Genomic DNA, 72,089 nt, shown 5'->3' with positions numbered 1-72,089 from the left:
TCCCTTTTCATGTGAATAACTTCTCTTTCTTTGTATTCTATTGTTTAGTGATTTTCTTAAAACTTTAAGTTGTTAATGACAATTAAAGCATGATTTTATTAATATGGATTTGTTATTATATCTATCATTGGAATAGATTATTTAAATTTCTTTAATAATTTGTTCATGTTTCAGATAAATCACAAGTTAAGTGGATTGATGCCAACTCTAGCTGCTTCATATATAGATGGTTGTGAAGATATTGCTAATGAGTTTGAGTTAATGAGCCATGGAAGAGATTTTGAACTTTGTAATCGAATGGGTGTTGTGCATTCTATTTGAAGAGACTCTTAAAATTGCCATGAACTCTAGAATGTTTTGGATTTGTTATTTTTTAATGTTAGTGATATTGTATGAGGATGTAAGACTTATCATTTTCATTACTAAAAGATTAAATGACTTTATATGGACAATTATATGATTTTAATTTTTTTTAATGTTAAGAATTTAAATAATATATTATGTTTAATCTTTAATACTATTAAATTTATAATATTTTTATATTTTATTATTTAATATATTATTTTACATTTTTAAAAAATATTTATGTATTGGATGAAATAATTATTTTATTTTTAAAATATAAATTTAAAATTAAAATTAAATTTATAAAAAGTTGAGTTTCATTAAAAATAGATTTAGAAATGAATCTAGATTTTTAATTGATCCAAATATTTAGATATGGATATCTAACTTGAACCTAATATTTGGATATAGATTTTAAAATATCCAAATTGTTTTTTCAAAAAAAAAAAAAGTGGATATGGATCAAAATCTTAACCATATATTTAGATTCAAATTGGATCTGGAGCGGATATCTAAATATTCAATCCATGCCCACCCCTACCCACCGGGTAACGGGTATAATCTCGTACCCATACCCGTACCCGTGTTCTAACTACTTCAATATTAATTTTTATAAAAGAAAAAAAATTACGGTAAAGAAAACATAATATTATCAAATATTCAATATTAGGAGGATGATTATTTCTTCCATATCAAATACTTTGAAATAAATTATAATTGTCTACATTTTAGATTAGAATACCAAATAAAATTTTATGAGAACCAAAACATTTATACAATTTGTAAACTACAACATTGATGAACTTAGTTGATAAAATTAAAAAATATTTCAAAACATATAAAAGGAAAACAAATATTCAAATTAAAATATATTTTAAATGTTTGTTTACTTCAATTTTTTAAATTCTAATGAATCTCTTTTTTTATACACTAATAAAAGTTATAATACATCACTTGATCAAAATGACACAAAGAACAAATAATAAACATAATAATAAAATTTTGACATAGATTTTGTATCTTTTGAACTTCAATATATGTTAGATAGTGACAAAAAATATTCATAGCAATTACATTAAATTTTTATATTGTAGTAAATAAAAGTTATTTATACAATTAAAGTGAAAAGATTACAGTATGATTAATAATGAGTTATAAAATAACAAATAATTTGATAGAATATCTCGAAATATTATTCTACATGATGAAAATAAACAATAAATAAAAATATTAAAAAACTAACAAATGTGTGTTTTAGAAATAATTTGAGAGACTATTGAAAGAAATCGCACAAAGGAAATCAAATGTATAATTAAGGTATGATATGATGAAAAATACCTTAGAGAACTAATTATTAAATTATGTTTGAAGTGGTTAAAATTAAATAGAAATATCATTAGTGACCAAAACATTTGTCATTAAATTACAAATAAATAAGTAATTAAATTGGTCACTAAATCAAGTACTGATTCGATCATTGAATCGGTCACTAATTTAATCATTGATTCAGACAATAAATCAACTACTACCACCAATGACGAAAAATAGTGACTGATATGGGTTATTGACTAAATCAGTCACTATTTCATGTTTTTCTTGTAGTGAATTATCATATACTATTCCTAAATATCATTATATATATATATATATAATTTTAACCACTTCAAACATAATTTAAAGTGAAAAAATTACAGTATGATTAATAATGAGTTATAAAATAAAAAATAATTAGATAGAATATATCGAAATATTATTCTACATGATGAAAATAAAAGCAATAAATAAAAATATCAAAAACCTAACAAAAGTGTGTTTTTGAAATAATTTGAGAGACTATCGAAATAAATCGCACAAAGGAAATCAAATGTATAATTAAGGCATGATAAGATGAAAAATATCTTAGAAAACTAAGAAAAAATTTTCAAATATCAACATATATACTCAATGGTTGAAAAATAACGAAAATAATTATTTTAATGAAACAAAAGAGTTCTTCAAATTAAACAATAATTAATAATAATAATAATAATAATAATAAGTAAAGAATTTTTTTATATTATCTTAAATTGAGAGTATAAACATTCTCATGAGAAAGGAAAATATATAATAAATAAAAATATTAAAAAATAATAGAAATATTCAAATGTGAGGCATAAAACTTTTTAATTAACATACATCATTTTAACATAATTACATAAAGGTTATGATAAGAAAAAAAAATATTGGAGATACGAATGAGTTTCATGACAAACCAAATAATTAAAAAAAATAAAAAATAGAATATATATATATATATATATATATATATATATGTGTGTGTGTGTGTGTGTGTGTGTGTATGTGTGTGTGTGTATATGGGGTTACTTAATTAATTGTGAATATTTTAATAATTTAAACGAGAATGGAGATATGGCGATGACGGGTATTATGGCGGGGATATGTACATCCCCATACCCAATTGAAAAAGTCGGGGATTCCCCATACCCATACCCATGCCAAGTCAATGCGGGGATTCCCCGTCAAAACGGGGATAGGTTCGGACAATACCCACGGGGACGGGTTTATTTGCCATCTCTAGTTATGGAAGTGTTGTAAAGTGCTCAAACTATCAAAGAACATGAGATTAAGTACTGGAACAGATACTCAAACAACAAATGATATCAAAGAATTTGCTTATTGGATATTGAAGATTGGAGACAGAGACATGGATTTAAATGAGAATGGTGAGTGCATGGTTGAGATTCCAAAATAGTTGCTCATTGAAAATACAGAGTTACCTTTAATGTCATTGGTTGAATTTGTTTATCCTAAATTTGTGGTTAACATGATGAAGCCTGGTTATTTTGATGATGGAGCAATCTTGTGCCCAACAAATGATTCATGTTGTCTTTATTAGGTGGTGAAGATGTCACTTATTTAAGTTCTGATACACCTTGCCAATCTGATGTACAAGATGAAGTTCAATCTGAATGGTTTACATCTGAATTCTTAAATGATATCAAATGTTCAGGGATACAAAATCATAAGCTGAAGTTGAAAACAGGTGTCCTAATCATGCTCTTGAGAAATATTGATCAAGTGAAAGGTCTTTGCAATGGCACAAGATTGCAAGTTAACCATTTAGGAAAAAATGTAATCTCAGCAACTGTAATTACTGGAAAAAAATATTGGTGATAGAATTTTTATATCAAGAATGGATTTAGTTTCATCTGATTCAAGATTGCCTTTCAAATTTCAAAGAAGACATTTTCCGATATCCTTATGCTTTGCCATGACGATTAACAAAAGTCAAGGACAAACTCTTTCTAGAGTAGGACTTTAACTTCCTCTCCCTGTATTCACACATGGCCAGCTATATGTTGTTATTTCTAGAGTAAAAACCAAAAGAGGATTGAAAATACTTATACTGGATGAAGATGGAAATGTCACGAACACAATGAAAAATGTTGTGTACAAAGAAATTTTTGAAACTCTTTGACAAATAAGAGACTATAGGTATGTAATTTAGTATATTTCATTTCGAATTTAACTTATTAGTTTGTAAAAACATACATGAACTTGTTTATCTTTTTGCTTCTTCTTCAATTGTTATCTTCCAAAGTATTGCATGTTCTTTTCTCTATTGGAGGAAAATCATTGTCTTTTAAAGAAATCATATTTTCAGCATACCTTAACATTTCTATCAGTAATCTTTTTTTGTGTTTGTTGTAGTAGATAAAAAAATAGACAACCAAAGACAAAATGAAATACAACAACAATGCTTCTCAAAGCAACAACAGTATGTTTTTTATTATGTTCTTAATTCATTTCTACACTTCACAATTTTTTTAAGACATAATATTTTCATATAGAGATTATTGCATAGCATTCATTGTTCATTGCCATTTACAAAAAAATAAAATCTAAAAAACCATGTGCGTTGCACGGGTACAAAAACTAGTATGCATTAATAATAGATAGACTGGCATAGTCAAACTTACATAGATAGAGTAGTGTAGTCAAACATTAATAAGCATTGTTAAAATCATAACATCATCAAAATAAACATAATATAAGTTAAGTGAAACAAGGAAAAATCTAGTTGTCAATCTCCATCAGTTGTCTGTATACTAGTATTTTGTAGGGATCAACTACCGAAAAATCACAATTTAGAAGTAGCATCTAAACCTGCTCTAGATCCCCATCAAATTTAAACCTGAAGGAGTTGGCAACCTCATTTAGAGCTTGAAAGGCGATGAAATCCTTTACAAATCGAATCCAAATCTTTTTGGTCTTACAATGATGTCCTAAGAAAACAAATTTTGATTGTGATTGTGCGAAGAATGAAGGAACATAGGGTCCCAAAAACTAGTTCTAAGTAGTAAAAGACGTGTTAAGCTAAGAACAGGGTTGAATTTCTCTTTTCAAAAATTATGCTCAGTTTTAAACTTTCAAAAACTTTTTTCTTAAATTCGATTGACCAATGAATTTGGCTATGTATCACTTTTGAATCACACATTTCAAATGATTGAAAATAGGATTAACTAATTAAAAATATGATAGTGTATAAATAGAAAAATCACTTAGCACTCAAATTTCGAATTTAATCAATGTATTAGCCAAGATCAATCATAATTAATGAAAGGTGCAATGTTTTATCAATTGATTATGCAATCATATAAAGATTATAATGAAAGATCATGCAAATTGACTTTCTTGATATATTTAAACTAAAAGCAATGCAATGTAGAAAAAATAGAGCAACACACACAAAATTTTTTAATTGGTTCACTCCAATGGAGCTACATCTAGTTAGTCAAGACAAACTGAGCTTGACTTTCCACTAGTTCAAGAGATTTACAATATCCTTATATAATTAACTCTCGAAAATACACACCTTACACAACAAGTTTTTGGAATCACACAAGAAACACAAACTACACAACAAGAAACCCTTTTATAGACTTGTACTCACACTAGGAACATCATAAGTGCACAAGAAAGATCAAACCTCAAGATTGGCTCTCCCAAGCCAACCAAGACCATTTCTTCAAAGCACCAACCAAGAGCAATCATAATTCCAACACCTATGAAATTAATTTTGAACAGTAACAACACTAATGTCTTTAGAGAGAATGAGATCTTCTGACTTTCAAAAATGATTTTTGTGCAAATGATCATTTTCTCAATCTTTCTAAAGAAAAAAAAAAGCTTTATAGCTTGTAAATTGATATATTGAACAAATTGAAAATACTTCTCAATTGGTTGATTTCACTTATTTAAAGTGAAATCAGCTGATTGATTGTTATTTCAGCCAATTAAATATGTTGTTCACAAAACTATAACCACAAGCTATTTAACACACTTTTTTAACAAATTAAAAACTTGCAAGACAGACACAGGACTTTTATCCTAAGTCAGATTGTCTTAAAGTTCCATCCATATTCAAGCTTCAAGTCTTTTCATACCAACTAGTTCAAACTACATTCCAAACTTGATCAAATCTTCTACCTTCATTAAATCTTTATGCAACAAATCCTATTGTGTCATCACTAGTTTGATGTAAGGAGATGTTTATTGGAAAAGGTACCATTTGGCCATCAAATTTAGATTGAGCAGGGATTTGGGGGACAGCAAATTTTGACTTAGCCTTTTTTCCTCTTTTTCTTTTTAGATTGGCATCCTTTGGGGTAGTCTCGCCTTATTATGAACACAAGGTCATTCTGTTAGGACTTTTTTGAGCTTTTGCAATGCCTTCACTATCTTTCATACTTTTCATTTCCTTGTAGCGGTGAGCTATTTCTTTATAGGAAATGGCCATATGATACTCTACATATATGCCAAAATATGAGCAAATTAATTAAGTTATGAAGGAATGATAGGGAAAAAGGGGTAAAAGAACACTAATGTAAATGGATAAGTCTAAGACCTAATATTCTAACTTTGTCATAGTTGTAGTATCAAAAATGGTTTCTTATTTTTCCAAAAGTTTACAACATGTTGATCTTGGAAACATTGTCAAAGTAATTTGATGAATATCCAAAGTGTATGGACTTAAAGCAAAGAATATAAAGTTTGAAGAACATTCATATGGAATTGTATAAGTGGTTATGTTGATATATTAGGTTGTGAGTAGTTCAAATCATTGATAAAATATTTGATTTAAATCATAGTTGATAATTAAGTATATTTTAATAAACTAAAAGTATAATCAAATTTTTTAAAATGCTCTGCAAGAATATTTTAATTCTTTATTTTTACTTTAGATTTGTTCAAATACATTGATTATCAAGGTTTGATTTCTAGTTAATGTTCTAGTTTGTTAAAGCAACTTTTTAACAAGTTAAAATATTATAAGTTTTTGGGATATATCCTATGAATAGTTTAATCAACTAAAATAACTATCAGTTAGTTGATTTCATTGTTTAAGTGAAATCAACTAATTGTTTATTACTCTTAATTGATTAAATGAATTAGAAAATATTTCTATAAAACAACATTCAACTCATATGAAATCAAACATTTTAAAACTACATTTTGATATACTTTTTAAAGTTGATTTGAGTGTTATGTTATTGGAAATGAAAATATCAAATTGTTCTTGAGAAGATCTTGATAAATTTTTTTGAAAACTTGAAATTGATAAAAAGGTTCACGTGATAGGCTTAGCTACTAGTTCAAATATCGCATATAACTACATCATATAGCCTACAATTTTAAGAAAAAACGTAGTGTATAAAAAAGCGATGGTAATTTTGCAGTCTTTGACTAGGTATAAGTTATGGTTCTCTAGGAACCATAGCATATACTCTTACTGCTAGAGTATAGGCTACGATTTTATAAGGAACCATAGCTTATACCCTCTAAAGAGGGTTAGTTTGTGAAATTTTTTACATGGCTCGTGCATAACATTATTGCCTTTTTCCGCTATGAATGCCTTTGTTTCTAGGTTTTCTCTCTTGTTTTTCTCTCATTTTCTTGCTCGCTTTCTCTCTTGTTTCTCTTCATTTTCTCTCTTGTTTTTTCTCTCATTTTCTCTATCATTTTCTTCCTCTGTTTACAGGTTCGCCATTGCCATGTTTCAAAAGGTCTTTCTTGTTCTCTATCCAAGTTTATTTCCTCTCCATTCAAGTTCGTTTAAAGAGTGCTTTTTTATTGCCCTCGTTCACCATTTATTGTGTGACCATATTGTTTCAATGTTTTTCCACTATGCTAAAACTCCTACACTCCTAGGTTTGCATTCCTTTCTTCACCTTAAACCCTAAATATTATGTGATATATTTGATTTATCTTTTGTTGTATGAATCATGGTAATTTTAGAGGATGATGAACCCTAAACCCTAAATGTTGTATACAAGTTTAAGAGCTACTAAAATAAAAAATATTTCTTTTTTTATATTCCATAATAGGCTACAATTGGATGAAAAAACTGTGGCCTATTCATGACTATAGGGCCAAAATAATTTATACTTAAGCTTGCTTAAAGCTTTATCTACCCCAAAGTTCCCCATATGTCCCCCTTCATGTATTTCTTTGACCATGAGTTTTCTATGTGAACCTTGGGGAATGAAAACCTTTCCTTCTTTGAACAAATACCCATCATTCACATAGAAACCTCCTTGGGCGTTTTTAAAACAATCAACATAAAGAGATGAGAAGTCATAATCTTGAGAATACAATTCATGTATGTGATTAAATCCCAGAATTTGGACACCTAGTTTTGCAAAAAGATTGTGCCTTCTTGACAAGGTATCAACCACAATATTGGTTTTGCCCTTCTTGTATTTAACTACGTAAAGAAATTGTTCTAAGTACTCCATCCATTTAGCATGCATTTTATTTAACTATGTTGACCCTTCAAATACTTCATTTACTTATGATAGTTGCCAAAGAAGTTAATAATGGAGACCATTCTTCATGAGTAAAATTTTGATGATGATAAAAGCAAGTCCAAGAACTTAAAGAGATGGCAAAAGATATTGGAAAGACTATTCTATTAATGTATTTATTTATGCCTTTGTAAATAATTCATGTATTTGTAACGTCCCTATTAGAAATTACTTAATAAAAAAAAATAAGAATTGGAATTCAAACGTCAGAATTTTATTTATCCCAATGCGGGAAAATTTGAAACATTATTCAACGCGCCATAATTTAATTGAACAAGAGTAATAAAATTATTACAATTTCCAAAATCCAACAAAATAGTATAAAACACTAATAATTTCCTAGCTCAAAGTCCCCAAGCTAGCCCTCTCTTCGTCTCTATGCGTCTACAGCATCACCTGTAACATCATCTGCTCTCGTGTAACGAATCACACGATCATCGCCAAACACAAACAGAAAGGGTGAGCTTACAAATAACAATCAATTAATTTGATAAAATTAAAAAACACCCAATTGTTTTATTCTAGTTAGTTCTTGGCCAAGACCTTAATACCCCAAGGGTTTTCAACCTTCAATTCACATAAAATTGTTAGCCATGGATTCAAACCTGTCCGCTCGTGGTCCTGCCTCTACGAACCTCCCCGTTGGTAGTCGTGCTCTACGAACCTCCCCACTCCTAGTCTTGCTCTACAGACCTGCCCGCCCATAGTCCAACACACGTGATCCACCAACTACATACCTTCCCGCACGTAGTATCTCTCAAGTGTGAGCACGGAACATACAAACTTACCCACTTGTATCCCCAACCTACTCGCTCGTATCCCCACACGAGAGTAACATGATATCAACCTTCCCGCTCATATCATCACGTGTTCACCACCATCCATGAACCTACCTGCAAATGGCACAACATGTCTTGATCCAAGTTCGCATCAATGCGTACAAACAACACACATGATCTAATACATGCAGCATTATCGCCTGGCGCAGGCTAAGCACCGCCATGCGAAAGCCTGTACAAACCGCCTAGTGGGACCTCCCGGCCGCCAGGCACCAGGCCTCTCACAGACCGACTATTGCAGGGTCTATTGCCTGGCGGAGCACACCTTGCCGCCAGGCGCCACGCAGTGCAGGGACCCCCTCACTGGTCCTATCGCCTGGTGGACACCCATAGGCCGATAGGCGCCATACTAGTAGCGCAGTTCTGCTAGTTTTGGCACCCAAGTTAGGTCGTTCCTTAATCCATAATACTACCAAAGGCGTCACTACTCCCTCACTTATCAGGACATGATGCTAACTACCCAGCCATACCACAATCGATTCAATTACCTTTAACTCATATTCATAGGTTCATGTATTCTAGACATTTGATTCACCAAGTTCTCTATCCGTGCATAATGGCTCAATCAAGCTTAAGAAAAGAATCACAGATCCAGTATTTCAATATCAGACAACCTGCTTCTACTAAACTGAAATGGTACTCAAGCCTTTCACTTAAATATTTCCCAATTAGCGCTACATAATTATGATTGATACCTTAACCCACCATATTATAATTATCCAACATTCATCAGTCTATTACCATTCCTAGCACCCATAATCTCCATTACCATTATTCTTCATATCGATTTCAACTCAATATCCATCCCAATTCTCACATACCCATATTATAAGTACATTTTTTCCTCTTTTCTTTAAGACCTTCCAAATTATTAAAGATTATACACCATATTATCGTCCACCTTCATTTACATCAATAACCACTACCTCACTCTCGGTTCCAACATTGTTAGAGCATTAGACTAGAAAATTCCAGCCATCACCTAGCGGCCCCTTATGCGCCACCAGGCAACATACCAGATCCTGGGAAAATTCCCAATCTTCCCTCTGTACGAGGGACCTCTAATCTTCCTCCATCCCGTCTCACCATGCACTCCACTAAATTTATATGCAATCCAGAAATAAAATGCATAAAACATTGCCACGATTAAATAACAATTAGTCGTTGGGACTAGATTCCTACTTGCCCTCTTTCAAATGTGCTCATAATCTCATGATCACCCATGCCCCCATGGTTCCCAAGCTTCATCAACACCCAATTCCATTCAAATTGCCGCAAAAACACCAAAGCACAATACACAACAAATAAATTTCCAGAAGTCGCGAGCACTCCTGCATAGAACAACACAAAACGATGCAGTTCACGTCGTTGCCGCCAGGCGATTCATCCACGAACCCAGAATTTCACGAAAAACGCGCAAATGAGAGGGAGTTCATGCAATTTTGATTATAAACAAGTACAATATATCATACAGAATTAAAAACCAACATAAACAACTCCCCTTACTTGGAAATCCTTGCTCCAAATGGTCTTCCAAGCTTTTCTTTCAAGAGGTCAAGGAACCTTCCTTTCCTACTCCAAAATTCTCAACTTTCACTCTTCCAAACGCACTTTTGATAGCTTTTGAAACCAGTCCTTTCAGCACCACGAAAATGCAGTCCTAATTTCTCCTCTAATTCCCTTCTCTCCCCAATTTACTACTACCTTAATCACCCTTTACTACACCAAAACGAAATTAAAAAAATATGCTTAATGGCTTTAATTTCTTATGTTAATGGACATTCAAGGACCATTATTGGTTGCCTTTCTAGCCCACTAGGCTTTCCTTCTTGTAGCTAGTGTTTCTCTGCCCTTTCATATTCATGCCAAAGAAAATTTGGCAAAAATAAAGTTTAATTCGTTCTTAGCAATGTTTGAACCCATAACCATTCAATCACAAAGCATGTGCACAACCAATTCATATTTCATGATAATTCCTATAATTTTAGGATTACATTATCACTAAGCACGTTCAACCATAACATTAAAATAATACTCATATTAAAATAACATACAATTGGCACACACAGGACTTGAACCTAAGTCCTCTCACACAATCAAGTACTCTCAACCATTTGAGCTAGTACTTTTCCACATTATTATAATTCGTAGTAAATGCCATAAGGCTCCTACTACCCGCATTTATTAAATAATTATTTATCTAATTATTTAAATTTATCAGGTCCTACAGTATTCACAAATAGTTTGTATGTAGGACTTAGAGAGTTACAATAGCAACTTCCACAAAATCACTCTAGGAAGTTTTATTTTTCACAAAACACTATGTGATAATCAATTAGCACTTATAATAATTGATTATGAAACTGAGTTCAAGTTTTCAAAAATGATTATGTAATAATTGATTATCTAAGAGGATAATCGATTATCATTGCGAGAAAATGTTTTTAGAAAAGAATATGGAATAATAAATTATCCTAGCATAATTGATTATCATTGGTAGTTGTAACTTTACGTTTTAGATTCTTGACCTAATTTTTGAAAGTCTATATAGGTTGTTCTAAACCTATTTTGAAAATAACCTTTTTGAAAAACCTAGTGTGGGTAGAGCAATAACTTTCACCAAGTGGGTTCTTGGGGGATTGAGTGTTGTTGTTGTTGCTAGGAAACTTGTTCATCATTTGTGTGACTTAAAGGAAGTGTTTTTCATCTCTTATATCATCAAGAGAGGAGTATTCTAAACCCTAAACTTTCTTATTTGTGATTGTATTTAGAGTTTATTTTATTGATTGTTGATCTGAACTAGTATAAATACATTGTGTCAATCTTCTCTTTCCTTACGCTATTTTATTATTTGAAGTTACATTAAAGGAAAGATTTTTTAATTGAAATGTTAAATTTTGGGAAAAAAATTATATTAATTTGTATTTTTTAAACCAATTCACCCCCTAATGACTTGGGCCATGCCATGCCATCTAGTAAATAAAATTTATCCAAGGAGCTAGAGCTTGGATCAAATTTTTATAAATTAAAATTAATTTTGGGCCCTGAATTTAGGCCATGCTTAAAATAATTAAGTTGCACATCAAAATTGGATTAAGAAAAATCACCTAGCATTTAAATTGGGCTTCAATTGATCCAATTCAAATGTTAGGCCAAGAAACACATTCTTGAACACCACACATTTAACATAGTTAGCACACGGTGCAAAGCATGGTAAACGTGAGGTGCCACATGTCACTTGATCTACTTTTCAAGGCTAGAAAGTTAGAGAACATGTGCTGAAATTTCCATTCACGTTTTCCTTCTCTTTGGCCAAGAATGAGGAGCTTCTCCTCCTATAAATGGAAAGCTCTACCCTTTGTAAGACTCACTTTTGAATGCTAGTGTTATGCTGTTGTGATCACTCTACAACTTGCATTTGAGAGTCACTTGCTAGAGTTTCCCTTAGGAACCTCCTCTAGCCTTCCTTCTTTAAGATTGGCCTAATCTTCTTAGAGTTTAACCTTCACCAATCAAATTCACTACCACTGAGTCATCATTTCTACTGCATTTCTTCCGCTACTCATCCATGGAGCCTCCTCGTTCCAACAAACTCACAAATGGAGGCTCATCACCCCTCCTCGTGGGTTTTGTCCACACAAAAACATTCCGCTGCGCAATTCTCACAATGGTCACTATGAATGACAAAGTCCTTGGAAATAAGATAATGTTCCCCAAGTTTGAAGGGCCTTCACAAGAGCACATAATTCCTTGTCAAAGGTGGAGTAATTGTGAGAGGCACCATTGAGTTTTTCACTGAAATATGTAATGGGGTGACATTCTTGCAATAACATTGCACCTATGCTAACATTTGAGGCATCCCATTCTATCACAAAGGTTTTTGAAAAGTTTGGCAATGCTAGAATTGGTGCCTCGGTGAGTCTTTCTTTTATTTCTTCAAAAGCTTTTGGTTGTGTTTCTCCCCAAGAAAATGTGACATATTTCTTCACTAACCCATTGAGTGGTGAACCTAGACTAGAGAAGTAAGGAACAAACCTTCTATAAAGAATTTTAAAACCATGGAACCTCTTAACTTCTCCCACATTTTTGGAAATAGGCCATTCTTGGCTGGCCTTTATTTTCTCAAGGTCCACATGAACCCCTTGTTTATTGACCACAAACCCTAAAAAGGCAACACTATCAACACAAAAGGTGCATTTATCTATATTAGCAAACAATGATTATCCCTAAGAATGGAGAGGACTAACCTAAAATGACCTACATGATCATGCAAACTCCTATTGTACACTAAAATATCATCAAAATAGATGACAACAACAAACTTTCCTATGCAATCCCTAAGGACATTATTCAAAAGCCGCATGAATGTACTATGGGCATTACTAAGGCCAAGGCATAACTAACCATTTATACAATCCAAATTTTCTCTTGAAAGCACTTTTCCACTCATCACCTTCTTTAATTCAAATTTGGTGATAACCGCTTTTAAGATTAATTTTAGAAAATACAATGGACCCATGTAACTCATCTAGCATATCTTTTACTTTAGGAATTGGGTGCCTATATTTTATTGAGATATTATTGATGACCCTACAGTTACAATACATTCCCCGCTTTCGATCTTTTTTTGGTACTAATAAGATAGGCACAACACAAGGGCTAAAACTTTTTTTTCGAATCCAACCCTTGTCTAACAAGTCTTCTACTTAAGATTATATCTCAATTTTTTAAGGATCGGTCCTATAGGCAAGTTTCTTAGGTTCAAGACTAGTAGAAGTGCATTCGAGTGTTCCTCTACACAAAACGGGGTATGAAGGTTGTTCACCTTGAAGAAGGTTTTCTAAAGAACTCTGATTTTAAAAGAACTTCATGTTGAATGACCTTGTGGGAAGGAACACCAATTTCCCACACATCCAACTCATTTTTAGTTACTTTTTACGGGGTTTTTGAACTTTTTGTATCTTCATCCTCTCTCTTGACTTTAATTTGAACTTGATCCTTTGCCACTTGTGTTGGTGTCAAAGGATGAAGTACAAATTTCTTATCCTTGTGTTGGAGGGTAATTTCATTAGAAAGACCATTGTGTATAGATTTTCTATCAAATTGCCATGGTCTTCCTAATAAAATATGACAAGCCTCCATGGGAACTATATCACATAAAACTTCATCTTTGTAGTTCCCATCAAGAATTGAACCATCATTTGCTGATTAATTGTTATATCTTCATCTTCAATTAGCCACTCAAGTTTATAAGGTTTAAGATGGGGCATTACAACTAAATTCAATTTCCCAACCAATCTACTGATGTAACAATTGTAACAAGATCCATCATCAATAATTAGAGAACATGTATTATCTAAAACTTTGCATCATGTGTGAAAGATGTTCTCTCTTTGTGTGATGGTTTGCACTAGGTTAGACTTTGAGAAGTCTTCTTATCATGAGAATATCTCCTCCACAAGGGTATACATCCTCTCTATTGGACTCTTCACTCTCATTGGATGAAGACTCCTATTGGCCACTATAGTATGCCCTTCAAGATTATGGTGCTTTTTGTGGGGCACTAAGCAACTATGTGACCTCTTCCTAGACATTTAAAGCACTTGATGTCATTAGTGCGAGTGTGTGTGGATGACTCACCCTTGCTCTTTTCCTTTTCTTTATCTTTGGTTGGTTTCTAAGTGTTCTTCTTTTTCTCATTTAAAATCCTTCTTTATAAAGAACTAGTCTGAGCTTGATCTCTTTTGGAAGAAGATTTTCTCAAGTATTGTTGTTCTACCTTTATACATATTTGAACTAGATCATTCAAATCTCTATAAGGTAGTACCTCAAATCTATCCCTTATTTCAAGGTTTAAACCACTTAAAAACCTAGCTAAGGGAATGTCCTCCTCTTCTAAAATACTTGACCTCATCATGTACAACTCCATTTTCTATATATACTCTTCTACAGACATGGGTCTTTATTGAAGCATTTAGAGTTTGTCCATGAGCTTCCTATTGTAGTAGGAGGGGATATGCCTTCTCCTAAGGGCAAACTTAAGGTCATTCCAATAATCAATTGGAGGACTATAACCTCTCTTGGACTAAAGAGGTCCACCAATACATAGCATACCCTTGAAAGCTTAGGGTTGCTAGAGGAACTTTCCTTTCTTCACTAACTTAGTGGCATGCAAAAAGTTGTTCCACCTTCATTTCACAGTCCAAGTATGAATCAACATTATCTTTATCGTATGAGTAGGGTAGGTCAACCTTAGATTCTCTAGGGGTATGTTTCTTTCTTTGCCTCCTAATGGAAGAATATTGTTGATAATAGTTTATGTGACCCCACCAAGCCCAATTGCACCTTCAAGCCAAAGCCCAAGCCCATTAAAAGGTCCAATTACAAGATCAATGATGAAGAAGATTCAAAAGGGCCTCCCATTAGATGATCACAAATTCATTGGGCTTCTCACATTCTTTACATGGGCCAAAGAGATCACAAAGACTTGAAGAAGTGCATGTAAATCTCGTAGTGTAGATTTAAATTGGGCCATTGTTTGGATTTTGCTTTCCAATAATACATAAGACATGAAAGGAACATAAGATGGGGCTCAAATTGGGCTCGGCCCATTTCTCTTCATACATGGCCGAGAATAGCAAGGCAAGAAGACTCCTTTGCTTCATGGTTTGACTAAGGTTGGTCATCACATCTAAAGTCTAAGAATCCTTCTTGTTCTTCAAGCCAAGATCCAAGGGGCGTGACCTTGCCTCCTTCTCCAAGCTTGATCTAAGGGCCAAGATCAAGGCGCACTCCATCCAATGGCTCTCCTTTTTCATGTGTAAATGGCTTCATATAAAAGCCAAAATTTCACTCATTTGTAGACACTTTTAAAATTTTATGCAATAGATGCTAATTGAGTTGAGAGCACTCCTCCCTCTATTGCCTTTGAGAGTCACCCTTTCTAGAGATTTCCTCTTTCTACCTCTAGCCACCTTCCTTAGGCTAGCATATATTAGGAAATCCTATCACCTCCTTCACTTTCCATTGCTTGCAAGTGCCTTCAAACTTGCCTCCTTTCCTTCATCCAATTTTCGCTGCCCATGGAGTTCTTCACGCACCTTTGGAGCTCCACTAATAGTTCCTTAGTTTTAGTCTTTCTTCTCTTTCAAAGGTTGTGTCCCCACTCATAGAGCCTCTACTAGAGTGACTCCTACATTGAATATTTTTTTATAATTTTTCTTCTAGTTATCTTATAATCCTAATATCCTCCTTCAATATGGCAAGTTGAGCCTCTCTTTCAATTTGATCTTTTTTATCTTTTGCTTGGCTTCTTGTTGTCTCCATAGTTTGGGTGACTTGAGCACTTGAGAAAGATATTTTAGGTTGTGAAAAGATTCCTCAGAGTCATGCCCACTATGTAAAGAAGGACGTCTAGACATCTTTTATTATAAGTTTTCCTAGGATAAAAATATTAGAAGGTTTTCACAAGTTCACTCCAATGTAAGAGAAACTTAATACCATGAACTTGATAAGGATATAATATCAAACATGAACACAATTATTAAAAGAAAAAGAAATCAAAGGCACAATCAATCGATGAAAATTGATTTGATCATCTCAAAAGCCATTTCATTGGGTTCAAAGGAAAAAGATCATTGCAATGACAAAATTTACTCGGTCAAACAAAGTATTTTACACAATATAAGGACTAACAAAACTTGACAATATGGAAGTGATCTTAAAATCAAAAATAAACTCAAAGAAGCATGAATTCACTGAAAAACATTTAAGTAGACTCAACAAATTGAAAATGCACACATGGTTTAACTCGAAAAGGAGCTTAAACACACAAATTGGTTCAAGATGAACAAGGCTTTGAACCAAATGCAAACTCACACAAAAAGATTCAATCGGTAAAAAACACGAAGACAAGTAAGGAAATGATAAGAACAACATGGAATTAGAGAAAAGAGACAATGACTTATCTCTTAAAGCCCATGGGTTCGACCTTGCTCATGATACCACTTGATGAATCCATAGGTGCCATGGACGGGAGGAATGGATTCGCGGATGGGTGGGATTCAGCGAAAGCAATTCAAGAATGGTTCGATATTGATGTTTGAGATGGAAAATGATGAGGATTCTCTGGAAAGGTTAGGCCAATTCTAGAGGAAGGGGGCTAGAGGAAGCTCTAAGAGAAGCTCTAGCTAGGTGAATCTCAAAGAAGAAATTCCCTGGAGTGATCTCAACATAATTTCTTTACACATTCAAGAATGATTTTACAAAGGATGGAGACCTTAATTTATAGGAGAGAGGTCTCTAATTTGGACAAGTAAAAGGGAGGGAAATTCAAATTAAATTCTCCTATGTGCTCCTAGATATTCATCGCACATGGTTGATCAAATGTCATGCGACACTCACATTTTACATATTTTTCAACATGTTCAAATTATGTTAAATATGAGAACTTTCTTAGACAAAAAGTGGTCGCCTAGGATTGAATTGGCCCTTAGGAAGCCCAATCAAAACCTTAGGTGATCTCACATTATCCAAGCTCAAGTACAAGCCCAATAATTAAAAACAAAGACCAAATACATAGACTAAATAAAACATATTCTAATGGACATAAATACAAGCCCAATAAAAACTATATCTTGATATCCTCCTTGGTCCATGTCATTAGTAACTTGAACCCACTGAGCCTACTAGCCTTAGTATCTTCCTAGCCTTCTTAAATCTTCCTTATCATGTTTCTAGTGATAGGTCCTTGGGTTGGGCTTCTGGTTAAGCCTAATAACCAATTTGAAGGTTATTAGGAATGATTAAGATGAAAAGATATAAATAACACTCTTAAAAGTTGAAAAAAGGATTACAATTTTCAAATAAAAAATCTATAGTATTTGTTTAGTTAGATATTTCCAGCCAGAACATGTATAAACAATTAATGTCTATTATTTTTTTTCTCATTTAACTACATTAATCCAGGAACAGAGTTTTTAGGTATAAAGTGTTTACGTTTCAGTGGCTGAATGAATTCCCTTTTTTTCCAATGATGCGTCGTCTATTTATTTATATTGAAATCTTCAAAGCTTTTCAACGTAGAGTATTAAGCATGAGAAAGCGATCTCGAGTATGTTAAGTTGTACCAAACCCTATAGTACGTGTCAATGTTATAATTTATGGTATGAATACCCTTTTTTCCCAGGGAAAATGATATAGTGACACGCCAATTTTTACAACTACTCTCACAACCTGACTTGTCATTGCCACTTTCAATTTTATTTTTTCTATTTCAAAATCCACATTGGTTTCTTTGAATGCTAACGAGAGAGACATAAAGGGAGAAACCCCGCAAATGTCGTTGTTGGAGTGGAGAGCACGTTCTCCTTGTCCTTAACCGCGACACACTTTCTATTGAAAAGGTGATCAATTTTTTCTATCCTTTACTCTTCCTCATGTCAACATTCATTCCTAAACCCTATTTTTTCCTTCATTTTGTGCGTTGGTGTTATTCGTTGCAAGGGTGTGAGTTTACCCATTGGTGGAAACCTTCATGCATTGTACCTCTATATCCATTTCCTTGGAAAGGAGCCATCCATTTTTCGTATAGTGGCATGGTGAGCTTCATCGTCTTAGTGTTTGGAGGTTTTGTCGAAGCTTATCGGGGTCCCTTTTTCAAGAGTAAGTTGTTGTTGAGTAAAGTTTTTTTTCTATATTTTTCTTCTAATTAATACATGTTGAGAAAGGGAGGTGGAAGATTGTATTTTTTTTGGGAATGTGGATTGTTTGGATTAGGGTTAATTTTTTTCTGTTGTTAGTTTCTATCATTTTCGTTTCTGAAATTGTTCGTTTTCCTTTGAAAATGATTTTGCCTAAATTTGTATTTAGAAAGAAAAAAAAATTGGTCTTGTGTATTTGTTTGTTGAACCAGAATATTTGATTGAGTGTTTTAATTCTGATTGCTGAGTGTGTTGTGATTTTGTTGTTGGCATGAAGGTGTCATTGCCACTTTATATTTTATTTTATTTTTATTTCAAAATTCACGTTGGTTTCGTTTGAAAGGTGAAAGGGTTTGGAAGACAATCTACTCTTCTAAGAAAGCTTGAGTGTGAATCCCATTTTGAGGTGCATTCATCTTCTTCAACTGGTCTTCTTCTTCGTCACTTCGTGCAAACTTGTTGAAGGGGTATTGTTGTTTAAAATTGAAGGATCAACCAAGGGAACATTTTAAGAGCCAAGCCACACGAACTCCATTTTTTACATACATGAGGAGAAAGCGCCATAATTAGAAGAAACTTGAATTACTTAATTTTACAGTGCTATGTTCGATAATGTAGCGATGTTGAAAATATTTTATTTTTTGTAATGTTTGAAGAGTATGATATATTAGTACTTGTCTTTTATGATATTAAGTAAGGATTAATTATAAAAATGTTGAAGTGATATTGTTGGACAAAAGTACTTTTATTGTAGTTATTTTATTAGTTTCAATGGACCTGATACTTCATTAATCCAGTCTGAACAGAAGAACCTAAGTGCATGCTTACTCATGAAATAATAAATGTTAACCCTGTTGGAATGGCTTACACATAAATATTTCATAGATGGCTAACTTTTGAAATGCCACTGTCATGCCTTCAATCTTGTTTTAAGATAAAATCATCAATCTCCACTTCCTTAAAGTCAGTCCAAGTTCCCTCCTTTTTGTCTTTTTTAAAATAAAGGTGCTTATATTTGGTGTTGATTTCCATTGTCCAGTAATTTTGCTTACCCATGGCTATGTGCTAACCCGTGGTATTATTTTTGAACATATATGAAAGAATGTACAAAACCTCTTTCAATCATCACTCTCTTGATTAGTAGTGGGGAGTATATGTGGGTCAGTCAAGGAATGCAATTTTCTCATACTAAAATCCACAATAATATATGAATTCATCTCTTAACTACGTGTCAACCTGTGAGTTAATAACTGCTAAGCTAGGTTTAATGCTTTGCACATCAATTTTTCTTTCTTCAATAACTTTAGTACTGGCACTTTTATTCCTTCTATAATTCATGTTGTAAACTTAAATTTTCATACTCCTATTCATTCTAGTGAAGTCCAATTGGCCCTTCGTTGTGTTTTGGAAAAGGAAAATAAATATGCCAATATTTGGTGTTGATTTCCACTGTCCACTATTTTTTCTTACCCATGGCTACGTAAGTGCTAACCCATGGTATAAGTTTTGAACATAAATTTTTCTATCAGGATAACCTACGTAAGTGCTAACCCGTGGTATAAGTTCTACCACTGTCCACTATGAATTCGTTGTTGTTGTGGACATTTGGGTTCACATTTGTGTCCACATATATTTCCACAATATTGTGCACATTGTTAACATTGCTCTTCACATTTGGTTGTACACCCCTTTCAAAATTGGTGTCCACACTTAGCTTCTGAACTGCTTTCTATTCCCCTAAAGGAACTAAAGATTCAACTTCTTCCTTTATGGAAGACTTTATGTCATGTTTAAAGACATGCAATGGTTAAATTAATTTTTCACTTTAACCACAACAATTAAACATGACCATATTACAATTTATTACCTTTAAAATATTCCTTAAGGTAAATATTAAGGCTTCAAACACCCAATCAAATATTTTGGTTCAATAAGCAAATACACAAGATCCAATTTATTTTTTTAAATACCAATTTAGGAAAAATAATTTTTAAAGGAAAATGAACAATTTCAGAAATAGAAATGATAGAGACTAACAACAGAAAAAAAAATTAACCCTAACCCAAATAACCCACATTCCCAACAAAATACAATCTTCCTCCTCCCCTTCTCAATAAGTATTAATCGGAAGAAAAATGCAGAAAAAAAAAACTTTACTCAACAACAACTTACTCTAGAAAAAGGAACCCCAATAAGCTTCGATAAAACCCCCCAAACACTAACGCAACGAAGCTCACCATGCCATAACACAAAAATGGATGGCTCCTTTTCAAGGCAATGGATATGGAGGCACAACGCACGAACCAATGGGTAAACCCACACCCTTGCAACGAACAACACCAACACTGAAAACGAAGGACAAAATAGGGTTTGGGAATGAACAAGGACAAGAGGAAGATAAAGGTTAAAGAAGATTGATCACCCTTTCAATAGAAAGTGTGTCGTGGTTGAGAACAACGAGAACGTACTCTCCACTCCAACAACGACATTTGCGGGGTTTTTCCCTTCATGCATCTCCTTTTGCTAACATCCGAAGAGAACCAATGTGAATTTTGAAATAAAAAGAAATAAAATAGAAAGTGACAGTGACACATCATATTGAGAAAAGTTGTAAGAATTGGTGTGTCACTATATCATTTTCTTTTTCTTAGTGTTGCATTGTCTTGTTATATCAAAAATCTTTAAAGATTTTCAGCATAGTCTTAAGCATTAAGAAACGGTTTCGAGAACTAAGGAAAAGTGGAAAACTAATAGATTACTATTAGGATGAAATTATTACAAAAGCTTAGTTATATCAGTATGACTTTTACTTTCACTGAGAATATTATTAGTATGCTAATAAAGTAATGACAACGAGATTAAATTGATAATTGCAACCTGAACTTTAAAAACATAATTTTTAAATGTTTTTAGGTAACTCTTAAATGATAATTAATATAAAAAAAAATTAAATAATAATTAATTTTAATGATAAAAAATTATTATTTATTATAGTAATTAAATATTAATTTATAAAATAAAGAGCATTGATTATTAAAATAGTTATTATTATAAATAAAAAATTATAATTGATTACTAAATTGATTATTAATTAATTAGAGATTAATTGAATAATTAATTTATATTTATGATTATTATAGTAATTAATAATTTTTTATTTTTGTGAATTAGTAATTATAATGAGGCTTAAATAATAGTTTGGTCCTACTTTTTGTTCGGTTTTTTCAATGTGATCTTACTTTTGTATTCTTTTTTAATTTGGTCCTAATATTCATCAATTTTATTAAATTTGGTCATTTTCACTAACACCGCTAACATAGTTAACGGAATGTAAACAGTAACTGCCATGTGCCATTTTGTGACTTTTTTTTTTAATTTTTTTAATTTTTTTTAAAATCTTTTTTATTTTAAAAATATTTACACATGTATCATGCCATGTGTCATTTTGTGATTTTTTTAACTTTTTTTTTATTTTTTTTAAATTTAATTTTTTTAAGTTAAAAAAAATCCACTTGTCAATCCAATATCATGTCACATGTCAGAATCAGATTTTTATATTTAATTTATTCTTAATATTCGTTATTTGTTTTCAATTTGGTTCTAATTTTTTTTAAAATTTAGAATTTTTATTCCTCTCCAAAAACAAAATATAATTTGTATATAAATGTTATAAGGATATTCTTATTAAAATGCATATTTTTATTAAATATTTTAATTTAAAATTAGAGTTGGTTTAAAATTAAATATTTTTAACCTCTCAAAGTTTTAAATTAATGATGTTATTGCTTTTTTACGTTTTAATTTTAAACTAACTCTAATTTTAAATTAAAAATATTTAATAAAATTATGCATTTTAATAAGAATATTCATATAACATTTATATAAAAATTAAATTTTGTCTCAATTCGGAGAGGAACAAAAATGCTAAATTTAAAAACAAAATTAGGACCAAATTGAAAACAAATAACGAATATTGGAACCAAATTAAATATAAAACCTAACTCTGACACGTGACATGATATTGGCTTGAGACATGAATTTTTTTATTAAATTAAAATAAAAAATAAAAATCACAAAATGACATGTGACATGATATGAGCTTAACACGTGTACATTATTTTTAAAATTAAAAAAATTAAAAAAATCACAAAAATCACAAAATGACAAGTGGCATTTATTGTTCACATTCGTTAACTATTTTAACGGTGTTAGCGAAAAGGACCAAATTAAATAAAATTGACAAATATTAGAACCAAATTGAAAAAAAAAAACAAAAGTAGGACCACATTGAAAAAATCGAATGAAAACTAGGAGCAAACCATTATTTAAGCCTTATAATGGCTAATAACTTTTGGTTATTAGAATTGGTTATTAATAGAAGATTGGAAGATTTTTTGTAGTAAATTTTCTTTTTATTTCTAAATTTTAAAAATATTTTGTCTCTTTATTTGTTAAAAGATATAAAGATTTTAAAAACCTTAGTTTTAAAATACTTTTTAGTCTCTTTAATTTTGAAATAGTTTATTCTAATTTTATAATTAATGTTAAAAAAATCCAGTCATTATTACTGGTGTACTTCCTAACTAACTGTTTTGATAATACGGATATTTTAAATTTCTAAAATTTATATATTGAGTAACGGTTTTAAATACATTTTACAATAATTTTAATTCAGCAAACCCAGTAAAGAAAAAAGAAAAAAAAAAAAACATATCAACTTTCCTTTCTCATATTCTTTCCACTCTATTAACTTTCTCTCTTGTTCATCTCTTGCTCACTCTATCCTTATCATCTCAAATTTTCTTTTCTTTCCTTTCCTTGTTTCTTAAGTGAGATTTTGCCGAGCGTTTTATACTAGGGTTTAGGTGGTCTTCTGGTTGAAATGTGTGAACATAATTTAAAAGGTTAAAATACCTTTTAACCTAATTTTTGTAAATTTTTTTAATTTTACAAAAATTTTGTACTCAAATATATCTTATTTTTTATTAATTTTGTTTAATTTAATTTTTTTATAATACTATTTAAATTATTAACGACTAGTGACTATCATATATCACTTCATGATTTTTTTAATTTCTTTTTTAATTTTTTTTAAATGTTTATACATGCCAACCAATTAGCGTGCCTCAACCCCTACTGTTTTCCTTCAAGGTTATGTTGTTCTTTTCTCGCTAAAGGTCCACTTTAGTAACCTTGCTCTTGTTATGTGCTACTGGTTCCAATTATTAGATCTGCTCTTGGAGCTGCCGGTCCCGTTGGTTTAAGGGTCGAAGCCGAGATTAGCTCCTTTCCAGGTAAGGGAAGCTAGAAACATTTCTATTAAATGTGATTGATGTTTGTTTTGCCTTTGTTCTGTGATTTCTGAGCTTGTATGCTACTGTGGATGCATGTGCTGGTTGATACTGTTGTTTGAGTATGCAAATATAAACGACCCTGTCTCGCCTAGGCGAGACTTATAGGGACAAACCCTAGCTCTTGCTCGAGCTTTCGCTCAGGCAGAGGGTCTTCATTTTGAGCGAGGTACTATCTCGTTCAGGCGAGAAAAGCTTGCCTAAGCAAGAACGCGTGGGAGCTTGAGGTGTGTCGCTGCAGTTGCAGCCTAGGCGAGGAACCTCACCTTTGGGCGAGGAACCTCACCTTTGGGCGAGGAACCTCACCTTTAGGTGAGGAGTGAGCTCGCTCAGGCAAGGGAGGGCTCGCCTAAGCGAGTGTGCGAAAAACCTTCCAGGACCACTGTCGCGATCTCGCCTAAGCGAGGGCCTGCAGCTTGAGCGAGGGGATCCCCCTCGCCTGAGCGAGGGCTCTTGGCTTGAGCGAGATCCGCTGGGGCCTCGCTGTTCTTTTCGCTTGACTGTTATAGAGTGTTTGATTGCTTGATTTGTGTATTTAAAGTATGAAATTGATAAAGGCATGAAATATATGTAGTTATGAATTGAATTGGTATGTTGGTGTGACCTTGGCATGTAAAGTGAATGAGAAGGTGGGTATTAAAGTGGCAATGGTATTGTTATGAAATGAAACTCTATATTCATGGATTTTGGGAAGGATGAGTTGTTATTAATTTAACATGGGGAACGAACAAGAAAGGATCACAAGGGTTGGCATGAGAATTTTTATGTACGATAAATATCACTTATTTGTTGAATATGTTTGGTCTGTGGTCAGTGCGTAATTCTTTGAAATCTCTAGGTGAGGTTTCAGGGTCGTGCTTCAGTGGTCGGGACGTAATTCCATAGCCCCTGTTAGTGGGTGTCCACGGTGGTACCCCATCTATATAATTTGGTAAGGATTCAAGGTAAGAATTACATCCTGACACTCTAAGGAGTCAGTTAGTCTCACTTAGAGCGGATTTACTCTTGTGATGAGAGTAGCAGGAGGCATAAAACTCATTAAGGGCTAATCTTGTGTGTGGGGGATTGATTCATTGTAACACTTGTAACACAAAGCTCGGGGATGAGCAGCTCGGGGGTGAGCAGAGGTATCCACCACAAGTGCAAGCATCCACTGAATCCGACCAGATTATATGTATCTGGATGAGTCAACTCGAGTCTTAGTGTAATTATTTGGAAGGTCATAACATGCTTGGATGATGTGTATATTGGACTGTGGAAGTATATCTGATTGCATGATGAAATCTTTTTGTCTCTAGCTTACCCTTTGCTTGTTTGATTGTTTGTATGTTGTTCTTCTACTTTTGCGATGATTGTGAAACTCTCTTTTATTCTGTCCTAATTTTTAAAGGGCTGCCCCTAATCTTATGGGCCTAAGGGTTGGCTCATAGGGTGTCCACGGCCCCTAAGGCAGTTAATTTTGTCATTCTTGAAGAAACAGTACTCTCACACTCTTCTTTACCTCACAGAGGCTTTGCTAGGGTTTACCCCCAATCTTGATCAAGCTAGCTCTAAACTCGGCTCTTCTTCACTTCTTAGATATGCTCTTAGAGCTGCTGGTCCCGTTTGTTTAAGAGTCGAAGCTTGATATTAACTCCTTTCCAGATAAGGGAAGCTAGGATTTTTTTTATGCTTTTATAAATAATGTGCCTATTTTGGTTTTGTTGGGTGCTCTTGATGATTTGATATGCTTTTGATGGTGTGAAAATAATTTGTGTATTGTTTATGGATGGATTTTTGGCTTGGCATGCGTGAAAGCGGGTGAGATCTGCTATGCTTGCCTAAGCGAGCTGTTTTTCGCCCAAATGAGAAGCTCTCGCCTAAGCGAGGAGCTCTCACTTAAGCGATAATGGCAGTAACTCGCCACTCTTTGGTTTCAAGTGCTCGCCTGAGCGAAGGCCTCCCGCTTGAGCGAGATGGACTAGCTTGAGCGAGAACTCGAAGTGATCTCTGTTTTCAATCTCACTTAAGCGAAAGCTTTTCACCTGAGCGAGAGACCCATGTCGCCTGAGCGAGAGACCCTTGTCGCCTGAGCGAGAGCTCCTTAGCTTGAGCGAGATTGACGGCAAAGTTGTTTAAATACTTGTATGCTCCCATGATTGATTTATTTACCCTTTTAAAGCATGAAAATATGATGCCAACGTTTTATGCAACAGGTTTGTGTTTTCTTTAGTTTTTGTTATTTGGGATTTTGTGTTGTTACATGTTGAAACCAGTGAAAAGCTGTCAATTTAGCTTAAGCGAGAGATTTTAACTTAAGCGAGATCAATCTAGCTTAAGCAAGAATTTCTAGCTTAACCGAGACCAGTCTAGCTTAAGCGAGATCAGTCTAGCTTAAGCGAGAATTTCTAGCTTAAGCGAGACCAATCTAGCTTAAGCGAGAATTGCTGCAGAATTTTAATTCCTTACTTTAACTTGAACTTGTGGATTGATTCAATTACTTTTAAAAGCATGAATTGGGCGAATGGGTATGAGTAAAATGGTTTATGGTATGTGATTGATAAGTTTAACATGACCTTGGCATGTGACATGTATCAGATGGTTGGTAATTAAAGTGGCATGGTATTGGTATGAGATGAAATTCTATATTCATAGTTTGGGAAAGATGAGTTGGTATTGATTCTACATTCGAATATGAATGAGTATGGTTTATAAAGGTTGGTCTAAGATTATTTGCATAATAAATATTATTCGAAGGGTCAGTGCATAATTCCTTGAGATCTCTACAAGGAAATTTCAGGGTCGTGCTTCAGTGGTCGGGACGTAATTCCATGACCCTGTTAGTGGGCGTCCATGGTGGTGCCCCATCTGTATAATTTGGTAAGCATTCAAGGTAAGATTGCATCATGACACTCTAAGGAGTCAGTTAGTCTCACTTAGAACGGACTGACTTTTGTGGTGAGAGTAGCAGGAGGCCTAAAACTCACTAAGGGCTAACCTTGTGTGTAAGGGATTGATTCATTGTAACACTTGTAACACATAGCTCGGGGGTGAGCAGAGGTATCCACCACAAGTGCAAGCATTTGCTGAATCCGACCAGATTATATATATCCAGATAAGTCGAGTCGAGTCTTAGTGTATTGATTGGAAGGTCATAACATGCTTGGATGATATATGTATATTGGACTATGAAAGTATATCTGATTGCATGATAAAACTAATTTTGGCTCTAGCTTACCCTTCTGTTGTTTTTTGTATATTCTATGGTGTGGTCTTTTCTTTTGCAATGATTATCAACTTGTTGATGTGAGCAGAGATGAGAACTCCCTGTAATCATCAGGGTGATGAAGGTTCCGTTGCATAGTCTGCTTGGACTGGATCTAAGTTTACTTGGACTTTCCTTTAGGACGATGGCCCCTGTACCGCTGGTCTTTAGACTTAAAATTTTAAATGTTGATGATTTATATTTTATACTTTGTTATGACATTGTAGTGTGCCATTTTCTTATTCGGGTTTTCTCTTGAATAATCGTAAGGAGTAGTGTCTACGCTCCAAAACTTTGTTTCTAATATTCTTTCGCGTGACATTCTTTTAATTAGCGTTATTAATTAAATGGGGTGTTACAATGATCTTCATGTTCTTCTTGGGCTTTTCTTTAGAGATATGGCCCATATATTTGTCCGTCATTTAGATTTCTATATAATTTCATTAAACTGTATAACCTGTTTCTTTTTAGACATCGTGGTGTACTTAAGTTATAGAGAATTAAGTTTAAAACTCCAAGAGTGCACTGTTGCATTATCTTGTATGACGCTTCCTTTAATTATGTTTATTAATTAAATAGTACGTTATACTTTTTAAATTAAAATTTAATTTAATTTTTATATTAAAATTATTATAACTTCAATTTAAAAATTAAATTTTGTTTTAAAAATAAAATTGAAACTAAATTAAACAAAAATAACAAATATAGAAAACAAATTAAATATAAAATTTTGATTTTGACACAGTAGATGAACATATTTAAAAAAGTTTTAAAAATATTTAAAAAGATTAAAAGACTATAAAATAACACATAATCGTCACTTTTATATTATAGACATTAATGATTTAAACTGAGTTAGTAAAAAGAAACTAAATTAAACAAAATTGACAAAAACTAAAATTTATTTGAACACAAAAATAATATTATTACTTATTTGACAAAACTTGACAATTGTGACCTAAAAGATATTTTAACCTTTAAAATCTACAATTTTGAGAGTACAAGACAACTCTAACATCGAGTGAGCTAAGAAAATAAATGTTAAACCTTCAAATTAAAAATATGAATATCCAATTCAGAGATTTAAAAAAAAAAATACTTCTGAACATAAAGGAGAAACATGAATTTGAGGACCAAAAGTCATTAAATATTACGTGTGAATTGTTATCAAACAAAGTTTGGTGAGCAAAGAAAGAGAAGCCTTCTAATTATAACTGAAGCAAAATTTGTATATGATGTTCGTAGCACAAATCAAGTCTCGTGAGTTGTCTTTCCTCTTCGATCATATTGTGTTTCGGCAGATAGAACTTTCCATATGGTTGTAAATTATAATCTGTCCCCTTAAATATAAAAGGGAAATTAATGATCTTCTACATTAAGGACCCATCTAACCTCAAAAATTTAGCACTCAACCAGCAAGCAAATGTTGCCTCAACTCTATAATCCTGCTAGCTGAGAACTGACACTGCCTCCATTTCACCTATTAATTCTACCATTACCATTCTACATTTCTGACTATAAAAACTCTCAGCTACATGATTAAAACTGGACTTACATGCATATTCCCAGTTAATCATCATATCATAGCTCATCATGACCTTCAGCTTGCTCAGTAACAGTTTCTTCTTGGTTTTCCCCTTCTGAACTGTCAGCAGATGACTCACTTGAAGAGGAACTGTCCGCTGAGGTAGAATTGGAATCATCCGTATTTTGTTCATTGCTCTCTGTTTCAATCTTTACAACCTTCTGAACCTTAGGCTTAGGAATTCTGTTAATACTGGCAACCTGTAAATGTACAGGAAACAAGCTCATTAACAAAAAAAAAATGGCAATACATTGTCTTGATTTAGACTAGTAGAAGAGACAGGTTACCTTGTTTTGCAGATCGAGCACCTTTAAATATACTTCTTCGGATGTAAATGCTGGCTTACTGAACCCAGAAGTCCTTCGAAACAAGTACAGAATAGGAAATTAATAACCAATAACATTAAAAATGTACAATTTCCTCAGTGGACAAACTCATTTTGGCAGTCAGTAAAGTGGAAAAGCGAATACTTTACAAACCTAGACTAGTCCATTTCCTTAAATATTCGGAAATGCATGGTTAAAAAAGTATAATATGATCTAAACAAGGGGTAGTGATATATGAAGTCGTCAATGATATGATTCAGATGATCCATTGGTCATCTTTTACAGTCTTCGTGGACATGGAAGAGAAGTAGACTCACCCTCAAATGAACAATGTCAAGAAAATTATCTAGAAAATGAATATAAAACAACAGGCAAAGAGACCTTGCAAAGAACAATCTAAAAGCTCAAAAGAAGTGGTGTCTAGGTTATTTTAATATTATAAAAGACTGAATTTTATTCAAGAATTCCACAGATTCTGAGTAGCACAATACGCTGCACATTACATACATATTCTGTTAGCAGAAGCAACTTCCATACACAAATAACCTTAATTGAACCCTAACTATTTCATTATGTATAGCCCATTGCCAGTGATCATATTTTGTGCTATACAAGCCAACTGTACAGAAAAGGCAACCATTTTCAAATATAACTTCCAGCAATACAACACAATACCAAACCCACAAATTGGAGTGTCCACATTCAGAAATAAAAAGGGGCGAGGAATAAATGATTAGGTCACAGGTTTTGTGATGTGTGAATTCGGTTACAGTGAGCACCGAGAGGAGACTGGGGGATAGATTTTGATGTTGGGTTGTTATTAGGAAGAGGACTTTTCTCTCTATTGGAGTTCGGCTCTGTGCATTGGAACTTCAAACATCCTTTGCATTATCATCTTCCTCTTAAAAAATATTCATTTATCTCCGGCAATTATTTGATTTTGTAGTTTGATTTTCTTTAATCAATATTTATTCCTAGTATGTTATAGATGAACTTTTTCATGAAATATTATTTCTAAATAATGTAGATCTAAATGTTTATACAGGCATCCACTCACGACATGACAAAATATTGAAATGACAAAGTAAACAACTAATTGCAGCTTCAATAACAACTAAAGTACTAGAACAAGAACTTACTTCTTTTGCTCATCTTCTTTCTCGTCCAACCAATTCTTTAATTTTTCAGAACTTTCTATAACCTTGCAAGTTAAAAACAAAAAAACAATGAACTTTCTGAAGGTGACATATCAGCATCAATAGATCATTAAATTAAGTTAAACCATACCTCATCTACTCGTTCTTGCGGAAGCCAAGGCTTTTTCGCTTTCCACTCTTCAACAATCTGCACAAGTCATAAATGTGTCAAGTTACATTACATCACAAAAATAGATGGCAGCAGTAGCTGAATATAAAAACTTATAAATCATAAATTCTCAATACATAATTTATGCTTCAGACACAAGCAATTGCTCGAGGGACATTTTTAGTTCACCTAACTAATGCCTTTTCAATGGATTTTGTTTTTGATTATATGATTTCCTGAAGTGGTATGAATGTGTCCAAATGATTTAATAGGAATGAGTACATAAGTGCAGATATGATGTGTTAGATATTGTTTAGATATTGTTTGATATTATTAAGATATTGTTAGATATTGTTAATCACAATATCAAACAATATCTTCTATTTACTTTATTTATTTTCAGTTACTCTTTTTAATTGTACCTCTCTCTATCATAAATAGATTACCCTATGTGTGGTTTATACACAAGGGAGATTAATCTCAATCCCTATTTTCTTTATTCACAACATGGTATCTAGAACTTGGTTTTTTTTTTTTTTCCGCTGCCTCCGCCTCTGCCACCGGAGCCGTCGGCGCCACCCGCCAGAGCCGCCGTCGGAGCCACCGTCGGAGCCGCCACCATCGTCGTCGTCAGAGTGTTAGTTCCGACCGGCGATCATACTGTTCTGATCGTCCCTCCTGTGCCATTCGAAGTCGCGCCTCTTCCAATTCCTCCATGGCGTCTTCCGCTGCCTCTTCCAGTTCTGAAATCTCTTTTGTTTCATCCGATATACTTGTTATGTTCAACAAATTTCTCAAATGGTATAAGGATCAACAGTCTTCTAGTTCCACTGCATCTGTTGCTCACATAGGAACATCTTTTGTTGGTCTGACTCGACTCGATCTTCTTCTCCTGATCCTTGGGTTTTTGATTCAGGAGCCACTGATCATATTACTGGTAATAAATCTTTATTCTCTTCTTTATCTTCTACTAATCCTTTACCTTCTGTTACACTGGCTGATGGTTCTAGAGTCCCCTCTCATAGTGTTGGCATTGTTAAACTTTTCCCTTCTTTAACCATTGATAATGTTCTTTATGTCCCTGGGTCTCCTTTTAACCTGTTGTCCATCAGTCGCCTAACTCGTTCTCTTGATTGTGTTGTTTCTTTTACCCACAATTCTGTCTGTTTACAGGACCGGAGTTCGAAACAGGTGATTGGCATAGGATATGAGTCTCATGGTCTTTATCATCTTCGTCTCTCTACACACGTTGGTGCAATTATGGAGTCTCCCTCTCTTATTCATGCTCAGTTAGGTCATCCAAGCCTTGCCAAGTTACAACAGCTTGTCCCTGCCTTGTCCAAGTTGTCTCGTTTGGATTGTGAGTCGTGTCAATTAGGCAAGCATAGTCGTACTTCCTTTCCTCGTAGTGTCACACGTGATGCTTCGTCCCCTTTTGCCTTGGTTCACTCTAACATTTGGGGTCCTAGCCGCATTAAGTCTACTTTAGGTTTTCAATACTGTTACTTTCATTGATGATTATTCCAGATGCACTTGATTAAGTTTAATGAAACATCGTTCGGAATTATTTCATATCTTTCAATCTTTTTTTAATGAAATTAAAACTCAGTTCGGTGTTTCTATTAAAGTTTTGCGTAGTGATAATGGTCGTGAATATCTTTCTCATTCTTTCAAACAATTTATGGCTTCTCACGGCATTCTGCATCAAACTTCTTGTGCTTATACCCCTCAACAAAATGGTGTAGCTGAACATAAAAATAGACATCTTATGGAAACTACTCGCACTCTTTTAATTCATGGCGAGGTTCCTGATCATTTCTGGGGTGATGTCATTCTTACTGCCTGTTATCTCATTAATCGTATGCCTTCTTTGGTTTTAAAGAATAACATACCTCATTCCATTTTATTCCCTCATGAACCTCTTCATCCCTTACCTCTAAGAGTTTTCGGATCTACATGTTTTGTTCATAATTTTAGCCCTGGTCTTGACAAGCTTTCTCCTAGATCACATAAGTGTGTTTTCTTAGGGTTTACAAAATCACAAAGAAGATACAAATGTTTTTCTCCTTTTCTTAACTGTTATTTTGTGTCTGCAGATGTCACCTTTAATGAGTTCTCCCTTTATTTTAAGAGTCAATCTTCACCCATGACTCCATCCAATCCTGACAACTCTTCTACTATCTTTAATGTTCCTATTGTTTGTGACCCTCTTACTATCTCGTCTTCACCCTCGGTTCCTACTCCACAGTCAACCGCTCCTCCATCACTTCTTCAGGTTTATAGTCGATCCTCCACCACCTCTTCAGGTTTATAATCGCTGTAACTGATCACAACCACTGCCATGTGACTCCACTCAAGTGCCAACTACTTTGTCTCCTCCGGCTCTGACACCCGAGTCTGACCTTCCCATCGTCCTCCGAAAAGGTATGTGTTCTACCCGTAATCCCCCTCCCCATTATATTGCTTTGAGTTATCATCAATTGTCATTACCTTTTTATACATGTCTTTCCTCTCTTTCTTCTGTGACCATTCCAAAAATTGTCTGTGACACTTTAGCCCATCCTGATTGGCGTCAGGCCATGACAGATGAATTAATGCTCTTCATAACAGTGGAACTTGGGAACTGGTCCCATTGCCATCTGGGAAATCTGTTGTTGGTTGCAGGTGGGTGTTTGCTATCAAAGTTGGACCTGATGGTACTATTGATCGCCTCAAAGCTCGTCTTGTGGCCAAAGGTTATAGTCAAATTTTTGGGTTGGATTATGGAGATACCTTTTCCCCCGTGACAAAGATGGCTTCTGTTCGTTTATTTATCGTCATGGCTACTCTTCAACAATGGCCTCTTTATCAACTAGATGTTAAAAATGTTTTTCTCAATGGTGATTTGCAAGAAGAAATCTATATGGAGCAACCTCCTGGATTTGTTGCTCAGAGGGAGTCTTCTGGGATGGTATGTCATCTTCGCAAATCCCTATATGGCCTAAAACAATCTCCTAGGGTCTGGTTTGAAAAGTTTAGCAATGTTGTTCAGCAATTTGGTATAACTCGGTGTGAAGCAGATCATTCTGTCTTTTATCAACACTTGAGTGTTGGATGTGTTTACTTGATAGTATATGTTGATGACATCGTTCTTACAGGGAGTAACAACCATGACATCTCTCAGTTGAAACAACATCTCTGTCACCATTTTCAGACCAAAGATCTTGGCAAACTCAGATATTTCTCGGGTATTGAGGTGGCAAGTCCAATGATGGTATTGTTATATCTCAGAGAAAGTATACCATGGATATTCTGGAGGAAATTGGGGTTGATGAGTTCAAAGTCTGTTGATACACCCATGGATCCCAATACTAAACTTCTACCAAATCAGGGGGGCCTATATCTGATCCTGAGCAGTATAAAAGATTGGTTGGGAAATTGAATTATCTTACCATTACTCGTCCTGACATTTCCTTTGCAGTCAGTGTGGTAAGCCAATTTCTTAATTCTCCATGTGAAGATCATTAGAATAAGTCATTCGCATCTTGAAGTATATTAAAAAAATCCCTTAGAAAAGGATTGTTATATGGTTCTAATAACCATACAAAAGTTGTTTGCTATTCAGATGCTGATTGGGCAGGATCTCCTTCTGATAGAAGATCTACATCTGGGTATTGTGTCTTCACTAGTGGTAACTTGATCTCGTGGAAAAGTAAGAAACAGAGTGTTGTAGCAAGATCTAGTGCAAAAGCACAATATATAGCTATGGCCTCAGCTGCCTGTGAACTTGTTTGGCTCAAACAATTGCTTAAAAAGTTACAATTTGGAGATGTTACCCAAATGACACTTGTGTGTGACAATCAGGCTGCTCTTCATATTAACTCTACTCCTGTCTTTCATGAGGACCAAACACATTGAGATTGATTGTCATTTCATTCGGGAAAAGATCATGTCTGGAGACATCAAGACTGAATTTGTTAACTCAAGTGATCAGTTAGCAGATATTTTTACTAAGTCTTTACGGGAGCCTAGAAATGATTATATTTGTAACAAGCTTGGCACATACGATTTGTATGCTCCAGCTTGAGGGGGAGTGTTAGATATTGTTAATCACAATATCAAACAATATCTTTTATTTACTCTATTTATTTTCAGTTACTCTTTTTAATTGTACCTCTCTCTATTATAAATAGATTACCCTATGTGTGGTTTATACACAAGGGAGCCAACATGATGAAAACTGGATAAAATAACAGATAACCACCTTCAATGAAAGTTGTCTTATCTGTCATGTTAGATCATATATCTAACATCTCAACGAGGGCAACTACCAATCTAAATTCTTTCAAATGAAATGTGAATTAATCTAATAGAAATAATAGAGAAAATATTTTTGTTTACCACATTACAGCTTCTATTGATCCAGCATAAGTTTACAACAAGAACTTACACATGCATCAAAGGGATTAGCAAAAAGTATAGAAATATGCTGAATAAATGTAAAAAGTATTTGTGAAAGTATTTTTAGATTACACAAATTATATCAAATTCAACATGCATTTGAATTCATGCTCACTCTCTCTCTCTCTCTCTCTCCTCTTCCTTTCTCCTCTCTCCCCATTTGCTCTCGTTACCATCATCTCATTTCTACCCCTTTCCCATTTATATTCCTTGCTTTTCCCTCTTTTTCTCTCTCCTTTCTTTCTCCCCTCTTGTTAAAAATGAGAATTGGAATATGGTGACCCTCTCCAAACTAAGTTTGAAATTTTAAAAATGAATTGATTTATCTAATCAAAGGATTAAAAATGAAAGAAAATTAAATTAAAGCAATTCGAATTTCAGATATTTCAAAATCCTTAATTCTTCACCCAAACACAATCTAGGAGTGATTAACTATGAGGATCAATCGACATAATTCAACCCTAACAACAACAAAATTGGATTCAAAAAGAACATAGACATGAAGAAAATAAAAAGCTGAGTCACTTCACATGAGATGTACCTGTTTCAACTCATCAATATACTTATGAGCATGCTCAACTGCTGCTGGTCGAGCTGTAAGCTCTTTTAACCTGAAACAGATATTCACAAATTCAGAAAAACACTACCAAATTTAAAACCGAATAAGATAAAATAATATAATTGGGCTAAATATACCAAACCTTAAGAAAATTGGATCTCCAACAGCTTTTAACTGATCTAGACGCTCTTGAAACTCTGCAGCATTGGCATCCTCACCGTCTGTATACAACCAATCTTGCACCTGACAGAATATACAAAAGGCTTAAGTCAACATTCTTATCAATAACATTTTTTATTTAATTTCCCAAGGAAAAGGGTTAAACCTGATCAAGCTTCTCAATGAAGGACTGGCGTTCCTCACTTGTAGAAACTTTTTCAAAATTCTCTAGAGTTTCAATCTGATAAAGACATGATAAGCATTAAAACATGTTGAATAAAACAGCTATATTGATGTGCTTGTATTGATGTGTGTGTGTGTAAAGAGAGAGAGAAAACAGAGATTCAACTTACACTGTCGTGATTATATTGATGTGTATATATATATATATATATATATATATAGAATTACAAAACAAAGGTAGGGCATTTGCCTTAACCCTACCCCTAAAGTTGGGTACATACATACACAAGAAATAAGAATAACAAAACATCTTATCTTAACAATCTCCTTCAAGTTATAGCATATGGATCATATGCACCAAGCTTGGAACATATAAACTGAATACTAGGTCCTCTTAGAGATTTAGATGGAATTTTTTTCTCAAAAGCAACAATCAAGAACAAAAGTTAAATTTCCTCAGTATAAATTTAGACGAAGTCAACTATTTAGATCGAAACCTTTTGTATGAATCCCTGAAAGAAAATTAGAAATCTTTAAAGGATAAAGATTACCCATGACACAATAAATGAAGGATGTAAAAAAACTATAAGCATATTGCTTTCTACGAACCTTTTCCTTAGTAGAGTATATATATTCTTCTAAATTATTTTTTAACTCGGCTGTTCTTTTTCTGTCTGTGTCTTTCTTGTCTAGTACTTGTAATTTCTTTTTGGCTTCAGTGAGAAAATCTTGTGACAGAGACATTCCAAGTCCAGTTATCTTCTCAGTAATCTGTAATGAGCAAAAAGAAAAACAGCAATGAAGCAAGGTATATTAGATCTTGTTTCAATTTTCCCAAAAAATAGCCACCCAGTTTAAATAATCACAAAATAAGGGTGGCCAGTTGACATTCACCTTTAATGGCACCCTAAAGGTCCGCTTCTTCAGCTTCTTCTCTGTAGCAGGCTCAGCAGCAGCTTGCTCCTCTGCACTAGTGTTGGATGTGTTACTATTCCCACTGTCAGTTTGGATGCTTTCATTGTTTCCCTCAGAACTATTTCCAGCAGCAGATTCAGCGGAAACATTTGATGAAATGGTTGAATTCTCTACAGTCAAATTCTTCTTAGGAACTTCCACCCACTCTGTTATTTCAATAACAGCATCTGCCTTATCCAGAGAAAGAATTCCACTTCTACTAAGAGAAAAATGTATGCTGGCCTTGATGGGAGATGACAGATTCCGAGATGAGTATCTAGAAAAACAGAGAAGAAACAAAGATATTAGGGCATCAGAGTCTCTAATTTTACATGAAAAGCAATTCGTCAAGGGGCTTAAATAAGCAATACGCCACAAAACTTCAGCAAGCCTTTTATCCTTACTTCTCACTTGCTTCTGTCAAACCAGATATTTGGTATCGAGCAATTTCAGCAGTGGTAGCACCAGGAGGCAAAAGATGCTCACTTTCATAAGCTAGTGAAACTTCAAAATCTTTGTTATGATTAATGGACCTAAACATCTGGTATGTTAACAATACTACAGTGGATTAATAAAGTTCGAGAATATAATTGATCAATTAATTTTTCATGTGATATGTAGTCACATTCAGCATTGAAACATCAACTGATTTACCTTACTCGGGACTTTCTTCATTCGTGGTACAAGTAACTGCCTAGAGCTTTCATCTTTTAGAAGTTCAGGACCACTCAACTCAACCACAAATCCATACAAGGAACCATCAACCATTCCTAGTTTACGGTTTAACTTAATTCCATCACTTAAATTTGCTGCATGCAGAGCTGCACCAAGAACTATGGCTTCATCAGCATCAAGATGCCTATCAAGCTCTTTTCTACCAAGGAATTCTTGAAGCTTAGCCTGCAATAATATTAACAGAATATCAATAAACAAAGCTCTACAGTAATGCTGGACAACGACAAAAACACTTTATCTGTGAAACTAAAGTTCAAAGACTGTATCCAACAATACATCTACAAGATAAAGTGCTTCAATTTCATGGATTCTAGACATTCAAACTCAGTTCTATTCATATTTGAAAAAAAAAAAGTGATAATATAAGTAAATTATACATGCAGTCAATCTTCTCTATTGAAATTTTTGTGCCAACATTTGAGACATCAGCTGTGCTCTTCCTTTCTCTTCATTATTCAGATAAATAGAAAAAAGAAAGTAGCAAGTACAGGTTAACATAAAATAGGGTCAAGCTTGTACAGCATGAATTACTGATTGACAATATAGATTACAGAAATGTTGAAGTCCAAGTGAACAAAAAGTGAGAGAAAAGGACAGAAAACTAAGAGGGAAAGGGTTTCAAATGCTCTCAGTATGATTGTGTTTCGGGTGAAAAAAACAAATTCACCTTGGATGCTGAGTGCAACTCTAAATGTAAAGGAAATTGTGTGGAAAAAACTTCAGCAACTGAATCAGTTTGGTTGAACAGAGTTGTAACAAAACATTCTGACCAATATATAACGAAACAATTAAACTGATGGGTTAGTTACTTCTGTTAATCAGATTAGCATGCACATGCTGCAAATAACATCTAATAATATACTAGCATAGCAACTGCAGTATAAAGATAGCATATACAGATACCGTTGTATAACTAGGTTTATCCTTCACGTAACAGATAATAAATATGGTAAACAAATGTTGTTGACAACTATCAAGCATGGACTGCAATATTGTATGCAGATATCAAACTCCACCGGCCAGAATGCACATTGTCAAAATAATTGTCAAAGAAAAGAAAAAGAAGTATACACACCTGTAACTTTGGCACTCTTGTGGCTCCTCCTATTAACTCGACCGCATATATTTGTTCCAATGAAAGGCCAGAATGCTCAAGCACCTCTTTCACAGGTAAAAGTGATTTTTCCCAAATGTCTTCACAGAGATCTTCAAATTTCTCACGGGTTATAGTGCTCCTGTAAGAAACAAGACATGTATGAAGAACCCTTAAGCGTTCATTATATTAAGTATAAGAATATCAACTTGATAATCAACCATAATTTTACTTTCCTTGTCAGTATTTTCATTTTTATTTTTACTATTCTATATATTTATGTTGACAAGATTGAACATATAAGGGAATTTCATTGTTAACAGTATTTATTGACTTCCCCTTTAGAGCTATCTTCAAATTGATCTCTACCGTTAGAAGATACCAACCTAGCCAATCTATTAACCAAAATGCTGACTTTAAGGTTATATGTAACTCCTTAACCAAGCTAAAGCTAAGCATATTACTCTCCTTAACTGCTGAAATCATAGGCTTAAGTGAAGGAAAGAGAGAATCATAAACAAAAGATGAATATTTTCTTTTGTATCTTGATGTGAAACAAAATACATAGCATACACCTATTTATACTTATAAGACTTGTAATCCTAATTAACTAAGTAAACAAATCATGACGTGTAAAGAAATATGAAAAAGAAAACACACACACACACACACTTTATGAAGCCCGGAGCCGGACACTAACATGGACACGACAGACCCGGAGTTACGACTAAACTGTAAAAACATAGGATACGGGACACGACATGTATATACATATTAGTTTCAAACTTTCAACTAGCACATTGTCAACTAACACAAAATGAATCTAATCTATCTATCTAATATCCAAAAAAAAGTGAAAAATAATGACCATATAAGATTTTTTCCTTATTTTTATAATCATAATAGAAACTTATGTGATAAGTTTACAAGTTTATGAGTTTTCTAGAAAATCATTGAATTTGAGGTTATCAACATTGTGTTGGAGTCATATCAAAATCATGTCAAAGACAAAAAAAATGTCTTTCAAATTGGAACATGCGTGTCATACAAGTATGTAACGTGTCATACAAGTATGTAACGTGTCAGTATCCAAAAAACATGAAATACACGTATCAAGAATTTGATTGTTTTGTTTTCCAATTATTTTTATCTAAAACAGAGTGAAGACATGTTTTTACTGCTGTATTCAAGCAGGGCATAAATCCCCAGACTGATTCTCCTTTCTCAACCTCACCCAGCCACTAAGACCCGCTCCTTCATGCTAATTAATTGCAAATAACTAACTACTTAAGCAACGAGTTTTTGACACAATCAGCCATTTGAAAGCTGAACTACTTTGTTAATGAAAAATACTGCTAAAACAACTCCCTTTTTTTCTACTATTTTTCCAACTAAATTTTACCTGAATGAAATCCAGGACATGCTTTTACTAAAGGGTTAGAGCAAATCAGGTCAAAATTTACTCAGAAAACTGAAGCAAAGGCAACTTTGTTCTTGCTACCTGTTTTCACTACTGTAATCATTTTACAGGAAAGCTGTGGTGTTCCCATATAATTCCAATACCCACACTGGATGTTTCCAATACCAGTACTTATTGAATACATATGCAAGCAAACCCAATAATCGTATCACTCGTGTAAAACTAAGTCCACACAAAAACACCAAGTCTTGTTACTTAGGAGTTTAGTCTTCTACTAACTGAGACAAAATGCTACTTCACTATCAAACAATCATTTTGAATAGAAAACACTCTTTACCCAAAAAAAAGAAAACAAATAAAAGAAAATATATTCCTACCTAGAAAGATTATCAATTAAATTGTTTTTCTTTGTCCAAAAAAGAAAAATACAAAAACTCTTTAGATCAAATAGTTCTCATATTAGTTTGCCATCATAACATATAGGATAAAGATTGGTTGTCGTTTTCCTTACTGTTATGGTTCGTACTAGATAATTAAAAAAAAATTAAAGAAGCTGCTACAGTACACTGTACAAATAAGGTTGAACCATGATCTACCCAGCACAAAGCAGCAACTTTTGCTCAGAACTAAAGAGAATAATAACAATAGGAATTTCATAGAATGAGTAATTTCAAATTCCACTACCTGAAGTCGACGTCATCATGAAGCGATTCAACGGAAATAGGAGCGGCAGTATTCGCACTAAGAATTTCTTTAGTCCGTTTAACCTGTTTCTTCAATTTAGCCATGGCCTTGGGAAATTTCCTCACATCGATCCCACCACCAACTTGCGCGTTGAACTGATCCGCAAAATACTCCACCAATCGCAACTCCATGTGCTGACCACCAAGCTCCGGGTTCCAGCGCACATCCTTGACCTGAAACTGGTTCACGGACGCACTCTTGCCATACTCCTTACCCTTGTACGACGAGAAGTACACAAGCGCCGCGTAGGTACTGGTAGCACCCATGTCATAGAAAATCACGTGCCTCGTCTCGTTCGAGAAGTCCTTATCGATCCCGTACTGCAACGCCGCACCAGAATGCTCGTTTATCAGAGACAAAACGTTAATCCCCGCCAACTGGGCCGCCGCGAGCAGCCCTTTTCGTTCGGCCTGTCCCATGTACGGCGGCACCGCGATCACCGCGTCCTTAATTGGAATCTTCGAGTGAAACTCCGCTAAATTCGCCGCGTAACCTAACACCATGGCGACGAGTTCCTCGGGGGAGTAAACGCTGTCATTTTCGTTTCCGTCGTCCACGACAACACTCATGCCGCCTCGGAAATTTTCCTTCGTCTCGAAAGGGAGGTACATTGAGTTAAGAATCCTCTGCGCAGAAGCGTAGGGCTTCCCGAGGAGGTCGCGCGTTTGGGAATAGACCTTCTGCGGGTAACGCGCGGCGAGGCCTGCCGCCTCTTCGCCGAGAAGGCGGTGGCCATCGTGGAAGGAGACCAGTGCAGGCGATTTCCGCTTGGACATCTCGTTGATCGCGATCGAGATCGGAGATTGACCAGGCTTCAGGTTGACCACCGCCACCTTCAACGATTCGGAACCTAGATCTACGCTGAAAACCGCAGATTGCGATGGAGAGAACAAGAGTGCGAGGGAGAACAGCACAGTCAATGCCACCTTCCAAGCCATGTTTTTTCGACGGAATGCGGCGTTTTGCCGCCGAGAAGGTGAGGGAAAATTATGTGAATGTGTTTTGGGGAGAACGGAAGCGAGATTGTGGAGCCGAGTTTAATAATTAATAATTAATAATAGTAATAATAAATAATAGTTGTGGTGTTCGAAAGAGAGTACTTTGCTCTCCTTGAAGTGTATTTTACGGGACAAAGAATGACGAAGTGAGGAGAGTTTAACCACTGAGAGAAAGACAGGTGGCGAAATGTACACGTGGCGGGAATTGAGAAGATGAGGTGTGTTGTTCTTGACTGGTGCGTGCTGAAGGTTCTCGCAGAGTCAAGAATGTAGCAAATGCATCAAATGACGCTTCTAACCTTGTATACTGTAGTTAGTATGCAACATGAAAATCACAAACTAATATGAAAAATTCACATTTTAACACGTTCAAGACGTTTTTAAGTGTTTTATCGATACTTTTATGGGCATTTTTATGTACTAAATAAATGTATTAAATTTATATCATTTTTAATTTTATGTTACTTATAGTGCGTTCTAAACATATTATATATATATATATATATATATATATATATATATATATATATATATATATATATATATATATATATATATATATTTTGCCGTTTCGATAATAGAACTACAAGGTCCATTAATAGAAATATTATAAGATATATTTGTAAAAGTAAATATTTTCATATTGATATAATTACGACGAATCTTTAGTTTGATTTCTTTAATATCATATATTAACTAAATATTTTATATAAAAGGTACGTTGACACATTATTATTATGATTATTATTTAATTGAGGTAAGTCGTTATTTTTACTAATATTATTACATATTATATTAACTCTTTTATCATTTGGACATATAGGCCCAAAAATTCTATATATATATTAAGTGTTCCTTTAATATACTCATTCTCTCTCGTTAAAAACATTGTAACTTTCTTATTCACTTGAATATCGGGGAATCGTTTATGGGTGGATCTTCACTTGTCCTTCGACCCTCAGAAGCATCATATTAAGGTATGGATGACAAAGTGGGTTGGGCATGATGGGCAGGGATGGCAACCGGGTAGGGCGGGAACGAATTTCGCTATTCCATATTCATTCCTATGGAAAAAATTCATCCACATCCTCATACCCAAACTCAACAGGTATCAAACTTTTGTCTCATCCTCATCTCCACCGAGTAACGAGTATAATCTCATACATATATCTATAGATGTTTTCTTATTACTTCAATATTAATTTTAATTTATTTTTATAAAATAATAAAAAATTATGTAAAGGAAACATAATATTATAAAATATTCAATATTAGAAGGATAATTGTTTGTTTCTTCGATATCAAATACTTTAAAATAAATTCTAATTGTTTATATTTTAGATTATAATACAAAATAAAATTTCATGAGAACCAAATATTTATTAAATTTGCAAATATTAATGAAACATAGTTGTTAAAATTTAAAAATATTTTTTTTAAAAATATAAAAGGAAAACAAATATTCAAATTAAAATATATTTTAAATGTTTGTTTACTTCAATCTTTTACATTCTAATGAATCTCTTTTTTATACACTAATAAAAGTTATAATACATCATTTGATCAAAATGATACAAAGAACAAATAATAATCATAATAAAAGTTTAAAATAAATTATAATTGTTTACATTTTAGATTATAATACCAAATAAAATTTCATGAGAACCTAAACATTTATTAAATTTACAAACATTAATGAAACCTAGTTGATAAAATTTAAAAATATTTTTTTTAAAATATAAAAGGAAAACAAATATTCAAATTAAAATATATTTTAAATGTTTGTTTACTTCAATCTTTTAAATTCTAATGAATCTTTTTTTTATATGCTAATAAAAGTTATAATACATCACTGGATCAAAATGATACAAAGAATAAACAATAATTATAATAATAAAATTTTTACATAAATCTTGTATCTTTTGAACTTCAATTATGTTGGATGGTGATAAAAAATTATTCATGACAATTACATTAAATTTTTATATTGCAGTAAATAAAAGTTATTTATACAATTATAGTGAAAAAATTATAATATGATTGATAATGAGTAGGAAAATAAAAAATAATTAGATAAAATATATTGAAATAGTATTCTACATAATGAAAATAAACAACAAATAAAAATATTAAAAAATTAACAAATGTTTAGAAACAATTTGAGAGACTATTAAAGGAAATCGCATAAAGGAAAACATATGTATAATTAAGGGTGTGATAAGATGAAAAATATCTTAAAAATCTAAAAAAACTTTTTAAATATCAACATATATATATATATATATATATATATATATACTCAATGGTTGAGTAATAACAAAATTGTTTTAGCGAAATAAAAGAGTTCTTCAAATGAAACAAAAACTAATAATAATAAGTAAAATAATTTTTTTTATGTTACCTAGTAAACGAAAGATTTGTGCTATTAAATATTTAAATTGAGAATATTAAACATTCTCATGTGAAAGAAAAATATACAATAAATAAAAATATTAAAAAAATAGAAATATTCAAATGTGAGACATAAATTTTTTTTAATTGACATACATCTTTTTAACATAATTACATAAAGGTTATGATAAGATGAAAAATATAATGGAGATGAGAATGAGTTTCATGACAAACCAAATAATTAGAAGAAATAAATAACAGTAAGTATATATATATATATATATATATTACTTAATTAATTGTGAATATTTTAATAATTTAAACGAAGACGGATATTATGGCGAGGATATGTACATCCCCATACCCATCCTCATACCCAATTGAAAAAGTCGGGGATTTCCCATACCCATACCTATACCTAGTCAATGTGGGGATTCTTCGTCAAAACAGAGACGAGTTCGGGCAAGGGGGTCATCACGTCCAAACGAGGTCATTTGCAGTCAGATCGTTCAACCCCAACCTAACTCGGTTTAGGCAAGGGGAAATGTCCATACCATCGCTAGAGGATTCGCTGGAGCAGGAAGCTCCCGCACAACACAAAAAAGATACTAGAGGAGTATCAACTCAGTCAATTAGTTTCCACCACGACGTTTGCCTACCATAACCTACTTCGATGAGCATTTTTGCATAGACGATCCATACCAAGACGACCTTGTGGTCGTCACCACAACCATAGCCAACTAGCGAGTTTACAAGATCCTCATTGACCAAGGGTGCTCAAGCAACATTCTGTTCTAGCATGCATTCAAAAAGTTGGACATCTCCACTAATTTGATTCAACTTTATTTGGAGCCCTTACTTAATTTTTTTGGAAAATGGGTCCGCGTTAGAGGATTCATTGACCTGTTGACAACCTTTGGCACACCCTAGGCCCATCGCACCGTGATGGTATGATACCACATAATAGAGGCAAACACGTTGTAAGACCTAGGAAACACTTAGAGTATCCGGGTGAAGTTATAAAGTGGTTGATGATTTAATAAGAACTCTTGTTGGTGTAGTGGTGACGTGGCCCAATATTTTGAGACACATGGAATATTTAATTGAGTGATTTAAGTTGTTGTTTTATTTATTTAGTTATGGCATGTGGAATACATGTGTTTTTAAATTCGTGGTGCGCATATTATCATGAGATAGCATATGGCATAGTAGTTGTGTATGCGCTGGTATGTGCTAGGGAATTGGGTTTAAACCGTGGTTGGTCCTAAGAAAGGTTGGATTTTAATTGTTTTTTTTTCTCTCTTTTCCTTTTTCTTAAACTTAGTCACATGTCGTTATAGTGGTTCTTTTTGCTTTTATTTCTTTCTCTCTTTATTGCCCATTTATGCTTGTTGTAGCAATCCTTTTGTTTCTTCTCTTTTGTTTTCTTTCACTTTTCATTGCTGCCACATATTACAGTTTATAGAGAAATAAAAAAATGACTAACCAAGTTTATTTTTAAATCTACAAAATCTTAACTAAATGCCTAGGAAACAAAAGGAGGGAATGAAAATAGTCTAGGTTAAAATGTTAGGATTTTGAGTAGAAAAGATGAAAAATGGCGAGGAAGAAGTTGAAAGGATGCGTGCAAGGTTGCAAGGGAAACTGTAGGTTGGAGGAACTTCTACACGAGGTAGGGGAAGCTGAACCTTTGTGTGTTTCTGCTGGATGTGTGTGTTTGTGTATGTTTTTTTCCTCTTCAATAGGTTTCTTTGTTTTAATTGCTTTGTATTTTTTTTTCTTCAAGCATAGCCTCTCGTCATTGGGTATACCATGGAGGAGTATCTCTTCTTCTTTATGAGCATTAAGTCCTTACATGGAATAACCAAACCGTGAAGATTTTAATAGCTGTGCACCCAGCATAATAGGGAAGTGCATGTAGATGTTGTCCAACTCCTTCTTGATCATGTTATGTTCCTAATATTACCCTTTCCCATGTGATTTTTTTTTCGCCATATAGAAGAACCCTAGATCTGCATTTTTGTTCTGGTTTCTTTTCGTTCTTGTTGGTGGTGCAACATGTGTAAATTTCTCTAGCTTCTATTAGTGTTTAGAATGCTTGTAGGCATTGTTGAGATAATGGTTTCTTGGTTTCATGGTGTTGATCGTGCAACCACATGTTTTACATACCAGCCTTAACTTAAGGCATTAGAAACCTTAAACTCTTGGATGGGATGGGGTACTTCGAGGGGAGGTAGCATTGCATTTCTTTTCCTTTTCCTTGCAGCCATTGTGTCAAGGGTTGTGGATTGCAAAGGAAGGTAATAAAATAAGGTGGGGCCGAGGGCGAAAACTCTCTAGGGTCACATGTTGTAGTTTGCTTCGTTTAGAAGTAGTGTTTGTCTACTTCTTATTTCATACCACATGTGTAGTTGGTCGGTAGAAGACCATGGGCCACCTATGAATGTAGTTTCCTTCTTTAAAGCTCTTAGGGGTGCAGATTCATATATGCATAGCTTGTTCATACTTTTTAACCTTGATGGGATCGTACCATAGCCTTTGTGGCAACTTTTTGGCATATTTTCCTGCTCTTGCACTAAGCTTTAATTGGAGCAATCACGTCTTATCCCTTGTTTGGAGCAATCACGATTTGTGTGGTAATTTACAGCATAGGCGTTGTTTTTTATTTTACATAAGGTGCATGGTGCTTTATTTTGTTGGGCATTTGAACAGGTATGGACAAAAGGGGTATTATTGTTTCATGCTACTAATTTTTTGTTACTTTCACATTAGCCTAGTAGTCTTTGTGTCAGTCTGTGAGAGTGGTCTTGGAATGTATGAGTGGTGTGACGTTTTCCGTCGTACCAAGAAACCCAACGATGACTATTTTGCCTATGTGAGGAACTGGAAATGGGTTCTCTTTGCTCGTGTGAGACAGTGGAAGATGATAGGTTAAAGTGTTGCACTCTCTCGCTTGTGCGAGACAATGGAGAGGGGAAAAATGTTTCACCTTATTTCTGGCTCGTTATTGAGTATAATGTTCACCGAAGTTGTTACTCGTACGTCCTAAAGGAGTAGGGGAGACAAGTCCAGTGTCGCGAGGGCAAGACGACTCAAACCATCGGGTTTCAGGAAACCGAATCTTGTGGTAGGGAACATGTGACAGGAAAACTAGAGCCTGATTGTATTTGTAATGTTGGAGTATTCTACTTTGTTGGATGTGATGTTTAGTATTACTTATAATTCCTTATTTTCGCTAAATTCCTTTTATATATCATTGTTTGTGGTTAGCTTATCCTGTTTGATAACGATGTCGTTGACGCGATCAAATTAATACTACTTATCTATAACAACTTCAGTATTGTTAAGAAAGTAGTCAACAAAATAGTAAGGGTAAAGTAACCCAAAGTCGTCTCCCAACGAACACGGAATTGATTTTTAACAAATTAGTTCTTATAAAACTATACAAATGAGTTAGTCAAATAAAATAAAAAAATATAGGGGATTAAGATAAACAAAGATAGAAATAAAATTTAAATGATAAAAAGAAATAAAAACAATAGTAAAGAAAATAGATTGATTCCATTGCTTTTTCAAAATAGATTCATCATCGGTTATCTAAAGATTATTGCTCAGTTAATTATTGTTGTAGATTTGCAAATTAATCAATGTAAAGTCTCAATTAATTTGTTGGCGTTCTCACTTTTAACCAAAGTACAGTCTTAATTAAAAGTGAGAACTTTTAGATTATCCATAGTAAATTCAATCAAAGTACAGTCTCAATCAAATTTACTATGCCTAATCATGTCTAGTCTTTTATCTCCTCACCAAATAAAAAGCTTAATTAATCAAAGTAAAGTCTCAATTAATTTTATTTAGAGTAAATACCTTTAATCAAAGTAAAGTCTCAATTATTGGTAAAAACTCATTCAATCACATGAAAGTTTCTAAATAAAATCAAAGTAAAGTCTCAATTAAATTTAAAAACCCTTGAACTCATATGATCAACATGCATATAGATTTAAAATCATTACTTTTTACGTGATTCAAAGATAAAAGACATAGATGAATGAAAACCTCAACAATAATAAAAAGAACAAAGAAATTATTTCATTCTAACCTCAGAATCCATAATGAAATTACAATGGAATCAACCCAAGAAGTTTAGCAATCCATGGAATACAAAATAAAAAGAAGAATAGAGAGAAGAAAAGAGAGAGAAAGGAAACGAAATTAGGCACCCCTAAGGGTTCCAAAACTCCGAAGTCTCGAGCTTGTTCTTTCTGCTTCTCCCATTAATTAAAGATATATGATAAATTATCTCCAATTAGTATTTGTATTAATTTTCCAAATCAACCTTTTGCAATCTCCTTAAATTATCTTCTAAATAATCCAATATCTTCAAGATATTTTTGTTTGTTGTAGAACTAAAAAGATTCAAGAAGATCTTGTCATATTTAAAAAGATTTGGTAGTTATTATCTTTTAATATTTTATGATATAATTAAATAAGATAATTATTTAAAAATATCAAATAAAATATCTAAAGATATATTTTCCCAAATTATCTTCTATCATAAAGATAAAGAAAACTGCAAGGTCCAATTTTTCTTTCCTCTCTTCTTGGTTTAGCCAAACTTCTTAACTTTTTCAAGCTTTTCTTGTCGTCTTCATTCAATGCTTGGCTTGGATTTTTGTGCTTTTGATAATTTCTTATTCTTGGATTTATCTTTAAGGTGTCATGAAGCTTTAATCAATTTATTTCCACCTCCATGAGCTCAACTTAGCTGCAGCTGCACTAACACACCTCAAAATATCCAAAGAACATTTATGCAACTAAAAAGCTATTTTTAACATGTTTTTGTATCTCATGCTCAATAAACCCAATTATAGAAAATCCCAATTAAATCAATCCTTAAACACACAAATTCAATTAAATACCCACAATTAAACACTGAATGAGGGCAAAATACGCACTCATCATAAGGTATTTTAATTTCATTATCCAAACAAGTTATTTAAAAAATGAATGGGATTTAATTACAAACAATTCAAATACAAAGCATTTCAATTTCTAAGCATTGTTGAAATGCTCTATCCAAACACAGGGTTAGGAAACTAAGCAAAAACTTGACAAATTCAGAACATTACGGGTAAGACCCATAGAGCCCACGATGATCGAACTAAGGGACCTAGGCTAAGGCCCAAGCCCACCTACAGTCCAAACAGGGGCCAACCCTCACAAGGGCCCAGCCCATGACGTGGCCAGACATAATTAATAATATATAAATATGCATGGACCCCACAAAATAAAGGTACGCATTCATTACTCTCCTAATTACGAGATTTGACTTTCTAAGATATTTTGCTTACTTGAACATCGGAGTCTCTTCTACAGGTAACCCCACTCGGATCCAAATACCCACAGACGACATGTACTGGTTGGGAGGAAGCCTACTGAGGAGATTGTGGATCGGAGTAAGGTAACGCTTGTGTTTGACATATCTTATTTGTTCTCTCCAGGAACAATTGGCGCCCACCGTGGGGCACGAGATAATACCTTACGGACCAACCCGCATTCTTTCGAAGATGGTTTCTACCCGCAGCAGAGCAGGAGTTAACAAGCAGGCTGAAGCAGGTCCCTCAGGACCTACTAACATCACCCCGGACTTGGCCGCCATTCTAGACGGTCAAGCCAAGATGCAACAGGAGCTTGCTGATTTGAAGAAGCGCAATGTTGATGAGTTAGAGGCACTACGACAGGAGAACTCACGCCTAAGGCGCAAGATTGAGGCCGATCCCACTCAAAAGGGAAAGGCTAAGGAAACATCTGATGCCCTAGGGTCCCCAGCTTTCCAGCCTACTGAAGAAGAAAGCAAGTACAATCCTACCCCGCACACCTTCACCACCACTCAACAAACTCCCATCCTCTCAACCCATCATACACACTTCCATTCCACCCTCCCAGGAAATACTGCGGCTCCTACCCTCGTCGCCACCCTGCCCACCACCCACATCCCACCCTAAAACATGCCTACCACCCTACATACTACTCATATCCCACCCTATAACAACCCTCACACCCTCCCTACCACATATATCCCCTCTCGTTCACCATCTCATCCCCCCTCACCCGCTACCATCCACTCAACCTAGACGCCGTCATCCTTTTACCGATTTCATCGCCAACACTCCCCTCCCTACCCAGTGGGAACCTTTCACACTGGAATGCTACACTGGTGAGACCGACCCAGACGAACACCTTAAGGTCTACATCACCCACGTCACCCTCTACACTTCCCATGATGTTGTTTTCTGCAAGGCCTTTCCTACCACCCTTAAGGGCCCTGCCCTCGAATGGTTTACCACCCTTCCGCCATACTCCATTGACTGCTTCGACACCCTCCCCCACATGTTCACCACTCACTTCGCCGGCAGCCGCTCGCATCAAACTACAACAATCTCACTTCTTGGCATCAGACAAGAACAAGATGAGACACTCTGGGCTTTCATTGACCGTTTCAGCAAGGCTGCTCTTCGTACACCACACCTCAACCAAGAAATGATACTTCAACGCATGGCACTCACTCTTAAACCCGACCCCTTCGCCAACAACGTCTACCTCAATCCACCCGCCTCCATGCATGAGTTCGAACTTCGCACCGTCGACTACGTCCGCATGGAGGAAATGCAAACTCTCCATATGAAATTCTGCAATGACTACACACCATCCATAACAACCCCCCTCCACAACCTTCCAGACCTGACCCGAGACCCCGAGAACCCCGCTTCACCAGATATGCCCCCCTAAATGTCCCTAGATCTCGTCTCCTTGACGAGGCCTTACAGGCCGACCTCATCCCACCACCACGTAAGAAGACCACTCCTCCCAACGTGGACATGACTAAATATTGCCGCTATCACCGAAACCATGATACGTCCAAGCCAATCGGCAAACCACGACCCCCAACCGGCTCGCACCGATGTCACCCCTACCGACCCTCCCCTACGCGACACTATTAACACCATCTCTGGTGGCTTTGCTAGTGGCGGATCCACCTCATCCGTCAGAAAGAGACACCTCTGCCATATCCAGTCCATCAACCACATTACCCACTCTCATCACAAACGTCGCATGCCCCCCATAACCTTCAAGAACGACGATTTTCATGGCCTTGATTACCAGCAAGACGACCCTATGGTCATCACCGTTGAGATAGAAAACTATTGGGCAACATGCCAAAAAGTCCTCTGTTGGGCAACATACCAGAAACTCCAACTCCCCAACATTGCCATGGTCCCATACGATGAGTCGATATATGGATTCTCCAGGGAAAAGGTTTCCATCCACGACTACATTGACCTTCATACCATTTTTCGTGATGGCGCTCAAACCAAGGCAATTCATATCTGATTCCTTGTCATCGACGCGCCCACCTCTTATAATGTCCTCCTCGGCCGACCTTCACTCAACACTCTTGGCGCTGTCGTCTCCACACCTCATTTGGCCATGAAATTCCCATCCCCATCCGGCGACATCCTTACCATTCATGGCGACCAACGGCTCGCACACGAATGCTACATGGCCAGCCTACGCCCACAGCTTCCCATCCTTCAAACCAATCATATTGAACGACCATCCGGCTCCGAAATAGCCTTATCTGGCGATGATCTAGACCCCAAAGTGGGCTAGGATGCCCGCCTCGAGCCGGTTGAAGAAACCATCCCCTTGGAGCTCCCTAATGGATGCGCCATTAAACTCGGCACTAGATTACAACCTGAACAGCGCGACATCCTCACGCCCACCCTTATCAACAACACAGACCTCTTTGCTTGGTCAGTTGCTGACTTACCCAGAGTTGACCCTCACGTTGCATCCCACAAGTTGTCCATTTACAAGGAGGCCTCGTATGTCTCCTAGAAAAAATGCAAGCTTGGCGAAGAACGACAATTAGCGGCCAAGGCCGAGGCCGACAAGTTGCCCAACGTAGGGTTTATCGAAGAAGCCCATTACACCACTTGGCTCTCCAACGTGGTTCTGGTCAAGAAAGCTAATGGCAAGTGGCGGATGTGCGTCGATTACACGGATCTTAACAAAGCCTGTCCTAGGGATGCCGGTAACAAGGTTCTCAGTTTTCTTGATGTATACTCCAGTTATAACCAGATTCCCATGGACACATCCGACATGAACAAAACCGCCTTCATTACAGACGACGCCAACTACTTCTACAAGGTCATGTCATTCGGTCTTAAAAATGCAGGGGCAACCTACCAACAACTGATGGATAAAGTCTTCAACCATTTAATGGGCAAATGTGTCAAAGTATACGTCGACGACATGGTTGTCAAATCCCCAAGCCATCACCAACACGCTCAGAACCTATCTGCAGTATTTTCCGCATTAAGACGATACAACCTCCGCCTCAACCGAAAAATGCGTTTTCAACGTCGACCATGGTAAATTCCCCGGATTCATGCTTACCCAACGCAGCATAGAGGCTAACCCCGAAAAGTGCAATGCAATCATTGAAATTCGAAGCCCCAGCAGTGTCAAAGAAGTACAATGCCTAATAGGCCGCCTAACTGCCATCTCCCGCTTCCTTCCCAAGCTAGCCGAACAAACCCAACCCATCATTCAGCTGCTCAAAAAATTGGCCAAGTTCACGTGGAATGACGATTGTGAACAAGTCTTTCAGAAACTAAAAACCACCCTCACCTCACCACCCATCCTCCATAAGCCGGACATCCATCAACCCCTACTGATCTACATCACCGCCACAGATGACACCGTAAGCGTCGCACTGGTCTAAGATGTCAGTGGCACCCAACACCCCGTTTACTTCATTAGCCAAACCTTGCAAGATCCCGAAACCAGATACCAGATGGTGGATAAATTAGCCCTATCCCTAGTACACACAGCTCGACGCCTATGCCCGTATTTCCAAAATCATAACATTATCGTCAAAATCGACTACCCTCTCTAGAAGATATTGCAGAAACCAAACCTTGTGGGGCGGATGTCGTCTTGGGTCGTTGAGTTATCTGAATTCAACATCCGCTACGAACCTCACGGCCCCATCAAAGCTCAATGCCTCCTAGACTTTGTCAATGATCTCTAACGAACCCCTAAAGAGGACCAATGGACACTTTATGTTGATGGTTCGTTAAACCCAAAAGGGACAGGTGCGTGCATCATGCTAGAAGGCCCCAATGATATCCTCATCGAAAAATCCCTCCACTTCGCCTTCAAGACGTCTAACAACCAAGTCGAATATGAAGTCATCCTCACCGGCTTATCCCTCGCCTGCGAAGTTGGTGTCAAATCACTCACGTGCAAAACCGATTCCAAGCTTACCGTGGGCCATCTAAATTACGAGTTCCAGATCAAAGACCCTACCCTCCTACAATATTATCACCTGGTCTGGAAAGTCGTCCAATCCACCTTCAAACAAGTCTGCATCCAACACATCCCCAGATCCGAAAACGTCAAAGCCGTCATATTATCCAAACTAGCCAGCACCAAGCTAAAAAACCGTCACTGATCACTATTGCAGTAAACGCTTGATGAGTGCGTATTTTTGCCCTCATTCAGTGTTTAATTGTGGGTATTTAATTGAATTTGTGTGTTTAAAGATTGATTTAATTGGGATTTCCTATAATTGGGTTTATTGAGCATGAGATACAAAAACATGTTAAAAATAGCTTTTTAGTTGCATAAATGTTCTTTGGATATTTTGAGGTGTGTTAGTGCAGCTGCAGCTAAGTTGAGCTCATGGAGGTGGAAATAAATTGATTAAAGCTTCATGACACCTTAAAGATAAATCCAAGAATAAGAAATTATCAAAAGCACAAAAATCCAAGCCAAGCATTGAATGAAGACGACAAGAAAAGCTTGAAAAAGTTAAGAAGTTTGGCTAAACCAAGAAGAGAGGAAAGAAAAATTGGACCTTGCAGTTTTCTTTATCTTTATGATAGAAGATAATTTGGGAAAATATATCTTTAGATATTTTATTTGATATTTTTAAATAATTATCTTATTTAATTATATCATAAAATATTAAAAGATAATAACTACCAAATCTTTTTAAATATGACAAGATCTTCTTGAATCTTTTTAGTTCTACAACAAACAAAAATATCTTGAAGATATTGGATTATTTAGAAGATAATTTAAGGAGATTGCAAAAGGTTGATTTGGAAAATTAATACAAATACTAATTGGAGATAATTTATCATATATCTTTAATTAATTAATTAATTTAATTATATTAGATATTGATATTATCAACCAATTATATTTGTCAAATAGTCTATATCTCTCCAAATATTTTTAAATATTTATCTTTATCTTTATTTTAAAAGATATTTGAGAGATTTTAGCAACATAAAAGCCTAGTCCAATTCCTATAAAAAGAGACCAAGGGAGAAGCAGAAAGAACAAGCTCGGCACTTCGGAATTTAGGAACCCTTAGGGGGACCTAATTTCTTTCTCTCTCTTCTTCTCTCTTTATTTTGCATTCATGGAGTTCTAAACTTCTTGGGTTGATTCCATTGTAATTTCATTATGGATTTTGAGGTTAGAATGAATTAATTTCTTTGTTCTTTTTATTATTGTTGAGGTTTTAATTCATCTATGTCTTTTATCTTTGAATCACGTAAAAAGTAATGATTTAAAATCTATATGCATGTTGATCATATGAGTTCAAGGGTTTTTAAATTGAATTGAGACTTTACTTTGATTTTATTTAGAAACTTTCATGTGATTAAATGAGTTTTTACCAATAATTGAGACTTTACTTTGATTAAAGGTATTTACTCTAATGAAAATTAATCGAGACTTTACTTTGATTAATTAAGCTTTTTATTTGGTGAGGAGATAAAAGAATAGACATGATTAAGCATAGTAAAATTTAATTGAGACTGTACTTTGATTGAATTTACTATGGATAATCTAAAAGTTCTCACTTTTAATTGAGACTGTACTTTGGTTAAAAGTGAGAACGCTAACAAATTAATTGAGACTTTACATTGATTAATTTGCAAATCTACAACAATAATTGATTGAGCAATAATCTTTAGATAACCGATGATGAATCTATTTTGAAAAGGCAATGGAATCAATCTATTTTCTTTACTATTGTTTTTATTTCTTTTTATCTTTTAAACTTTATTTCTATCTTTGTTTATATTAATCCCCTATATTTTTTATTTTATTTGACTAACTCATTTGTATAGTTTTATAAGAACTAATTTGTTAAAAATCAATTCCGTGTTCGTTGGGAGACGACTTAGGGTTACTTTACCCTTTCTATTTTCTTGACTACTATCTTAGCAATACTGAAGTTGCTATAGTTTAGTAGTATTAATTTGATCGCCTAAGGACAGCGTTATCAAATTTGGCGCCGTTGCCGGGGAACACGGTTAGAATTTTTATCATTTTAGTTCTTATTTTTATTTTTATTCTTTTGATTTTATTTTTATTTTTATTTTTATTTTTTGATTATCACTAACATTTTCTTTTCTCAAATTTTTTTTTCTAAAATTTATTTTATTTTCTTTAGTTATTTTTTTAGTTACTTTATTTTATTTTATTTTTTTAATCATCATTTTTGTTTGAGGATTTTTGTTGGGAAATTTGTGAAACTAGTTGGGAAACACTTTGGCTAAGGCAAGACAAGGTACTTAAGTTGTCCATTGAGACGCACCTCTCTTTCCTGGAAGTCTACTCAACAAGCTTTCAACTTATTTCTTTTCAGAAAACCTCTTTCAAAAATGCAAAATAGTTTTTCATATGAAAATAATCAACAGTGTGATTTTCAAGTGAATTATGATTACTATCCACAGCAACCACGTGATTCATATGATTATCAACAACAAATTGTCACACCTACTTCTGCACCTGATATAAGTGGGTTAACTTTACGACAATTTAATGATCTATATCCTAGATCATCTTTTTTGGGATATGAGCAACAACCATATTCTGAGTGTCCACCTCAGCAACCATATGTTCCAAATAGTTTTCAGCAACAATATGTACCACCACAACAAGTTGAAGCAACCAATGGACCATCTTACAGGGAAGTTATGATACTAATGGGCGAAGTTATAGAGAAATTAGAGTCCATGGATGAAAGGTTGCGAGTTGATCAACGATGCAGAAATATTGAGCAAGAGTGGTACGAAAATAAGCAAATACTATCTGATATGTTGAGGGATGCAAGTAAGAACAACTTCATAGAATTACTTGTAACTGTTAATACCACCCCTCAACCCCATCAGAGATTTCTTGAAAATCCAGATTTTAATACACTTCATCATGAAATCAAAGATGTGCTTCTGAAGTTGGCCATCAGAGCTGAACAAATGTCTGAATATTTGAGTCAGCTAATGAATGATGCAGTGAGAAAGGTCACTTTGGAAGATATGATGAAAATGATGACTAAAATGATGAAGATGAATCAGACAGATCAGAAAGAGATGATGAATGCCGCCACACAAAGCTTGCAGAGTCAGTCTGAAAAATCAATAGCGGAATCACATCACATTGATATATCTACTGATGGATATAATGATTGTCATAGTAATATGTCTACTGATGGACATATTAAGGATGTTGCTGAAGTTGATGAAGAAATTGAAGGTTCTCACACAAACATATCTACTGATGGATATGTTGATGATGCTCAATGTGAATATAAAGTTGTACCCATCGATGAGGATATGAGTACAAATGATCATTTTCAAGAGCAAAGTTGTGAGAACAATACAATGGAGGAACCAAGTGCAGTTGAAGAGCCAACAATATTCGAAGATGCAGCTGAAGCATCTACTATTGCAACTGACTTGGTTAATGATGAAGTAGTAGAGTCAACAACACTAGGTGAAAATTTTTGCTCAAAAGATGAGATTATGAGGATTACTGATGATCCGCTTAACCATCTGAATGCACCTGATGATGCTCAAGTTGAGTTGAAGCCACACACTCCACACATCAAGTTTGTTGATGTGAATGATGCAAATAAGTTTTCAGTGGTTATCTTTGTTGACATGGCTGCAGAAAAAGAAGAAAGGTTGCTACAACAGGTAAAAAGCTTAGATTCAAATTCTTTTGAAATCATTGTTGATAGAAAAGTTAATTTGCATGCTTGTTTATTTTTTGTTTCTGTTTTTAATTTTAAAAATATTAAAAAAATTTCAAAAATATGTGTTTTTGTTTTCTTTAATAAAATTGTACAAACTGACTTGTACTTTATAAAATTAAAGAAAATAAATTTTGACATATGGCCAATATGTGTTTTTGTTTTCTTTAATAAAATTGAGCCAATAGTAATAAATTTTTTTCGTTTCCTCCCCAAAATAAGTCCATGAAGGACATTTTTTTTTATAAGTGTGCGGGAAACAAACTGTAGGTAGAATTTTTTTTTTTTTTTGTTTTTCAATTTTTTGTTTTTGTTTTCATTTAAAAAGAAAAAAAATTGTGATTTCTTTTTGAGAAAATTGTGAAAGTATTAACTTTTTACTAAGTGAAACTTTTAAACAATATGTCTCATAAGAAATCCAAAAAAATATTTTCCTGCTTTCAATAAAACATATTGACATTGGATTTTGGGATTTGATTCAGTAATTGGGATGATCATAATTCTGGAAAAATAAAAGTCATGTTGATATGAATGGATTGTTTCTATGATTTGCTAATTGAGTTGATTTGAGAATTTCTTGATTAAATCTTTTGTGAAAGAATTTGACCTTGTGAGTCTTGAGCCTTAATGCAAAGGATGGACCACCATGTGCCATTCCTATTTTATCTTGAGTGACTAGCTCATGTTTGTTTACACTCAAATATTTAGCTTGATTCTTTTGTTTTGCAACTTAGGTGAATATGCATGATTTGATATGATTGAGGCATTTCTTGTTTTTAGCTACTTGGCCAAATAAGCCCACCTTGATATTAATCCATTGGTAGCCCCTTTGAGCTTTTAAACCTCTTTTTCTTGTTTTAAGCCTATTGCATAACCTTGAAAAGAAAAAGACCATATTCTACCTTAGGAAGAAAGAAGGAGCTAATGGATTGTGTTCAGGAATGGTTGAGGAATAAAGTGTGTGGGTGAGTACCTCACCCACAAATTAATAAAAATGGCAAAAGGAAAAATTGTTGATGAAAAAGTGTTGAAATAATTGCTTTCTAAAAAAAAGAGAGAGCAACAAAGCAATAAACGAAAAAGACTTGTTTTTGAAATTATGCTCCATTATGCTTCCTACATTACTATTTCAAAAACCCAAGAGTCTTAAAATTTTTCCTACCTTTGCCTTGGCCCTGTTATAACCTGTGAAAAGTCCTCATGATCTTTGAAAGCATGTTTTCTGAAAGTTTGTGAATATGAGAGTCTTGTTAAGTATTAGGAGTGTTTACTTGCATGGGTATTTTGAGTGAAAACACAAGCCAAAACACTTGAGAGAATTTTGGTGAGAAAATACACATTTAACTTGAGTACTTTCTTTCATAATTGATTGTCTTGTGAATTCAAAAGATTAAGTCATGTGTGAAAAATAGAACCTTTCCGTTTGTATATACATGATAATTTGATCTCTAGAAGATTGATTTGTCTCAAGTAAGATTCATTCCTTTGATCCAGTGTTGATGTGAAATAAAATACCTCAGAACAAGTTTTGAAATTACTCAATTTTGCCCAAGAGTGCAAAAGGATAAGTGTGTGGGTATGATGAGTGCGTATTTTTGCCCTCATTCAGTGTTTAATTGTGGGTATTTAATTGAATTTGTGTGTTTAAGGATTGATTTAATTGGGATTTTCTATAATTGGGTTTATTGAGCATGAGATACAAAAACATGTTAAAAATAGCTTTTTAGTTGCATAAATGTTCTTTGGATATTTTGAGGTGTGTTAGTGCAGCTGCAGCTAAGTTGAGCTCATGGAGGTGGAAATAAATTGATTAAAGCTTCATGACACCTTAAAGATAAATCCAAGAATAAGAAATTATCAAAAGCACAAAAATCCAAGCCAAGCATTGAATGAAGACGACAAGAAAAGCTTGAAAAAGTTAAGAAGTTTGGCTAAACCAAGAAGAGAGGAAAGAAAAATTGGACCTTGCAGTTTTCTTTATCTTTATGATAGAAGATAATTTGGGAAAATATATCTTTAGATATTTTATTTGATATTTTTAAATAATTATCTTATTTAATTATATCATAAAATATTAAAAGATAATAACTACCAAATCTTTTTAAATATGACAAGATCTTCTTGAATCTTTTTAGTTCTACAACAAACAAAAATATCTTGAAGATATTGGATTATTTAGAAGATAATTTAAGGAGATTGCAAAAGGTTGATTTGGAAAATTAATACAAATACTAATTGGAGATAATTTATCATATATCTTTAATTAATGGGAGAAGCAGAAAGAACAAGCTCGAGACTTCGGAGTTTTGGAACCCTTAGGGGTGCCTAATTTCGTTTCCTTTCTCTCTCTTTTCTTCTCTCTATTCTTCTTTTTATTTTGTATTCCATGGATTGCTAAACTTCTTGGGTTGATTCCATTGTAATTTCATTATGGATTCTGAGGTTAGAATGAAATAATTTCTTTGTTCTTTTTATTATTGTTGAGGTTTTCATTCATCTATGTCTTTTATCTTTGAATCACGTAAAAAGTAATGATTTTAAATCTATATGCATGTTGATCATATGAGTTCAAGGGTTTTTAAATTTAATTGAGACTTTACTTTGATTTTATTTAGAAACTTTCATGTGATTGAATGAGTTTTTACCAATAATTGAGACTTTACTTTGATTAAAGGTATTTACTCTAACTAAAATTAATTGATATGATTGAGGCATTTCTTGTTTTTAGCTACTTGGCCAAATAAGCCCACCTTGATATTAATCCATTGGTAGCCCCTTTGAGCTTTTAAACCTCTTTTTCTTGTTTTAAGCCTATTGCATAACCTTGAAAAGAAAAAGACCATATTCTACCTTAGGAAGAAAGAAGGAGCTAATGGATTGTGTTCAGGAATGGTTGAGGAATAAAGTGTGTGGGTGAGTACCTCACCCACAAATTAATAAAAATGGCAAAAGGAAAAATTGTTGATGAAAAAGTGTTGAAATAATTGCTTTCTAAAAAAAAGAGAGAGCAACAAAGCAATAAACGAAAAAGACTTGTTTTTGAAATTATGCTCCATTATGCTTCCTACATTACTATTTCAAAAACCCAAGAGTCTTAAAATTTTTCCTACCTTTGCCTTGGCCCTGTTATAACCTGTGAAAAGTCCTCATGATCTTTGAAAGCATGTTTTCTGAAAGTTTGTGAATATGAGAGTCTTGTTAAGTATTAGGAGTGTTTACTTGCATGGGTATTTTGAGTGAAAACACAAGCCAAAACACTTGAGAGAATTTTGGTGAGAAAATACACATTTAACTTGAGTACTTTCTTTCATAATTGATTGTCTTGTGAATTCAAAAGATTAAGTCATGTGTGAAAAATAGAACCTTTCCGTTTGTATATACATGATAATTTGATCTCTAGAAGATTGATTTGTCTCAAGTAAGATTCATTCCTTTGATCCAGTGTTGATGTGAAATAAAATACCTCAGAACAAGTTTTGAAATTACTCAATTTTGCCCAAGAGTGCAAAAGGATAAGTGTGTGGGTATGATGAGTGCGTATTTTTGCCCTCATTCAGTGTTTAATTGTGGGTATTTAATTGAATTTGTGTGTTTAAGGATTGATTTAATTGGGATTTTCTATAATTGGGTTTATTGAGCATGAGATACAAAAACATGTTAAAAATAGCTTTTTAGTTGCATAAATGTTCTTTGGATATTTTGAGGTGTGTTAGTGCAGCTGCAGCTAAGTTGAGCTCATGGAGGTGGAAATAAATTGATTAAAGCTTCATGACACCTTAAAGATAAATCCAAGAATAAGAAATTATCAAAAGCACAAAAATCCAAGCCAAGCATTGAATGAAGACGACAAGAAAAGCTTGAAAAAGTTAAGAAGTTTGGCTAAACCAAGAAGAGAGGAAAGAAAAATTGGACCTTGCAGTTTTCTTTATCTTTATGATAGAAGATAATTTGGGAAAATATATCTTTAGATATTTTATTTGATATTTTTAAATAATTATCTTATTTAATTATATCATAAAATATTAAAAGATAATAACTACCAAATCTTTTTAAATATGACAAGATCTTCTTGAATCTTTTTAGTTCTACAACAAACAAAAATATCTTGAAGATATTGGATTATTTAGAAGATAATTTAAGGAGATTGCAAAAGGTTGATTTGGAAAATTAATACAAATACTAATTGGAGATAATTTATCATATATCTTTAATTAATGGGAGAAGCAGAAAGAACAAGCTCGAGACTTCGGAGTTTTGGAACCCTTAGGGGTGCCTAATTTCGTTTCCTTTCTCTCTCTTTTCTTCTCTCTATTCTTCTTTTTATTTTGTATTCCATGGATTGCTAAACTTCTTGGGTTGATTCCATTGTAATTTCATTATGGATTCTGAGGTTAGAATGAAATAATTTCTTTGTTCTTTTTATTATTGTTGAGGTTTTCATTCATCTATGTCTTTTATCTTTGAATCACGTAAAAAGTAATGATTTTAAATCTATATGCATGTTGATCATATGAGTTCAAGGGTTTTTAAATTTAATTGAGACTTTACTTTGATTTTATTTAGAAACTTTCATGTGATTGAATGAGTTTTTACCAATAATTGAGACTTTACTTTGATTAAAGGTATTTACTCTAACTAAAATTAATTGATATGATTGAGGCATTTCTTGTTTTTAGCTACTTGGCCAAATAAGCCCACCTTGATATTAATCCATTGGTAGCCCCTTTGAGCTTTTAAACCTCTTTTTCTTGTTTTAAGCCTATTGCATAACCTTGAAAAGAAAAAGACCATATTCTACCTTAGGAAGAAAGAAGGAGCTAATGGATTGTGTTCAGGAATGGTTGAGGAATAAAGTGTGTGGGTGAGTACCTCACCCACAAATTAATAAAAATGGCAAAAGGAAAAATTGTTGATGAAAAAGTGTTGAAATAATTGCTTTCTAAAAAAAAGAGAGAGCAACAAAGCAATAAACGAAAAAGACTTGTTTTTGAAATTATGCTCCATTATGCTTCCTACATTACTATTTCAAAAACCCAAGAGTCTTAAAATTTTTCCTACCTTTGCCTTGGCCCTGTTATAACCTGTGAAAAGTCCTCATGATCTTTGAAAGCATGTTTTCTGAAAGTTTGTGAATATGAGAGTCTTGTTAAGTATTAGGAGTGTTTACTTGCATGGGTATTTTGAGTGAAAACACAAGCCAAAACACTTGAGAGAATTTTGGTGAGAAAATACACATTTAACTTGAGTACTTTCTTTCATAATTGATTGTCTTGTGAATTCAAAAGATTAAGTCATGTGTGAAAAATAGAACCTTTCCGTTTGTATATACATGATAATTTGATCTCTAGAAGATTGATTTGTCTCAAGTAAGATTCATTCCTTTGATCCAGTGTTGATGTGAAATAAAATACCTCAGAACAAGTTTTGAAATTACTCAATTTTGCCCAAGAGTGCAAAAGGATAAGTGTGTGGGTATGATGAGTGCGTATTTTTGCCCTCATTCAGTGTTTAATTGTGGGTATTTAATTGAATTTGTGTGTTTAAGGATTGATTTAATTGGGATTTTCTATAATTGGGTTTATTGAGCATGAGATACAAAAACATGTTAAAAATAGCTTTTTAGTTGCATAAATGTTCTTTGGATATTTTGAGGTGTGTTAGTGCAGCTGCAGCTAAGTTGAGCTCATGGAGGTGGAAATAAATTGATTAAAGCTTCATGACACCTTAAAGATAAATCCAAGAATAAGAAATTATCAAAAGCACAAAAATCCAAGCCAAGCATTGAATGAAGACGACAAGAAAAGCTTGAAAAAGTTAAGAAGTTTGGCTAAACCAAGAAGAGAGGAAAGAAAAATTGGACCTTGCAGTTTTCTTTATCTTTATGATAGAAGATAATTTGGGAAAATATATCTTTAGATATTTTATTTGATATTTTTAAATAATTATCTTATTTAATTATATCATAAAATATTAAAAGATAATAACTACCAAATCTTTTTAAATATGACAAGATCTTCTTGAATCTTTTTAGTTCTACAACAAACAAAAATATCTTGAAGATATTGGATTATTTAGAAGATAATTTAAGGAGATTGCAAAAGGTTGATTTGGAAAATTAATACAAATACTAATTGGAGATAATTTATCATATATTAATTATATTAATACAAAAATACGCACTCATCACCTTACATTTCAATTTCTTGTTTGGAAAAAAAATTTGAATATATTGTGAGATAAAATTTAATTTTAACAATATTTATTTTACGCTTAATTATATTTTGAGTTCATGATAAATTTGGAAACATTCTCGACAACCCAGATGGGTCGGGCAGACCCAACTACGCAGCCGAATTGGTTAGACCCGACGACCCACCCGAGCTGGACCGACCGGGAAGCCCAGACAGGCTGGGAGGCCCGATGATCTAGAAGCCTGACGACCCATATTGCACGATTTTACCGTCAAGTTCGTCAATATGGCTTGGTCAAACCCGTCTAGGTCATTGGCCCAATGCTCTAGACGGGTCGGACGACCCGAACGAGCCCGACGACTTGGACGGGCCCGACGAGTTGAACGAGCCTGACAATCCGGATGGGGGCGAATACCTGGACGGGTTCGACGATCCGGATGGGCCCGTACACCCAGACGGGACCAAAGACCCGGACGAGTCTCACAACTAGGATGGGCCGAGGACCCGGACAGGCCCGACAACTCGGATGGGCCCGATGACTTGGACACGTTCGACGATCCAAACAGACCCGACGACCTAGACGGGCTTGAGACTCGTACGGGCCCTTTCAAACTGTTGGGTTCGTCGGGATAGTCTGGCCCGTACGAGTCATCAGGCCTTTCTGGATCGTCGGGACCGTCTGGGACATCGGGCCCGTCCAGGTCATTATTCTCATTCGGGTCATCAGGCCCGTCCAGCTCGTCGGGCCTGTTTGGGTCGTTAGACGTGTCCAAGTCGTCAGGCCCATCTGAGTCGTCAGGCCCGTCCGGGTCCTCGGGCCCATCCTAGTCGTCGGACTTGTCTAGGTCTTCGGGCTCATATGGGTGTACAAGCCCAATGATTTGGAAGGGTTCGTCCGGGTTGTCGGGCCCGTCCAGGTCGTCGGGCTCGTCCGGGTTGTTTGGCCCGTCTAGGTCGTCAGGCCCGTCCGGATCATCGGGCTCGTCTGGATCGTCGGGCCCGTTTGGGTCATCAGAGCATTTTCGGGTCATCGGGCCCGTTTGGGTCGTTAGGCCCGTTCGGTTCGTCGGGCCCGTCCGGGTTGTCAGACCCGTCTGGGTCGTCGGGCACGTTCGGGTCATTGGGTCTGTCTAGGTCGTCGGGCACGTCCAGGTCGTCGTGCCCGTCCGGATCGTCTAGAATGTGAGGTTGAGTGAGAAGAATTTCAAATTCCACCTATTTTGAGGGTATTTGAATTTCTACTAATTTAGCTAATTGAAATCCTTCAAAAAATTGCTTGCATTTGAAATGCTTTTTAATTTTTCTATCCAAACAAAGTATTTCATTACAAAGAAATCTAAATTCTTCAAAAGAATGAATTACTTAATTAAAATACTCTATCCAAACACACTCTAAAGTTACCGGCCTAGACCGGTTACTCTTTAGCGGCTTAGGCCGGTTGCTCTTTCAGCGGCTTAGGCCGTTGTTGCTCTTATTCGCTTAGCATATATATGATGATTGTTATTATTTGCGTCCTTGGTGGTTACATAGACGGGTTTTATGGTTATTATTTGGCTAGGCCGGCTAGGTGTGGTACAAAAATTAACGACAATAACCAAATTAAATCATTTTTAAGAAAATGATGACCAAATTGAGACAACAAAAAACTTGAAGACCAAATTGATATTACTTGATAAATAGAAGAACAAAAAATAATTTAACTAAATAAATACAAAAGCCTTAGCATTAGCCTCCTCAACATTGGTAACCTGGTCGTAAACCTCAGAAGCAAAAAGGTAGGTTTCCTCTCCGGCCCTCATATTTCACAGAACTCTTTTATAACCAAAGTCTACTACTTCTTTGCCATTGTGCCATAGTCCATGGGTAATGGCTTTTTCTGTGAGAATGTCCAGTTTTGCCAAAACCATGTCACAAGGCATCATGGGAAAATGTTATTCTTGGAGGTGTTGAAGCCGTGTTTTGACCAGAGTAGACACGAACACGAAAATTAATCGGTATCATGTAATATGAATTTCATAATAACATGTAATAATATTTAATAATAATTAAATAATAACATAAAACAATAAACGAATAATTGAATAATATTGTTAATAAATTAAATAATAAATCATTAAAAATAATATTTCATTTAAAATTGTAATTCAATTGTGTCAAATTTAAATAATAATTTCAATAAAAACTATAAATTTTTTAAACTTTTAAAGATAAAAAAAAGTCATTACCCATTTCAATTTCATTCTTTTTATAAAATTAAGATTCATATTGTCAGCGAGAAATTTAAAATTTGAAATATACAAGTAACTATGTTAGAATTTTAAATTTATAATTAATTATAAAAGAAAACCATTTTTTATGAAATTTTTTAATGTCACTGAACAACTTTCACTTAATTTCACAAGAGTTTACATTTAAATTGAAAACAAATTCTAACAACGGAAAAATGCAATAACATAATATTACTAATATAATACTGATAAAAATTTAAATTATATAAAATAATAACAAATAAATAACTAAATATTGATATCACTAATAAACTAAATAATAAAATATTGAAAATAATACTTATGTCAAAGTTAATATCTCTGCAACTGCGAGTGAACATTGTTAAGTTAATCTTAAAAAAAGAATTGGTTATGTCAAGTCGTCGAATCGACTTGAAAAAAGATTGTGGATTGAACTATCCTAACCCAATATTATAATTGATTCAGACCTGAGTTTTCTATAAACACATCTTAGTATTAAATCAAGGTAACATACATCATCTCATAACATACTTATACTCCCACTTGGTAGAAAATAAGAACTGTACAATGATAAATTGAGAGTTTAGTTATACTTCTGTGATTTGTACAAGTTTGGTAGTTGCTAAAATAATATGCATAAACTGGCTTTTTTAAAACGATTCCATAATCTGTCGTCAGTCTAGAAGAGCCAAAACTTTTTCTTTGGTACTATAGGAGGAACATCTGTAATATCATTCAACAAATAAAAGAATTAGCTTATTTGTTTAGCATCACTTCTGAAGGTATGAAAAGAATACAGCCATAGAAAGAACAAAAATTTATTTCAAATTTATTCTACTAGGCATATCATTACCTCCAGTAGCGTACAATGAGTTATAGTGCACTTCACTCCAAAAGCTTAGCCATAGCTCTACAGTTCAGTAAGAATACAATCACAACCAAAAAAACATAAAAGCTAAGGATGGAAAATAGTTCTTGTGGACTGACTTTTCATGATATAATGATTAAAATACCAAATCATTTTCACCCAATGTCTAAAAGCTAAGTTCAAGGGGAATGTTTATTCCCACTCACTCCTATTTTTTCTTTTTTTATCTAATATACACTTCTTTTATTAATCAAACTAATAATTTAGAAAAACGTTATAAAATTAACTCAAATGGAAATGGGAATGGGAATGGGAAAAAATACAATCGAGTGACAATAGGCGGTCCCTATTTTAAGATCTCTTTTGGTAATAAACACCACTACTAATACATGGCCAAATGAAACAAAACATTGCGCCAATCAACATTAACAATACTTGCCTCTAGTGGGATTTTTGTCAGTAGGAAGGATCTCAACATAGCAAGTGTCTCTGAAAGAGGTGACTAAACAAACTTTGGCACCAAACTGAAGAAAAATCCATTAGTAATCAGAAGTCAATTTTAACCGTAAACAGCAAACAAATCCAAATATGGAAATTTTAAATAAACAAATGCAAATTACAAAAGGCAATGGATAGTAAACCAAAATGATCACCCTAAAACTGGGAAATTACAAGGGAGGAGAACAACAAATTGTTACGACACAACATGTGACACAAGTCCTTGATCAGAGGCCAACCCCAAAGCAGAAGCCTTGGGTTGGAGGGCCTCATCATGGCTTAGATCACCTAAGTAACTTCCTCTATGATCTTCTGCTCTAAAATAGCAACTAAATATTTTCTAACAGGTTATTTGTCCTTCTCCTACTCTTAACTGAGATGGCCTACCTAACAGGGTTAATTGTAACAGGAGCTTCCAAACTCAACGTGGGCATAAGAACCTTATATTCCACACAAAAAGTTACAACAAAATGTGAGCCTAATAGGCTATAAACTACGACAAGTCTATCTATTCCACACAAAACAGAATTTGGATTGACGTAATTTATTGGCATTATTGTACGGATTCCATTGTGTAGTCCATACACGTGGTTTTCGGTATCTCGCATTTATTTTTCTCTCTTTCAGCAAAGAAGGAATGAGCATACAATCTTGGCCTTAAGTGCACCTTAAATTACTCTAGATCACATGGGAACTTTGCAAGGCAGGAATTAGCTGGTGTATAGGAGTCAAAGCCCTACTCATGAAGAAGTAAGAATTATGACCAACGGTAGAATTGTGATTCTGCGTATGGGCCAGAAGAAGTGGAGCAGTGATAGTAATCTATCTAACTTCTAAGTGGGATACGCCCAAACAGTATAGGGCCTAATATTATCTGTTAGTGGAGAGAGGTGCTGCGTGGTTCTGTTATATTGGAATTGGAGAATCGTTTGTGGGGGGATTACGTAAGATTTGGAAAGAGAAATTGGAGTCAAGCCTCCGATTCATATTGTATCAAGTAGCCTTAGGATCAAAATACGTCTCCCTCCTATTTTAAGGAATTAGAAAATCCTGCAGAAATTCAGTTTTATTAAATTTTCTTAAGTTTTCACATTTGAGTAACCTCATTGAGTTATAAAACTCTCTCTTAGTCATCTTTAATTTAACAATTCTAGTAATGACCAATCATAGTTCTTCAAGGATCTACTTGCTGTGGGAAGATCATCTGAAGCTGTTGTAATTTTCAAAGTGCTCTTCATAAATCTCATGTTCTCAATATTTAAACTTTAGACTCTTGGAATGAAAATGATTTTATATAGGAAGAGGAGGACCTTTCCTTCGTGAAACTCTTTATTTTGGTAAACAAAACCCATTTTGATCACTGAGCTTGACTGAAAGAGAATATGATATACTTCAGTTCAAGCTTTCATTCAAGATTTTAATATTACTATAACTTTCTTTAGATATAGTAGAACATAATGAAACGTTAAAATAATTTTTGGCTTGAGAAATCACATAATTATGGTTTTTCTTTGTCTGGGTAAACACTGTTCTCTTGATGGTACATCATAGTTCTCAGAATGACAAATTGGCAACAAATATGTAATTAAGAGGGAAAAAGTATGAAAGTTGTTATAATTTCAGATAAAAGATCTATAGACTTTATAGATAACTTACACGGTCTGCAGCTGCTTGTAGTGTAACATGATCACCCCATTCCCCTGATCTATTGGCAGACAATACACGGATATTAAATTAGTGTTTACTATAAGTGCTAAATGCTCTCTAAAATCAAAGCAGAATTAGTCAGCTAACTTTTTCATCTTCTTCAAGTAGCTTTTGTACTCCATTGGTACATAACCTTCATACAATTTTTTGTGATGCTTTAGCTGGAGAAAACAAAACGAAAAAAGGCAAATGAGAAAGATGAATAGGAATATAAGATTAGTAAAGAAACAGACTTTAATGCCTCCCCCACTCAGAAAGAAGAATACTATTAAACACTGCCCAATTATGAATACACGATTACACGCATATAGCATGAAGGGAAGAAAAAGGGCTAAGAGTGAGAGCCATGCAATGTTTCATTAAAAATTTTAAAGATGTGGCAAATCAGGAAGGCCAAAATTTTGGTGTTAAATTCAGATTATGATTGGAAATAAAATACCTAGAACTAAGGGGAGAATAAATCAGAGGATGAAATCAATTCCTGATAATTTGTTATCTAGAAATAGGCTGTTATTATTCCTTTTCTATTTATATGCTGTAAATCATTAACGTGAGAATTATAATAAAGTTTTATCCCCTTTCTACTTACACAAAATAACCAGAGAATAAAGTGAACTAGAAGAACTATGCAACAAACACACCTGCTTTATAACCTGCCTCCTAACATGCTTGTGATAATCAGACTTGCGGAACAGCTGATCTGCTAATGCTCTAAACTGTCCGGTAAAATTTTGTAGATATTAGAGAAAATATTATCGGAGGAAAAGGAATATATAACAAAAGTACCAAATGACAAAGAAACTGTAAGGTGGCATATAATTTCTTTTTTCCAGAAGAGAAAAAAACCTGACAATTCCCATCACCTTCCATCTGTAGTTCTGCCAAACCATATGTAACTAGCCTGTAGAAAATGTTGGAGCCAAATTCTTAAGTAAAACAAAATACATTATGTATAAAAGATACAAAGCAAATAATTTGATCCACACAAACTATGCCCTGTCCGTCGCTTCTAAACTATTATCATTGACACGTAACGTGCACAAACTTGTCAATCAAGTTATAACTTGAATTCAGCTTGCGTTCCTTTCCAAAAAATGAGAGAAATACAAAAAGCCTCATGGGAGTTGAAACATAGAGCTATGATAGAATTCCCAAATAGCATATTATCTATCCTCCTCATTATGTTGAGAAGATTGAACGTGTTTGCTTTTATGAACATAAGAACTTGATTAATTTCAATTTCAACATACAAAGTACAAGGAAGGAAATGTTGAATTTCATCGAAAAGACAAAGCAAATGTGTAAATAAAACATATAATTGGTCTGGTAACAAAACTAAAATAAATCAAAGTACATTAAGCTAGTTCACGCAACCTTTCAGATAGCCTCCCGTGGTCTAATGTTGCGTCATTTACATCAGGAATTTCTCCATTAACACGGGGAGTGTGCTGCCAACATACTGAATTAGTTTCTCATCCCAATGCCGATAGTAGTATACAAATACAAGAAAAGGCATAACAAAGGGTGTAGGTTAGAGTAGTTTACATGGGATATTTGTATGAGTGGATTACATGAAAAATTTCTAATAGGTATAAATTCAAAACATTTGAAGATATTGGTTGAGAACACTCTAGTGACAATTGATAATAAAGATCTGAGATCTATTAATCTGTGACAGCATATTTTTCAGCAAGTTACATTTGCATAAAACGCTTCCTGACTTCATTGCAAAGAATAGTTTTGATATTTGCTTAAACAATCAGAAGAAAATCAACAAGAATTTAAACGGTAAATGTGGAATCCCTTCAACAGCATTTGTTGAATGGTAAAAGGAAATTATGTTTCAATTTCATTTTTTAATTCGGTCATGGGTAAAAACAAAGAAGGTGCAATGTTGTATATCTTTAAAATTATTCAACATTATTCCTTCATAAATGATTGCTACAGAAAAACCAAACATTGCATTTTCAAATCTTGGTTAGGGTCAAGTTTGTAGGTAGTTTTTGTCCATTAAACATTAAGTTTCCATTGTCAAAGTATCCATCACCTCAATTTGACAATTTATTCATTATTTTTCACATGATTAAGGGGAAAAAGAGATTGCTGTATGTTAGTCCATATGGAAGGGACTATGGTCCCTTAAGCATGTGGAAGGCTCCACATTCAATTTAAAAATTTCACATGAAAAGAAAAAAACAATTAGGAGATTACCGTTAACTATATCTCGAGAGAGTAGTTTCTCGCTGATCTCTTACTTTATCAAATTACAAAAACAAAAAAAAACATATAATTAAGGGTGACAACAAGGTTTAAACATATTTTTATTCTGATATTTTACTTTTGTGTACAAAAGTGTAAACTAGAAGAATTTGCATATCACTTATCAAAGGGAGAAATTTGAGAATTGCATCCAGCTAGTGTAAAGGAGTTGGCATTCAGATTCTTTAAATGAGTCTCCTTAAAAATTTTACTTATTTTTAACTGCTCTATCTAATAATAGGATATGATTTTAATATTTCATTATACAAGCTTTCGTTCAAGTTTTCAGTTTTGTTTGGAGAGACTAAAACTACGTTATTTTATATGAAATAAGAAGAAATAAATAAAGATTTATAAGAACTAAAATAAATAAATGGGTAAATAATCATTTGAGTAGGCCGGTGTTAAATTAGGCCCTATCTAGAAGAACAAAAATTCTTATCTGGTCATTGAATGTGTAAAAAACACCATATTAAGACAATTTTCTCTTTAAGTTTTAATGTTTAATGATCAATTTCACCCTAAATTGTATTTTTTGACACCAGTTTGATATTAAGTTGTAAAGTTCATTGACCAATTTGTACTTTTTACAAAATTAAGGACTAAATCATTTTTTTCTTTAAAAAAATAAATTGCCACTATTTAAAAGTTCAAGGACTAAATTGGTAATTTAAACGAAAAAAGACAAATAATAATGCATAATGGATAAATAATCAATTTGGTCCTTAATGTGTAAAATGATGGCAATTTTGTCATTGAAGATAACGAAAATTTTGATTTAGAAGTGGATGTATAAAAATTATGAATTAGTCCATGAACTTTAAACCCCAATATCATATTACTCCAAAAAAAATATAATACAGTGTCAAATTGGTCTTAAAATTCCAGCTTAGTGAGAAAACGATCTATGAATATTAACAACAACACGTAAATGTAGCAGTACTAAGTCTGATTTCT

General features: G+C 34.1%; 2 protein-coding genes and 1 pseudogene across 3 annotated transcripts in view; 1 reads left to right on the top strand and 2 right to left on the bottom strand.

Annotated features, from left to right (window-relative positions):
- Nucleotides 1-3,225: 3,225 nt before the first annotated feature.
- Nucleotides 3,226-3,823, top strand: LOC114186925 (annotated as a pseudogene).
- A 24,650-nt stretch (nucleotides 3,824-28,473) lies between these two features.
- On the bottom strand, nucleotides 28,474-41,932 carry LOC114187533 (heat shock 70 kDa protein 17). The gene is made up of 13 exons (XM_028075801.1): nucleotides 40,792-41,932; nucleotides 38,670-38,829; nucleotides 37,514-37,759; nucleotides 37,264-37,400; nucleotides 36,800-37,136; nucleotides 36,515-36,676; nucleotides 35,889-35,963; nucleotides 35,706-35,806; nucleotides 35,546-35,615; nucleotides 30,547-30,603; nucleotides 30,399-30,460; nucleotides 29,221-29,293; nucleotides 28,474-29,133 (listed from the first exon to the last, which is right to left on the bottom strand). The coding sequence occupies exons 1-13, from the start codon at nucleotides 41,787-41,789 to the stop codon at nucleotides 28,930-28,932; spliced, it is 2,682 nt and encodes an 893-aa protein (XP_027931602.1). The 5' UTR covers nucleotides 41,790-41,932; the 3' UTR covers nucleotides 28,474-28,929.
- Nucleotides 41,933-66,235: 24,303 nt separating this feature from the next.
- Nucleotides 66,236-72,089, bottom strand: part of LOC114189230 (OTU domain-containing protein DDB_G0284757) — a 6,627-nt gene continuing 773 nt past the window's right edge. For both annotated transcript variants that reach the window (XM_028077947.1, XM_028077948.1), the window contains exons 3-10: nucleotides 70,248-70,321; nucleotides 69,720-69,774; nucleotides 69,515-69,589; nucleotides 68,961-69,034; nucleotides 68,823-68,871; nucleotides 67,108-67,192; nucleotides 66,654-66,710; nucleotides 66,236-66,523 (exon numbers count right to left, since the gene is read on the bottom strand). In XM_028077947.1, the coding sequence (XP_027933748.1) occupies nucleotides 66,480-66,523; nucleotides 66,654-66,710; nucleotides 67,108-67,192; nucleotides 68,823-68,871; nucleotides 68,961-69,034; nucleotides 69,515-69,589; nucleotides 69,720-69,774; nucleotides 70,248-70,321 (513 nt within the window). In that variant the 3' untranslated portion in view covers nucleotides 66,236-66,479. The remainder of the gene's footprint in view (nucleotides 66,524-66,653; nucleotides 66,711-67,107; nucleotides 67,193-68,822; nucleotides 68,872-68,960; nucleotides 69,035-69,514; nucleotides 69,590-69,719; nucleotides 69,775-70,247; nucleotides 70,322-72,089) is intronic.

This window comes from Vigna unguiculata, chromosome 6, assembly GCF_004118075.2.
Source record: "Vigna unguiculata cultivar IT97K-499-35 chromosome 6, ASM411807v1, whole genome shotgun sequence".
NCBI lineage: Eukaryota > Viridiplantae > Streptophyta > Magnoliopsida > Fabales > Fabaceae > Vigna > Vigna unguiculata.
This window is presented reverse-complemented; position numbering and strand designations above follow the sequence as displayed.

What these genes read in the sequence shown, in the direction of transcription:
- LOC114187533 (XM_028075801.1), bottom strand. Translation starts at nt 41,789, where the DNA reads ATGGCTTGGAAGGTGGCATTGACTGTGCTGTTCTCCCTCGCACTCTTG. An exon ending in CCTTTAGGGTGCCATTAAAG is followed by an intron (nt 36,677 to 36,799) that starts GTGAATGTCAAC and finishes TGCTCATTACAG; the next exon opens with ATTACTGAGAAGATAACTGG. An exon ending in TGCTCGATCTGCAAAACAAG is followed by an intron (nt 29,134 to 29,220) that starts GTAACCTGTCTC and finishes GTACATTTACAG; the next exon opens with GTTGCCAGTATTAACAGAAT.